General features: G+C 36.3%; 2 protein-coding genes across 6 annotated transcripts; one reads left to right on the top strand and one right to left on the bottom strand.

Moving 5' to 3' along the window:
- Window positions 1–7,759: 7,759 nt before the first annotated feature.
- On the bottom strand, window positions 7,760–30,377 carry LOC122005704. Of its 3 annotated transcripts, none has more exons than XM_042560832.1 (8): window positions 30,167–30,377; window positions 29,867–29,919; window positions 9,416–9,480; window positions 9,218–9,312; window positions 8,933–9,041; window positions 8,732–8,745; window positions 8,162–8,263; window positions 7,760–8,074 (listed from the first exon to the last, which is right to left on the bottom strand). In XM_042560832.1, the coding sequence occupies exons 1-8, from the start codon at window positions 30,239–30,241 to the stop codon at window positions 7,925–7,927; spliced, it is 663 nt and encodes a 220-aa protein (XP_042416766.1). In that variant the 5' UTR covers window positions 30,242–30,377; the 3' UTR covers window positions 7,760–7,924. The 3 variants fall into 3 exon arrangements, with proteins under 3 accessions (XP_042416766.1, XP_042416767.1, XP_042416768.1); XM_042560833.1 differs by having other exon boundaries at window positions 8,146–8,263; XM_042560834.1 differs by having other exon boundaries at window positions 7,931–8,093; window positions 8,146–8,263.
- A 1,253-nt stretch (window positions 30,378–31,630) lies between these two features.
- LOC122005705 (peptidyl-prolyl cis-trans isomerase FKBP16-3, chloroplastic-like) lies at window positions 31,631–36,137 on the top strand. 3 transcript variants are annotated; one of them, XR_006118468.1, is made up of 6 exons: window positions 31,631–31,775; window positions 32,474–32,730; window positions 34,234–34,317; window positions 35,280–35,328; window positions 35,555–35,629; window positions 35,865–36,137. XR_006118468.1 is itself a non-coding variant. In XM_042560836.1 (6 exons), the coding sequence occupies exons 1-6, from the start codon at window positions 31,682–31,684 to the stop codon at window positions 35,976–35,978; spliced, it is 699 nt and encodes a 232-aa protein (XP_042416770.1). In that variant the 5' UTR covers window positions 31,631–31,681; the 3' UTR covers window positions 35,979–36,137. The 3 variants fall into 3 exon arrangements, 2 of the variants coding, with proteins under 2 accessions (XP_042416770.1, XP_042416769.1); XM_042560836.1 differs by having other exon boundaries at window positions 34,234–34,320; window positions 35,257–35,328; XM_042560835.1 differs by lacking the exons at window positions 35,280–35,328; window positions 35,555–35,629.
- Window positions 36,138–72,089: the final 35,952 nt, after the last annotated feature.

Here is a 72,089-nt window from a genome sequence, read left to right on the forward strand (position 1 = left end):
TTCCTCCTATGATCTTCAGCAATTTTCACAGCGATTTCTCCAGCATTCACCACCAGTTCTTGAAGATTCTTGGGGTGCATTCCCAAGGTTCAAGAAGCAACAATAAGCAACAAGTAAGCAAGAAGAAGGGTGTATTGTAGTTATATCTTGTATTTTCTTCTTGTGTGAGTTGTGTTGTTGTGTGTGAGTTTGTTGTACGAGGCTTCTCCGCCTCCGGCTGAGACCGAGAAGGAGGGTTTTCATAGTGAAGGAGCGTGTCGTGTGTGGATCCTTGGATTAGTCACCTCTTCTTGAGTTGGATACCAAGTAAATCCTAGTTGTTAGCATTGTGAGTGTTTGTCTTCGAGTATTCTGCTGCACAACAACAAGATGAAGCAACCTGACGCAAGCGCGACGAAACGCTATTCACCCCCCTCTGACGGGCACATCAGTCCCAACAATTGGTATCAGAGCGAGGTCTCTCTTCTACGGACTAACCGCCAAGAGAGCAAGAAGCTAGAGGAAGAAGAAGATGGAGTCTGAAAGACAGATTGGATGGGATATCCGAATTCCACCTCCGTATGACAAAGAAGACTTCAATTATTGGAGGACGCGGTTGGAGGCATGGTTCCAAATGGATTGGAACCAATGGGTTGCATTGGAAGATCCATTTGAGCCTCCAAAGGATAAAAAGGGAAAGCGCCTCCGACCTCGACATTAGACCGAGAAACAAAGGGAACAAGTGGAGGCGGATAAGGAGGTAACAAAAATTTTGTTAAATATATTACCCTCTAACATAATTTTGAGTGTAGGTGAATGCACGAGTGCAAATGGTCTTTGGAAAAAGGGCATTGCCTATCATGAGAACCCCACTCAATTTCAAGGAGTGGATGAGCCTAAGGAGAAGGGCTCATTGGTCCAAGAAAAGAAGGACCAATCCGATGTTGACATAAGATCAACATTCGAGAAGAAGAAGGAAGAGGAGGAGAAGGAAGAAGATGAGAGATCTTCTACATTTTCAAGAGAGGAAGAGGTGGAAGTATCCACATCCTCAAGAGTTGAAGAGGTGGAAGCACCCACACCCTCAAGAGGAGAAGAAGAAGAAGATGATGCAACCTCCATAATGCAAAATAAATCAAATGGAGGATCAAGTGTCACACCTACAAGCAAAGGTATAGAAATTTCTATTGAATATAATAAAAATCATATTATTTGCTTTGAATGTAGGGAACATGGACACTATAAGAGCAAGTGTCCAAAATTAGCCAAGAAGAGCCAAGTGGTACCCAAGGGCAAGGAGAAGCCCAAGGAGACAATCCCCACAACAAAGAAGAGCAAGAAACACATTGCGTGTTTCTTGTGCAACCAAAATGGACATTATCGAAGCCAATGTCCAAAGGGAAAGAAAACAACCAAAGTCAAAGGAGGAAGCATAAGTCTAGGGCGAGCTTTTAAGAGCAAACCCAAGGTAACCTTTAATAGTGCAATTCCTCTTAGTCATAATAAAATGCATGTTAGAAATAATCCTTATCATTTTAATGCAAATTATCATGAAAGTAGGAAGCATGATAGTGTTAAGGGAAAATACATTCCTCCTCGTGCTAGAACTACCACATCTAAGTTTAGGAAGGTAGATAGTATCTTAGGCAATAACTCTAAGGATTATAGATATATGCCAAAATATAGAAATGATTATAGGGGTCAAGAAAAATCCAAATCTATGGATTTAATGACGGAGAACCAAGTCTTGAGGTCAAGACTTGATAACCTAGAAAGGACCCTACCAAGAATGGAAAATATTCTTAAGGGTCAAAATGAGCAAACTCTAGGGGGAACTATGCAAGAGTCATTCAATGGTCATAGAGGTTTAGGATACAAACCCAAAGCCAAGAGGAGTGAGACTCAATACCATAGGGTTCCATATAGCTATGAGACCTACCCTAGGTGTAGAGGTCAAGTCAAAGTTACTAGGGAGGAAATCTCTAAGAGTACTTTTGACAAGACCAATGTGACTACGACTTCCAAGAAGTCTAACAAAGTCATAAAAAATGTTGCAAGGGAAGTTATTCCTAGGAGTGAACTAGTAGAAGTGACCAAGGTTTCCAAGAAACCTAGAAACGCTCTTAGGAAGGTGACTAGGGAAGTTATCCCTAGTGAGTACCTAGAGTATCCAAGGAGCACCAATAGGTATTGGGTTCCTAGGAACATATTCTCTACACCCTAGATGGGTCTAGAGAGTGTCAACTCTAATTGGAAGGATAGTCAACCCAACCCTGGTAAAGTTGACACTTGAGAGAATTTTCAAGGTTATTGTTAATCTTTGAAAATGAAAAGGATTATTGGGTTACTCTTTGAAAGAGTAATATATGTGTCAAAATTTGAAGAGTTGAACTTAATCTAAATTAGCATACTTAAGAAAAATATAAGAAAAATTAAGTTAAAATTTTGATAGTTTCTTAAGGAATTAAGAGAAAACACTTGCTTTAATCAAATGTGATTAAGCCTTGAAGAGCAAAAAGGTGCTAAGTTTTGAGGATTTGGAATTAGGTTAAATTGGCACACTTGGGAAAGCAAAAGAAATATCAAGTTAGGACTTAGATAACTTCCTTACGAGTTAAGAGCAAATCTAAGTCTTAAATCTAAGAAGATTACTCCTTGAGAGAGTAACATGTGCCAAACAAAATTTTGAGGATTTAATTCTTAATTTCAATTAGCACAAATAAGAAAGGGCAAAAGACATGCCAAGTTGGGTTTTGGCATTTCTTTAAGAAATAGGCAATCTAGGTTAATTTTAAGGTCTAGCTAAGGATTAAGGATACTTAGATAGTCTATCTAAGTATATTTTATATATGCTAAAGTGCTATGATTGATTGCTTATTACATGTCATGACATCATATGTTGCATTCATTTTTAATATGAAAAACACAAAAATACCATGTCATGTCATACATATATTATGTAGCTATAGTAATTTTTTTTTCTTTTGAAAATTGCTCATTTTGATGTATGCCATGTAACATCATGCATTATGTTAATTTCCTTGTAATTAAGGACAAAAGGTATTTATCATGAATGGTAAATATCTCAACAAGTGGGACGATACCAAGTGATATCCTAGGTGGATGATCATAAGTTTCATAATGCCTAGATAGTTATGCATGATTCATTAGTTTAAGACAAAACCAAATATACATATCACAAAGAATCATAAGGTGACTTGTATGTGGTTTAGTATACATTAGATACAAGTGAGATGTTAGGATGGTGAACAAAACTCAAGATGTTGATTTAGTGCATCTTGTTGAGTTTTAGATTCATCAAAACACATAGTTATGTGTTTTCCAATCATTAGGAAAGCTAATGTATAAGTCATGTGCATTGAGCCCAAAGAACATGGTTGGATATTGATTTTTAAAATATTTTTAAAATACTTTTGAAAACCTTGGTGAAGACTATCTTTTGATAGTATTCATCATTGAAAAGTTAGACACAAACTAGGAGAAAACATTGAAGTTTTCAAGAGGTTTCAAATTAGTGCCAATCTTTGAAAATAGGAAGTATTTTCATAGAAAACTATTTTTTCTTGATAGAATATACCCTAAAGAGTATCTACATGAATTTTCACGATGTTTGTAATTTTGTAGAATTTTTGAAGAGTTTCTGAATTTCGCTGAAACCAAATTTCAGAAAATTAGAAACCCAATCGATCAGCCGATCGATTGGGATGATTTTAATCGATTAGTCGATCGATTGAGAAGCCAATTCCCATGAACATAGAGTTAGTGGATTGATCAGCCGATCGATTGACCCAGGCTGGATCGATCAGCCGATCGATTCAGAGGGAATTTCTGCAAGCAGTAGCTTGTGGAATCGATCAATGGATCGATTGAAGTGATTTCAATCGATTGAGTCCCAACGTCAATCGATTGGGAAATCTGATTTTGGCCGAAAAAGCCTGATTTCAACACTTTAAGCCACTTCAAGTTCCAATAACCATTCCAAATTCCTTGGAACATATTTGTATACATTTAAGGGGAGTTTTCTTGATGAAAACAAGTATGGATTGGTGAAGGTAGACTTAAGTGAAGTTTAGGTTAGGGTTTAGTTTCATTATTGAATTTTGAACCTCAAAACTTCAAGTTTTGGTTTTCCTAATTGTTTAGGAACTCAAAGTCATTGTTGGTGCAATGACAGAAGTTTGACCATGTTTTTAGGGGGAGTTACTCCTTGAATGCATGAAAATTCAATTTCAAGGACCTTGGAAGGGGGTTAAACCTTCGTGATGGATAATACTCAGGGTGGAGTATTGGGAAGCAATGGAAGATATCTTCATTGCTAGGATGATAAATGCTCTCGGATGAGCATTGTGGAGTAGAGCATTAGATTAATGAAGGGGATCAGACCTTTATTGGTAAAGTGAAAAATGCTCTTGGATGAGCATTGAAAAGAAGATCACTGCTCAAGGGGGAGCATTGAATACAATGAATGGGAGTTTCATTGGGAAGATGGTGAATGATCTAGGTTGAGCATTGTGGAGAAAAATATAGCTCAAGGGGGAGTTTGGGAGATAATGGAGGGTATGTGATCTCCATTGTAGGGTTGTTAACAACATATGAGATTATAAACAACGTAGAGTTAACTCTTATGGAGAAGAGTTTATTTTCTGGTTTTGATGTGTGATAAAGGAGGAGAATTGGAGGTTAAGTTAAGCCTTCATCCCAAGAAGGGGGAGTTTGCCCTCTAGGAAAGGGAATGAATGAAGGGAACATTCATTTATGCTTTATCATGGAATTAAGGCTATGGGATTTAACCTTGTGATAAAGAAGAGGTTAAGACTATGGGATTTAGCCTTGTGATAAAGAAGAGGTTAAGGCTATGGGATTTAGCCTTGGTGTAAAGAAGCGATTAAAGCTATGAGATTTAGCCTTGTGATAAATAAGAGGTTAAGGCTATGAGATTTAGCCTAACTTAGAGATATTGTCAAACATCAAAAAGGGGGAGATTGTTGGGACAATTTCCCTAGGTCAAGGTTGATCAGTTTGACTAAGCTTGAGTTGAGTCAAGCTTGAGTCAAGATTTGAGTTTTGATGTTTGACAATATAAGGAGATTGTTGGAGCAATCGTCCAGTTATGGAGATGGTCAAAGGGGTGACCAGGTTGATGAGAATACAAGTCAAGCAGGTCAAGGTTGACAGGAGACTTGACTGGGAAAGTCCTAACTGGATGTTAGGCATTTGGAAAGTCCTAGTGAGGAGCTAGGCAGGAAAAAGTCCTGGTGAGGAGTCAAACAACGGGAAAGTCCTAGTGAGGAGCTAGGCAAGGGAAAGTCCTGGTGAGGAACCAGATAATGGGAAAGTCCTGGTGAGGAGCCAGGCAATGGGAAAATCCTAGTGAGGAGCTAGGCAGGAGAAAGTCCTGGTGAGGAGCCAGGCAATTGGAAAATCCTGGTGAGGAGCCAGGCAAGTGGAAAGTCCTGGTGAGGAGTCAGACAGTTGGAAAGTCCAAGTGTGATCTTGGCAAAGGAGAAAGCCATGGTGACGAGCCAGGCAATTGGAAAGTCCAAGTGTGATCTTAGCAAAGGGTATAAGTCCAAGCATGTGGTCTTGGCAAGGTAAGTCCTGGTATGACTTGGCAAGGAAGACCCGACAACTAGGATGAGGCCGAAGGAAGCTCCTGAAGGCAAGGCGTGAAGGATGGGGAGATATCCGAGGGACGCAAGGCTGATGGAGAAGGCTAAAAGGCTAGTTCGAGAATTGGTTGGGTGTGGCCAAATGCTAGGCATGGAGACCCAACAGGTCACGGTTGACCGAAAGTTAGCTTTGGGACTTTTGACTTGAGTTCAGAGTGTTCAATCGATCGGGCGATCGATTGAACAGGGTCCAAATCGATCGGTCGATCGATTTGGATTGTGCTGCGATTGTGGGAAGGCCCAATCGATCGGTCGATCGATTGGGATGTGAAATCACGAGCACAGAAACTTTCCCAATTGATCGGGCGATTGGGCAGCAGAAGCTCTCACGCGGACACGAGAGCACAGAGAGGCGCTGAATCGATCGAGCGATTCAGGCAGTCCCAATCGATCGGTCGATCGATTGGGAAGTGACCGTTGCGCAGGATGCATGTGATGGACGGCTGCGATGGAGCGGTGCTGATGTGGCAATCGATTGGGGTTGATTTCAATCGATTGGAGGCACTGTATATAACCTGGGCTGAGCGTTTTCTTCGCTAGATCTTTGCAATCTTCCTCTTGCGATCTTCAGCGATTTTCACAGCAATTTCTCTAGCATTCACCGCCAGTTCTTGAAGGCGCTTGGGGTGGATTCCCAAGTTTCAAGAGGCAACAACAAGCAACAAGTAAGCAAGAAGAAGGGTGTATTGTAGTTATATCTTGTATTTTCTTCTTGTGTGAGTTGTGTTGTTGTGAGTGAGTTTGTATGAGGCTTCTCCGCCTCCGGCTACGACCGAGAAGGAGGGTTTTCATAGTGGAGGAGTGTGTCGTGTGTGGATCCTTAGATTAGTCATCTCTTCTTGAGGTGGATACCAAGTAAATCCTAGTTGTTAGCATTGTGAGTGTTTGTCTTCGAGTATTTTGCTGCACAACAACAAGACGAAGCAAACCAACGCAAGCGCGACGAAACGCTATTCACCCCCCCCCCCCCCTCTAGCGGGTACATCGGTTCCAACACATAGTTCGCATAGAACTTTCTAGGTATCTTACTTATAAGGGTTCGCATAGAACCTCAGCAGGGTTCAATAAATTGACATTGGAAAAATAATCTTTCTTTTTAGCAATAATGTTTTAGTCTTCATCAAAGTATAACATCCAGTGTATGTCTAACTTATGGTGTAAAAGATCAAATGTTTCTAATTCTTTAAGATCTTCATTAGTAAAATAGGTAGCTATTTCAAATGGTAGGTATACGTACCTATATGTATAGTAGAATTTTACCACATCCGCCTCCATACCAATACCCGAATACCTATTTACTATAATCGGGTATAAAAATTCCTCCATATTCTTCTCCATTGGGGTCGGATGTCGGATTACCCATCGGATTTGGGTGAAATTGTCATCCCTAACTGTGATCCACCTATCGATGTTTTTCCTGATAAACACAGTTCACTCCTAGAGATGGCAATGGGTAGGATATAGGTAGGATTTTATATCCTCCGTACTCATCCTTATTTATTATATCTATACTCATACTCATCTCATACCCATTGGAGGTTCGAGTATCCATATCCTACCCATCATCCTATTACTACCTACCATTCTCGTATTTCTTAAAAACAATAATTTAATGTACTTGTCTGCTCTTTCTCGTCTCACGCTTCTTCGATTGGGTGAACATTTCTCGTGGAAAAGAAAATGAGATATGTGTTGATGACCAAATAAAGAGACAAACCAAATATTTTTTTTTCTAAGACGATAAGCAAGATAAAATTTTTTCTTTCCCAATAAAAAATATAAGACTTATATATATATAGGTAGGATTTTACCACATCCGTCTCCATACCCATATCCGAAATATCCATGCCCGAACACTCATTTACTATAATTAGATATAAAAATTTCCTTCATATCATCTTCTATTCGGATCGAATGTCAAATTACCCATCAAATTCAGATAAAATTATCATCCCTATTCACTCCCCCCTTCTTCTCACATTAGAATTTCACATTTGATCTCTCTAGAATCAAACACTCAAATTTGTATCCAACACAAATACAATCATATCTACATTATGTATTCATCAAATACTTGCACTTGAAGAACATGACGTTCGAAGGGTTAGGAATAAATATAAGTTTCTGTATGAAAAAGTCCATCGGGACTTCTATGAAAATTGTACTTTAAAACATAGAAGATAGTAATAAACATCAAACAAACAATTTTCATTCCAACACACAATGCTACACTAAATCCTTTACGCACAACTTAACTAGGAAGAGACTGAGGTGGCCATTTCAACATCAGAAATATCAATATCCACAACAGCATCAAAATTGAAGTCGTTACCAGGAGCAAAAGCTGCTTCAAGCTCTTCGGAGGTTTGGATTGTTTTGAACTGACTTTTCACCTTCAGGTTCTCCTAATTTGGGTCATAAAAGCTTTTGACAATTTCAGCAATGAAATGTGTCACAAGTTAAAGGTAAAGAGTACCTAAAAAATGACATGCCTTCTTCACATAATCTCCGATGGTTATACTAACAACTTCTTGTATGCAGAATTTAGTTACTCGGTCTCGCCCAAGCATCTGTAACAGGAAGCTCTTTGGCACCTAGTCCAAATTCAACTAGCAGATGTCATAAGATATTATTTAGAACACTAACTGTATAAACAAGTTTAGATCGAAGTAGATGATTAAGAAAAAGCAGCAGTCACAGAATGACTATTGTGTCATTGCTCTTCAGATTCCTTCAAACTTTGGAACTAGAATAAGAACAATTACCAAGACACAAGCAAGTACCATATTTAGCTTAAACTGAACCTTCAATCCAAATTCCACTTCTTATGATTCCAAATTCTAAGATCGATCTACATAATCATAAGACTAAGAAGTTAGAAACCTATGTTTTGTGCTTAGAGCAAACATTATAATTTTATGTCTCTGATGTAGGTCTTCTCTAATAGGGGCACAATCATAGTTTTTTCCAAAAAGTCTAGCAAAATTAAAAATTAAAATGACACTTGTTAAATTAAAAATGGATATTTAAAAACAGTAGAAGCAGCTATAGGAAAAACTTACATTGGATGTCTTTCCTTGAATCATCCACCAAACATGCCAAAGAAAACATAGATATTTTTAATCACAGCTCGAGTGAGGAAGCAGGAAAGCTAGTGAATTAAGGTAGGGAACAGCCAGCCAAGCATATTTCGAAAAAAAAAATAACACAAAAATATACTTTCAAAGATTACTGCCAATAGCTTCGAGTTTGTGTAAACAAACCTCCTTTCTTTCTCCGAAATCCTGGGACTGGAGGTGCAGTACCAGCCAAGTTTGTCAATACAGCATCAAACGCTTTCTGCGTTTCCTCTCCTGTTAGATCCACTCTTAGCTGATACATAAAAAACTAATAATCTGTCAGAAAGCAAGCAATCAACATATGATTTTACAAACAGATAACAAGTCAATCTTGTTTCCAGCAGATTTTGTGCATAACGCATAGATCATGCAAAAGGTTGTGAGAGTGCCACTATCCACAAACTGAATACATCCAAGTCGTGAGCTCACATTAATCTTATCATTGTCCCGTGACTGGACAACTATTTTAATATCATCCAATCTCAAGTCATTCTTTGAAGTATTGGATATCGATGCTTCTAAACCTAAAATCACCAAAAAAAATATTTTTAGACTTTGATTTGATAGGTTAAGCAACTAAGATACCAAGAAAGATCAAATTTAGACTTAATGGAATTGGGAATTCACCTGGACCAACTGCATGTACAGACCATGGCCAATTCCTGGAGTCTCTACCATATGGAAACAAAAGTCTAAAAATAATGTATTAGTTAGTTGTAAGAACTTGAAAGAAGCAACAATTATATCGAAAGAAATGAATCTAGCAAAAAAATTAGATGTCCATACACCACACACTGTACAATATACTACAAGCAGACGTGCCACTCATTTTATTGATAACATGTAAATCCTAGTAAAGAAACGAAAGTTATAATGACATATCAAAGTCAAAGACAGAGAAACACTTATCATACACATGAAGCAGAGGATATATAAAACTGAAAGATTGTTTGGCATATAATGCACTAGAAACTTAATTTGCCTAGGCTAGAAAACATTCACATATCCAAACAAAGGACAGTCTCAAATTCTCAACTAATTCTGAATTATCTTAAGTTGCAATAGCTAGATTATTGAGTAGCATGTTACAGCTAGGGCCAAAATAATATGCGGAACAACTTGTACATTGAGCTTATTTGACCTTGATAATTGATTGATAGTCAAGGATGATGAGGTAATGGAAGCCAAATTGTCTAAAGTGAAATGAGAATCTAGGATGAAAATCATGTTAATAACTACATATTACAAACATTAATCCACTAACCACTAACTCCATATTAATACCATTTAACCGACTAACTCCATAATACAAACATTAACATCCACTAACACTTAATCATGGAACCCACTAACTCGTGACTCAACAATCCCTCCCTTAAACTAATGTTTCAAACATAATAATTAGTTTAATAAGAGTTAAACTTTGGCTAAACTTTTTCGTGTCACCTACCTTATAGACTTCTTATCTCCTAAGTGTTTGATTTACCTAGAACAACGTACAATGCTTCTACTACTATATCTGCGATATAGTCCCAAAATCTGACAATTATAATAATTTTTTGCACCTCCTTACCTTCGTCGTGTTAGAATATTGAGAGACTTCCCAATCCTCAGAAGAGAACATGGTTTTCAATCCGACTTTTTTCTGATTCAACGGTTTTAACAGGAGAAAGTGAGTGGCAAATCTAGTCGCTCCTGGTCGTAGAATCTCTCTATCAATAACTTTCCTCATTAATCCATGAACTCATTGATGATTATAGAGGAATTTTGTTAAAGATTGACCTTTTTTCACTACCTCCTTCACTCTATCGAGCTTATCGATATCTGCCATAATCAAATCGATACAGTGTGCTGCGCATGATGTCCAAAATAATATTTAAAACTTTTGCTCCAATAACTCTCTAGCCCTCTTAAAGTTGGCGTCATTATCTGTAATCACCTATACTATATGTTCTGCACATATCTCTTGAACTACACTATCCATTAAATGATATATGTAGGGTGCATCATGATAGTCTGTAGTTACATCAATAGATTTATGAAATATCACCTTTCTATTGCAGTATAGTAAGTTGATAATGCTCATCCGTGTAGGTCCTGTCCAGCCATCACATATCAACATAACCCCATATAAACTTTATTTCTTCTTGCATGATAGGATCTAAGTCTTTATCTCCTCCACTTGTTCATCTAAATATGGACCGGTAATTTCATATGCAGTTGGAGGTTGAAAACCAGGACAAGATTTTTGGATGTTGGACACCATACTACGGTAGTATGTGTTGTTTGTTGCATTAGGGGGAATATGATTGAAATGAAAAAATTTAACAATACTTTTACCGATTGATTTCTTCTTCTCTTTTAATATGCATCATCAATCCTAGTCTGCTTACTAGCTTGGTCTGGGAATCCTAGTGGATCAATATCGGCAATATCAATTGCACATCTTCATTCCATAGAAGGAAAAAACGACTAATACCACCTTATGTTGAAGGAATATGAACACTTGCACTCCTTCCTAATGTTGTTGTAGTAGTTGAGCCACTTCCATTGACACCAGAGCCACTTTTATGCTGTATATTTTGCTCATAGTCATATTGAGTTCGAGATGCACTGAGAGATGCTAAAAAGTCTTCGTCATTTGGAACTTCATCACAACCTTCAAATTCATCATAGATTGGTTTTTTAGAACTTTGGCTATCAACAAGTTCACGTTGTTATTGTTGTTTATACTTTAATGCTTTTTTGCCATCAAGTTCCTCTTTCATTGCACGACAAACTTCTTGAAAAACTTTTGGACAATTAAAAACATCCGGATATTGTTTTAGGCGTGTGACTCCATCACCGCGTCTAATCATATCACAATGTAAACATTGCCAATAGAATCGATTTTCTAATTGACGTGCATGTCTCCAAGTTGGATCATGAGATTATTGTTTTGGTGTCATTACCTATGCATTATAAAAAATTAAGAAAAATACAATAATACACATTTCCAAGTAATGATCATCATTTTATAACATCAAAAATGTATTTATTATTAGAATTTAATATATAATAATTATATAAATTAAATATTTATTCATTTAATTCATTTTTAATTTAAATAATATATATTTTAAATAGTAAAAAATAGAATAATAAAAATAAAAAATATATAAATATAATTTATTAGAATATTTTAAAATTTTTAAATGAAATTTAAAATAATATAAAATATGAAAATATAAATCCGAATTGTTATAATTTTTTAATAGAAATTAACTAAATTACTATATCAGGAAAAAAATATTGCTCGAGTTTTAGGGCTTTCGACAAGCCACATCGCGGAGGCTTCCAGTAGCGCCCGGAAGGCCTCTAAAAGCTTCCGGCGGGCTAGAAGGCGTCGGGGAGGCTTCCAGCCCCGAGGGAGGTGCCCCGGACGCTTCCAATGTCGTGGGAGGAGCCCCGCCTCGTGATGCCTCCGCCGACGCTTGCGAGCTGTTTGTGTGCTCGTGTACCGGTCATGGTCATTTGCGAACAAGGAAAATAATATTTGTCCGGAGCTACTCACCACCGCCTCACTGCTGCTCGCAGCTATTCGCCTCGCCTCATAGTCGCTCGCCGCTACTTGCTTCTCAGTCGCTCGTCGCTGATCCATCGGCGCCTGCCTCCCCTTCTCTCCTTTATACAAACGATCACGGTGACAGGAGGAATCGATTTGATTCCTCCTATCGTCTGTGGCATGATCGATTGATCATGACGGAAGGAATCGATTCGATTCCTTCTGTCGATAGAGGAATCGAATCCGATTCCTTCTATCGTGCATGCGTGATGGCAAAATCTTCACGCAATGGGTGCCTATTTCGGTTCGCCGAATGGTAAATACTGTGCATGCTAGGCGGCACGACACGGTATTTCACTCCTTGGTCATCAGTATCACTTTGAATCTCCGTGAACCTTAGACATGTGGGTTATGGGCCAGCACACTTCCGTTTTGATACCACTATTAACAAAAAAAATGTACCAAGTTTTGTACAATCACATAATTAACAATAGGAGGAAACCAACAATATCAAAAAGGGAGGGGAACAAGGGAGATAAATTCTTCCTCCACTTTCATTGATGAGCAACCAACCCATCATAGGCTAATATACATAACTGAAAGTCGTATGAAACATAGTCACTATTACACTAACTCCTAATCATAAAATATACACTAACCACTAACTCCAAAATACAAACATTAATCCACTAACTTCTCATCCACTATTCACTAACTCCATAATAGAACCATTAAGACATTAACTCTATAATACAAACATCCTCTAACACTTAATCATGGAGCCCACTAACCCTCTAACTCATGACTCAACAATTCCATCCTTAAATTGATATTCTAGACATAATCATCAATTTAACAAGAGTTAAAACTTTCGCTAAACTTTCTCGTCGTGCCAACTATCTTTTGAACTTCTCATTTACTAAGTGTTTGGTCTACCTTGACCCACTTGGGCATCCATGATGTGCTCAACATTTGGTCAACTTTTACCTATAAGGACTTTCACTGCCAACACGAATTAGACTTCTCACGATTTCATTTGAAGCATTTCAAACTTCAAACAAAGTGCTTGAAGCTGCCTCTTATGCTTCATCTTTTGCACATATGCTAAAGCAACATCTTCTGCAAGTTTTGCAACTCTAGAAACCATAATCATTTGGTATTCTTTAGAGCTTAAGAAGTTTTTAATGAGTATGCACCAATGGTCATAGTGACTATCAAAGTGTGGGATGACTTGTATAAGACTTTTAAAAGTCATTAGTTTCACTTTGACTCCTCGAATCTTGGACTTGTAGGTTATGGGCGGGCCACACTTCCACTCTAATATCATTGTTAATAAAAAAAAATGTACAAAGTTTTGTATAATCACCCAATAACGATAGGAGGAAGTTGACAATATAGAAAAGGCAGGGGAGATAAATTCTTACATGAAACATAACTACTAACACATTAACTCCTAATTATGAAATATGCACTAACCACTAACTCCATAATACAAACAGAAACCAACTAACTTCTCATCCACTAATCACTAACTCCATAGTACAACCATTCGCCCACTAACTCCATAATACAAGCATTAACACCCATTGACACTTAATAATGGAACCCACTAACTCAAGACTCGACAATCATCCCTTCTTAAATTGATGTTCCAAACATAATAATCAATCTAATAAGAGTTAAACATTAGTAAACTTGTTGTATCAACTAACTATTGGACTTCTCATCTGCCAAGTATATGGTCTACCTTGATCAACTAGGGCATCTGTCACTAGCCTAACATCCGATGATCAATCTTGATCCATAAGGACTTTCACTGCCAATAACAATTGGATTTCTCTCGATTTCATTTGAAGCATTTCAAACACCGAATGAAGTGCTTGAATTTGCTACCTTGTAGCCATGTTGTAAGATCTTTTAATTTCCACTTTTTATGCTTTGTTTTTTGTGCATCTGTCAACACAATTGAATTTACTGCCTTGTAGCCATGTTGTAAGATCTTTTAATTTCAACTTTTTATGCTTTGTTTTTTGTGCATCTGTCAACACAATTGAATTTACTGCCTTGTACCCATGTTGTAAGATCTTTTAATTTCAACTTCTTATGCTTTGTCTTTTGTGCATATGTCAACACAACATCTTTTGCTAGTTCTGTACTCTATAAACCATAATTGTCCTATATTCTTTGGACTTTAAGAAGTTCTCCATGAGCATGCTCTAATGCTTATACTGTGAATTGAAGCATGGGATGGGTGGTTGCATAAAAATTATAGATTCATCATGCTTTCACTTTGATACCACTATTAATTAAACTGTACAAAGTTCTGTACAATCACACAAACAATAGGAGAAAGCCGAGAATACAAAGAAGGCATAGGAGATAAATTCATGCTCCACTTTCTTTGAAGACTAATTAATAACGGAAAGTCATATAAAGCATAACCACTATCACACTAACTCCTAATCATGAGATACACACTAACCACTAACTTCATAATACAAATATTAACCCATTGACTTCTCACCCACTAACCGCCTAAATCCATAATATAAATATTAACCCATTGACTTCTCATCCACTAACCACTAACTTCGTAATGTTGGCGCAAAAAACACCAAATGATCGAACTTAAATTTTAATAATAGCGATTCAAAGTTAAGGATTATTGAAGTTCTACTAAGTCTGACTGAGTGTGCAGGAAAGTCCTAAGTATATTTAGGCAAGGTAAAAGTCCTAGTGAATACTAGACAAGTGGAAAGCCCTAGTTACGACTAGGTAAGGAAGTATTGACTAGCAGAAGTCTTAGCAAGTCGAGGATATCGAGCGAAAAATTCTACTGGTCGAGGACAATAGGTGAAAGTCCTGGAGGTCGCAGACATCAAGCAGAAGACTAGACAGGCCGGGGATCGAACGTCCAGCAGAAAGTCTCAAAGTCTTGGATGTTGAGGAAAAGTCCAAACGGTCTAGAGGACCAGTTTGGCATCAGGTAAACTCTCAAGGAGCATGTGAGGACGCGTTCCATGTAGAGGGAATAGTAGACGTTGGTTTGACCTAGGGTTTCACTGAAATTCGAAAGTCAGGACCGGATAGTCCCGAGACTGTCAAATTCAAATATATTGTTTTGCTTGTTGTGCTAACCTTGTGTTTCAAGAAATCAAATGATGAAAAAAGGGGTCCAGGCGCTCGGGCGTCCAGGCGCCCGCAGTTGGTCCAAGCGCCCAGGAAAAGGGAGAGCTAAGCAAGTGACTAATTGAGGTGGCGCTGACTGATTGGCCGGCACACATCAGCACTCCAGGCGCCCGGACCGATCTGAGCGCCTGGAGTTGGATAAAATTTCAGAGATAAGCTTTCGCCAAGTTGCAGCCACGTTAGCACTCCAGGGCGCCCGGGGTGGTCCGGGCTCTCGAAATAGTGCTATATAAAGGGCCTCAACCAGCAGCATCGAATAACAATTTTCTAGGACTTCCGTTCTTGTGCGCTGCTCTGAAAAGCTCTCAACGACACTCGAACGCTGCTCCGACAACTGGCGATCAAGTTACTCTAATTCTTTTTGTTGTTGGTAACTTTACTTTATAGTTCTTGTACTTCAATTCTTTAACCTTTTTCGAATCTTTAGTGAATTTCCCAACAAAAGCGATCAACGATCGCGGGCCTTGGAGCAGGAGTCATCACAGACTTCGAATCAAGTAAAAAATAACGTATTAGTGTTGTCTCTTGTATTCTTCTCTTAATTCTTTCTTTTCGTTGCGTTTTCTTGATTAATTTACGAAAGACGTGAAAAAGCCAGAGCGCTATTCACCCTCCCCCTCTAGCGCTTTTCGATCCTATAATTGGTATCAGAGTGGGGCCGCTCTGAATCGGTACAATCATCATTCGAGCAAGTTTGTCTCTGAGTATTTTTTGAGTTTTTTTGGAGTCAATCAGAATCGGTGCTATCATCCTTCCGATCAAAAACTTTTTAAATCAAGTGTTACGTTTCTTGAAGTTGGTGCAACACCACTCAAGTTCATTACTTTTCATACCGCACTACTAATCCAATACCAAGTCTTGGAACAAGTTTTCCTCGTTTCTTTGTGTTGAAGATTTCAAATGGACCATCAAGAAGACTACAGTACCCATGGTTTAAAGTGTCGTGCTGAGACGATCGAAACGGGCGAAACATCTCTTTCCGCTCAGCGATCGGCACCGGCACGACCAAGCACCAGACCCGCGATAGGTGCGACGTGTTGCGGGACCCCGTGGTCACAACAGAGGGGTCGCTCGACCCTGTAACAGTAGCAGAGGGGTTGCATAACCCTTCCGCTACCGTCGCGGAGGTATCGTGTGACCTTGCGGTCGCTATAGAGGGGTCGCACGGCCAACACGGTCGCGCCGAGGAGTCAAGTAATCCCCGTGGCCATGGCTGGTCATGCAACCCCGCGACGGCGCCAAAGTCGTGCGGGCTTGCGAGTGGTGTCGGATTTCAAATTTTTTTTAATTAAACTTAAGTTAATTATTTTAATTAACTCCTAACTATGATGGAGATAATCTAAAGAGACTTTATTAAACATTAATAAAACTATCTAATTAATTTTATATTTTATTTATTTTAATTTAAAAATTATAATAAAATTTTTATTTATTTATTTATCTATTTTCATATCTTTTTCTTTTTAAAGATTATTTTTTATATTGTTTATTTTTTAAATATTTATGTTAAATATTTTAATTTTTAATTAATATATTTTTTATTTAAAAAATATCGAAACTATATCAGCACGGCATGATACGGTACCGAACCATATCGTTCCTGTTCAAGATTGAAATCTTGGCACGAGTTGAAATCTGAAACATTGACAGTAACCACACGCTTGCCCCTCTTCTCCAATGAGGATTTTGGATACTGCAAGGCCAGATGGAGTACCATCTCAAGACGCAAGTGGAGATGTAGATCATCATTCAAACCGGATTCACATTTCCCACCAAAGACTGAGTACTCATCCCTTGCGATAAGTGGGGCATACCAACAAGGAAAAAGATCGAAGCTGACGCCAAGACAACTCAGACTCTCCAAATGCGGCATAACTAAAGAGGAGTTGAACTGAGTCGGTCCATTCACAAGTGCAAAGGACCTATGGAAAAAACTAATCGAATTACACGAGGGGACCTCTGATACAAAGGTAAGTAAACGCAACTTAATTTTAAATAAATTATATAATATTAAAATGCAGGATGGTGAATCAGCGAGCCAATTACACGTTTGGATCCAAGTCTACTCAACGGTCTCAACGCGATCAGACAAAAGGTGGAGAACCGCGACATTATAAAGTACACATCAAACGCTTTTATGAGGAAAAATTTATGGGCATCGATGGTAGATGCCTACAAAGTATCCAAGAATCTTTCAAATATTAAACTAGATGAAATGTTTTCTAAATTCAAATTACATGAAGAGACTAATACACTTTCGGTCGAAAAAGCTATTGCTTTAGTTGTAGGTACAAGCAAAACAAAGGAATCAAAGAACAAGTACCGAACTGAACCCGAATCCGAAGGTGAATCAGATTCAAAAGACAATGATAAAATCACTGCCGAGCTCGTGAACCTGGTTCAAAAATTGTACAAAAAGAAGAAGGGGTTCACCAAACGAGAGATCAAGAAGGTGATCGAAACAAAGACGAAGCAATTGAGTCCAAATTCAAGCACGAAGGTGAGTCCAAATTCGAGCACGAAGGCCAAGTCAGAAGTCACATGTTATGGGTGCAACCAGAAGAGGCACTACAAGCCAAAATGTGGACAAGAAGCAAAGAAGAAGAAAAACTATGAAAGCAATGTGGTCTGATTCTTCTAACGAATCAGACGAGGAAGAACAAGCAGGTTTTCTGGCATTACCAGTACAAGTACAAGCACAAGTAGTTAAAACCAAGTCCGAGATCGAATCCGGAGCTGAATCCAAAGTCGAGTTTGAGAGAAGGCACGGGTTCGTATTCGGTTCAGACGATTCTAACTCCATTGTAAGTCCGTCATTAGTAAGATTGCACAATTTAATTTCTTACTTATCTAGAAAATTAGTCAAGTCCAATATCCAAGTCAAGTCACTCTAAAAGGAGGTCAAAGCCCTTAAGGAGGAGGCTAACCCAATTCCTTTAAACGAGCCAGCTTAAATTGGAACTTCAATTCAAGTCCAACAACTTGAGGAAGAAAATTCCAATTTAAAAACTCAAGTCAAAGAACTTAAGGACACATTGGAACAATTCACTTTGTATTCTAAGAACCTTAATCTGATTCTTAGAAACCAAAGAATTATACACAACCGATCCGGACTCGGATATAAAGTTAAACATGGATTCAGATCGTACTTATTTTTAGTAAATTGAACTAATAAAAATCTAGTCCAAGTATGGTCCTTAAGTCTAACTTGATTAATCAAGTTAGACTTAATCAATATTGGGGATCAAATCCATTATCTTGATAGACTTTATCGAGGCTATGATCCAAAAGAGCCAATAGAAAGATCATCTTTATTGTTAGATAGATTTACTTAATTGCTTGATTTACTGCTTTCCTTATATCTGCATAGATTAGGATGGTTAGATAAGAACTTAGGTTTGATCGACACTTGACTAGTAAGGATTTTCAAAAAGAAAGTTAAATATTCAATTTCCTTAAAAGGTTTTGTCTAGACGTGGTTGTTGCTTCGATACCCAAGAATGCCCCAAAAATGTCTTGTGCCTCGCCATAACTTGGAAGTTGATTATCAAAATAGATATTTAACCGATTAACTGTTAAACCTAAGTCTAACTCAAATGTAAATCAATTCTTAGATTTTAAGAAAACCTATAAGGTTCCCTTATTTAAAAATCTAGAATAGGTGAGATGTTAAGGCTTAATTTAATTTGTTTAAACCAACACAACCAACATAATTAATATATTCAACTTATTCAATCTAATTAATTCAACTTAATTAATGTAATTTTAATTAATTCATCTTAACCTAATTAAATTTAATTTAATCTTAATTAATTCAAATCAACCCTATTAATCTATTTAAACTTAAATTTTCAAAATTTAAATTAATTTTTAAAATTTTAATTAATTTTTAAAACTTAAATTAATTTTCAAAACTTTAATTAATTTTCAAAACTTTAATTAATTTTCAAAATTTAAATTAATTTTTAAAACTTAAATTAATTTTCAAAACTTTAATTAATTTTCAAAATTTAAATTAATTTTTAAAACTTTAAATTAATTTTTAAAACTTTAAATTAATTTTCAAAACTTAAATTAATTAATTTTTAACCAAATCAATTTTTCAAAACCTAATTAATTTTTCCAAATTACATTTATGCTTGGACTCTAGAGTTATACTCATGCTATTAACTTTACCTAATTTTTTATTTTTGCAATTTTTTCCTTGTTAAATAAAACAATTATTTAAGCACTTGTATCATCAAAATTTTTAGTTGTTTTCAACTAAGGCATTAATTGAGGGGGAGTTCTTTACATTTCTTTTGCAAATTAGTTTTGATATATCTCAAAAGGGGAGAAAAAAATTAAAAGTTAAGTTGCTAGTTTTCTAAAGCTAAAATTTTTCAAAAAGAAAATAAGTGTTATTTTTCAGGAGGAGTTTAAAATTAAAAAAAAAATTTAGGGAATTTTAACTTTGAAAGCATGAACCTTTTCTAAGTTATGTTTCTATACTTAGAAATTTTAACTTTGAAAACAAAGGCAGTTGAAAATTATTACTTGTATTATGTTGCCATAATAAAAAAGGGAGAGATTGTTGGTGGAGGAAGCACTAGATGATCAAACCCAAGTTTTGATAATGACAAAAAGTTCAAAATTAAGGATTATTATGGTTCTAATAAGTTTGACTGAGTGTGTAAGAAAGTCCTAAGTGAGTTTAGGAAAGGTAAAAGTCTTAATGAATAACTAGGCAGGTGGAAAGCCTAGTTACGGTTAGGCAAGGAAGTCCTGGTCCAAGGGACCAGGAAGAAGTTTTAGCAGGTCAAGGACATCGAGCGAAAAATCCTATTGGTCAAGGACAATAGGTGAAAGTCGTGGAGGTCGCGGACACTAGGCAGAAGACTGGACAGGTCGGGAATAAGACGTCCAATAGAAAGTTCTAAAGTCTCGGATACTGAGTAAAAATTCAAATAGTCTGGAGGACCGGTTTGGCATCAAGTAAACTCTCCTGAAAGGAGGAGTAGGTGATGACGCGTTCCAAGTAAAGGGAACCGTAGACGTCGGTTCAACTTAGGGTTTCACAGAAATTTGAAAGTAAGAACTAGACAGTCCCAAGACTATCAAATTCAAGTATATTGTTTTTCTTGTTGTGCTAACCTTATGTTTTAGGAAATCAAAGGCCAAAAAAAGGGGGTCCAGGAGCCCGGACACAGTCCAAGCACCGGGATGTCTAGGCACCCGCAGTTGGTCCAAGCGCCCGGGAAAGGGGAGAGCCAAGCAGGTGACTAGCTGAGGTGACACTCACTGATTGGTCGGCACACGTCAGCACTCCAGGAGCCTGGACAGGTCCGGGTACCTGGAGTTGGATAAAATTTTAAAGATAAGCTTTTGCCGAGATGGAGCCACGTCAGCACTCCAAGCACCTAGAGTGGTCCAGGGGCTCAAAATAGTGCTATATAAAGGGTCTTAATTAGCATCAAATAGCAATTTTCTACGACTTCTGTTCTTGTGCGCTGCTCCAAAAAGCTCTCAACGACGCTCAAACACTGCTCCAATAACTGACAATCAAGTTCTAATTCTCTTTGTTGTCAGTAACTTTACTTTATAGTTCTTGTAGTTCAATTTTGTAACCTTATTCGAATCCTTAGTGAATTGTCCAACGAAAGCGATCAACAATCGTGGACCTTAGAATAGGAGTCGTCATAGACTTCAAACCAAGTAAAAAAAACGTGTTAGTGTTGCCTTTTGTGTTCTTCTCTTAGGGGGTGTTTGGTTAAATGATGGAAATGACTATGAGTATGGGTTTGATAGTAGGGTGGAATGGGAATAGGAATGAAAATGAAACCCATCAAGTTATATGAGTTTGATTGATTCCCATAAATCTAGTAATCATTCCCAAAATGTCATTCCCAACCCACAATCCAAACACTATCTTTTACTATCATTCCATTCCCTCATTCCCAAACCCATCAACCAAACACCCCCTTAATTCTTTCTTTTCGCTGTGTTTTCTTGATTGATTTACAAAAAATATAAAAAAGCCACGAGTGGTATCCCCCTAGTGATTTTTGATCCTACACATAATACAACTATTAACCCACTAACTCCATAAAACAAACATTAACATCCACTTAAAGTTAATGATGGAACCCGCTAACTCACTAATCATGACTCAACAATCCCTCCCTTAAATTGATGTTCCAAACATAATAATCAATTTAATAAAAGTTAAAGTTTGGCTAAACTTCCTCATCGTATCAAATACCTATTCAACTTCTCATCTACTAAGTGTCCGATCAATCTTTACCCTCTTAGACATCTATCACTTGCTTAATATTTAGTCAACATTGACAACTAAGGACTTTCTTGCCAACACCTACTAGACTTCTCCTCTATCTTCCTCCGTCTTTTGCACATCTATCAATGCAACATCTTTTGCTCGTGTTGCTACTCTAAAAACCATAATCATTCGATATTCTTTAGACCTTAAGAAGTTTTAGATGAGCATGCACCAATGGTCATAGTGACTATTAAAGCATGGGAGGACTTGTTGTACAAAACTTTTGGAAGTCATCCGTTTCAATTTTACTCTCCTTAAACCCTAGGCTTATGGGTTATGGGTCCACCATGCTTCCACTCTGATATCATTATTAATAAAAAAAATGAACAAAGTTTTGTACAATCATACAATAACAATAGTAGAAAGATGAAAATATAGAGAAGGTTAGGGAGATAAATTCTTGCACAGCTTTCATTGATGATCAAACAACCTAAAATAGGCTAATATATAACTCAAAGTTATATGAAACATAACCACTAACACATTAACTCCTAACTGTGAAATATGCACTAACCACTAACTCCATAATACAAACATTAACCGACTAACTTCTCATCCACTAACCACTAACTTCGTAACACTACCATTCACCCACTAACTCTATAATACAAACATTATCACCCACTAACACTTAGCTAAGGAACCCACTAACTCATGACTCGACATTCCTCCCATCTTACATTAAAGTTCCAAACATAATAATCAGTTTAATAAGAGTTAAACTTTGGTTAAATTTTGTTGTTGTGGTAATTACCTGTTGGACTACTCATTTGCCTAGTGTCTAGTCTATCTTAATCCACTTGGACACCTGCCTGACATTAAATCAATCCAATCTTGATTTGTAAGGACTTTCACTGCCAATACTAATTGGATTTCTCTTATTTCATTTGATGCATTTCAAACACCCAATGAAGTGCTTGAAGTTGTTGCATTTAGCCTATGGTGTAAGATCCTTTAATTTCAGTCTCTTATGCTCTGTCTTTTGTGCGATTATCAACACAACATCTTCTACCAATTCTGCTACTTTAGAAATCATAATTGTCCAACATTCTTTAGACTTTAAGAAGTTCTCTATAAGCATGCACTAATAGGCATAGTGAGCATTGAAGAATGGGATAAGTGGTTGTACAAACTTTTGGAAGTCATCAGTTTCACTCTGATACTCCTTGAACCTTGGACCTATGGGTTATAGGCCCACCACGCTTCCACTTTGATATCACTATTAATAAAAATTGTACAAAGTTTTGTACAATCACACAATAACAGTAGGAGAAAGTCGAGAATCTAGAGAAGACGTAGAGATAAATTCATGCTCCACTTTCTTTGAAGACTAATTCATAACTTAAAGTTATATGAAACATAACCACTAACACACTAACTCCTAGTCATGAAATATACACTAACTACTAACTCCATAATACGAATATTAATCCATTGACTTCTCATCCACTAACCACTAATTCTATAATACAACCATTGACTCACTAACTCCATAATACGAATATTAACCCATTGACTTCTCATCTACTAACCCATTGTTCCAAATATAACAATCAGTTTGATAAAAGTTAACTTCCTCATCATGTCAACTACTTGTTGAACTTCTCATCCTTTGCTAGTTTCACTAACCCCATAATACAAACATTAACATCCACTAACAGTTAATCATGGAAACCATTAACTCACTAAATCATGACTCAACAATCCCTCCCTTAAACTGATGTTCCAAATATAACAATCAGTTTGATAAAAGTTAACTTCCTCATCATGTCAACTACTTGTTGAACTTCTCAGCTATTCAGTGTCGATCTATCTTGACCCACTTGGACTTTCTTGCCAACACCCACTTGACTTCTCCACATTTCAACCTCTCATTCTCTGTCTTTTGCATATCTGTCAATGCAACATCCTTTGCTAGTTTTGCTACTCTAGAAACCATAATCATATTATCTGGACCTTAACAAGTTTTTGATGAGCATGCACCAATGGTCATAGTGACTATCGAAGTGTGGGATGACTTGTTGTACAAAACTTTTGAAAGTCTTCAGTTTCACTGACTCTCAAACCTTGGGTTTGTGGGTTTTGGTCCCACCACACTTCCACTTGGATATCATTGTTAATAAAAATATGTACAAAGTTTTGTACAATCATACAATAACAATAGGAGGAAGTTGAAAATATAGAGAAGGCAGGGAAGATAAATTCTCACTCCACTTTCATTGATGAACAACAACCTATAAATAGGATAATATATAACTAGAAGTTATATGGAATATAACCACTAATATATTAACTCCTAATTATGAAACATGCACTAACCACTAACTCTATAATATAAACATTAACCAACTAACTTCTCATCCACTAACCACTAACTCCGTAATACAAACATTGACACTCACTGACACTTAATTATGGAGCCTACTAACTCATTACTCAACAATCCTTTCATATTAAACTGAAGTTACAAACATAATAATCTATTTAAAAAGAGTTAAACTTTGGTTAAATGTCCTCATTGTGGTAATTACTTGTTGGAATTATCATCTGCCAAGTGTCCGATCTACCTTTATCCATTTGAAAATTTGTCACTTATCTCATATCCAATCAATCTTGATTTGTAAGGACTTTCACTGCCAATTCTGATTGGACTTCTCATTTCATTTGAAGCATTTCTATTGCCAAATGAAGTGCTTGAAGTTGCCAGTTTGTAGCCCATGTTGTAAGATCCTTTAATTTCAGTCTCTTATCCTTTATCTTTTGTGCATCTGTCAACAAAACATCTTCTGCTAGTTCTGCTACTTTAGAAACCATAACCGTTCAATATTCTTTAGCCTTTTAAAAGTTCCCCATGAGCATGCTCTAATAGTCTAGTGAGTATCGAAGCATAGGATGGGTGGTTGTACAAAACTTTTGGAAGCCATCAATTTCACTTTGACACTCCTCTAACCTTGGAGTTATGGGTTATTGGCCCACCACGCTTCCACTTTAATACCATTGTTAATAAAAATTGTACAAAGTTTTGTACAATCACACAATAACAATAGGAGAAAGTTGAGAATATAGAGAAGACAAGGGAGATAAATCATGCTCCACTTTCTTTAAAGACTAATTCATCGTCATGTCAACTACCTATTGAGCTTCTCATCTACCGAGTGTTCGGTCTACCTTGACCCATTTGGACATCCATCACCCGCTTGATCTAGTTATCCTTGACCTATAAGGACTTTCACTATCAACACCGATTAGACTTCTCCTGATTTCATTTAGACTTCTCCTGATTTCATTTGAAGTATTTCAAATGTCGAATGAAGTGCTTTAAGTTACTGCCTTTTAGCCCATGTTGTAAGATCCTTAACTTTAGTCTCTTATACTTTGTCTTTTGCACATCTATCAATACAACATCTTCGGCTAGTTTTGTTACTCTAGAAACCATAATTGTCTAATATTCTTTGGACCTTAAGAAGCTCTTTAGCATGCTCCAATGGTCATAGTGAGTATCAAAACGTGGGATAGGTGGTTGTACAAAACTTTTGGAAGCCATCAATTTTACTTTGACTCTCTTCGAACCTTGGACCTGTGGGTTATAGGCCCTCCATGCTTCCACTTTGATATCGCTTTTAATAAAAATTGTACAAACTTTTCTACAATCACACAACATCAATAGGAGGAAGCCGAGAATATAAAGAAGACTTGGGAGATAAATTCTTATTGCACTTTCATTAAAGGCCAATTCATAACTAAAAGTCATATGAAACATAAGCACTAACACACTAACTCCTAATCATGAAATATGCACTAACCACTAACTCCATAATAAGAATATTAAACCACTAATTTCTCATCCACTAACAACTAACTCCATAATAAATTATTAACCCACTAACTTTATAATACAAACATTTGTTAGATTTTGAGAGATGTTATAAGGTAATCCGCCTTACGGTTTTTACTAAATATAGATTACTATTTGAGTACATATTATATGTTTGATTGTTTTAAACTCATTTACTGAATGTCCGTAATACAATTCATAGCATGAGAGAAATTATGATTGGATCACAACTAGTAATTATCTCTACATGTGCAATTATGAACATATTGGAATTTCTCTAGTCGTCGAATTGATGCATTCGGACATCATCAATTCTGTAAAACTAGCACGGGTTATACTCCTTGGTTCGCCAAGCAATTATTTTCTCACTGGCTTGAGACATTAGGATGTCGAGAGTAAAACGTGGATGCTAGTTATGGTAACTAGTTCATTGGAGTGATTCATTGTAAGACTTCATATGGTTATCTATATATATAGATATGTCTATGAAGCTCTTACTACAGCTCGAGTGCCACTTTCGTTCGACTTAAGGTATACAAGTCATCTTGGTAGACTTATACTTTGACATCTTAAGCAAGCACCTCATTAAGGTGTTGACCCGGGATGATTGGATATAAGTCGAAATGCCTAAAAATGTTTAGATAGCCCACAGAGGATTCACCGCTTCTTGTGAGGAGATGTATACCTTATGGTCATTCGTTAGGATTATTACTCAAAGTCTTTGGCCAAAGCATCGCATGTTAACAGTGCGAGACTCTTAGACACATGTATAAGTAATTTGAATCCATAAAACGAGGAAGTATTACTTGGGTTAGGGTGACATAGTCAGTCTAGTAGGGACAGACACATAGACGATGTCATGAACCAAGTGGATATAAGACAAGTGAAAGGAGCAAGGCATGACTCACTGTAACTGTTGAAGGGTTTAGAATTAATTCTAAGATCAACCATGATTTTTTGGCTAATTTGGGATCATGATGTACTACTAAGGGGGCGTTTGGTTTAGGGGAATAGGAGTGGGGAATGGGAATGGGAATCATTGATTGCCATTGTTAATGTTTGGATTATAGGAATAGGAATGCAAATAAGGGAATGAATCCTTGAAATTGGGAAATAACTCATTCTCATGTATCTCCCCTTCAATGAGCCATTACCCTATTTTCATCAATCAAAATATTCTCTTATTCCAAAAATACCCTTGACCTAAAACTAAAATTTTCTCCCTTAATATCAAATATCAAAATATATTTATTCATTTTTTCTTTCATATCACTTCTCTCTCCTTGTTCTCTCTCATCATATTTTCTCTCTCATCATATTTTCTCTCTCATCATTTTATCACACACTTTCTCTCTCCTATCACACTCTCTTTCCTTTTTTCTCATTACACTTTCTCCCTCATCATACTTTCTCTCTCCTCAATCTCTTCCATCGCACTCTCTTCCTTCTTTTTTCTCATCATACTTTCTCTCTCCTCAATCTCTCCCATCACACTCCTTTTTTATTTTTTTTTATTACACTTTCACTCTCATCACACTTTATCTCTCCTCAATCTCTCTTGTCACACTCCCTCCTTTTTTTTCCTCAACACACTTTCTCTCTCATCATACTTTCTCCCTCATCATACTTTCTCTCTCCTCAATCTCTCCCATCACACTCAATGTTCTCTTTTTTTCATCATACTTTCTCTCTCATCATACTTTATCTCTCATCATACTTTCTCTCTCCTCAATATCTCTCATCACACTCTCTATCCTCATTTTTTCTCTTTACATTTTCTCTCTCTTCATCCTCTCTCTTCATCCTCTCCCATCATACTTTCTCTCACATCATATTTTCTCTCTCATCTTTTCTCATCATGCTCTCTCCTATCACACTCTTTTTTCTCATTTTCTCTCATCACACTTTCTCTCTTTTCATTCTTTCACATCACACTTTCTCTCTCTTCATTCTTTCTCATCACACTTTCTCTCTCATCATATTTTCTCTCTCATCATTCTCTTTCATCATTTTTTTTCTCACATTCATCTTTCTCTCACATCTAATTTTTTCTCTTATTTTTCTTTAAGGGTAAAAAAAGAAAATTTTGATTTATTCCGATAGAAAATATGCAACTAACCAAATATTACTTTTAAGAGTGATATCCATGCTCATACCCATTCCCATTCCACAATACAATGATTCTCATTCCGATTCCTATTCCTAGGAAAGAACCAAACGCCCCCTAAGTGTCACTCATGATTGTTCTATAATTAAGTAGTTAATTATGGACAACCAAGATAAACCGGGAACCTATTGGGTCACACGCACTAACGAGTCTCTAAAAGACGTAAAACAAGTTAAAGAATAGGATTTTTAGATCAAGAAATAAATATTTGGTTGGACCATAAATAAGACAAATTTGGAAATATTTGTCATAATGGAAGCGCGGATGGATTACATCTCTTATGGTAGAGTTGAACCATATTTAGTTTAATCATGAATTAGTCATGAGCCAACTTAGTTTAGTTGTAAACCAAAGCAAGGGGTTAATAGGCTAATTTTTGGTTAAAGGATAATGGGTTGGATTTGGGCTTTCTAATCCAACTCATTAAAGAGGATTATATATAGATATAATTATGAGAGAATTAGATACAAGTTTCATTATTTGTTTGATTGGCTTTTGGAAACCCAATCCTCCTCTCCCTCTCCCCTCTCTTTACCGCCACCCACAACAAAGAGAAATCCTTCTTCTTGTTGTCTTGACCACCGGAAGGGAGAGAACTCTCCCTTGTGTGCTTCTCTTTTTCTTCCTCTTAATTTCTCTTCTTCGCTCGTGGCTAGTAACTTCCGAAGGAGAGGCTTGTACTCAAGGAGTTGTCTTAAGGAGCACGACGTGGATACGAATAGAGGCGAGGTTCGACAACGTCACTACGGTTGATATCCTTTTCGTTACAGGTCATCTGTAAGGTATACCTAGCATAAATTTACTTCCCATAAAATTTTAATTATGCGATTATGTTTGGCATGTTGTATCCTTGTATGCGTGTAGTGTGTGTGATGTAATAATTAGGAATTATTATTGTTTTATTTTCCGCTGCGCATGTTTACGAAACGTGTTCTAACACGCACCCGCATCGGGCATATCCCAACAACATTAACATCCACTAATAGTTAATCATTAAACCCACTAACCCACTAAATTATGACTAAGCAATCCCTCTCTTAAATTAATGCTCTAAACATAACAATCAGTTTAACAAGAGTTAAACTTTGGCTAAACTTCCTTGTCATATCAACAACCAGTTGAACTTCTCATCTACCAAGTATCTGCACTACTTTGACCAATTTGTAAATCCATCACCCGCCTGATTCAGTCATCTTTGACGTGTAGAGACTTTCACAGCCGACACCGATTAGACTTCTCCTTCATTCGAAGCATTTTAAATGTCGAATGAAATACTTGAAGTTATTGTCTTTTCGTCCATGTTATTAGATCCTTAATTTAGTCTTTTATGCTCTGTCTTTTGCTACATTAGAAACCATAACTGTCTAATTTTTTTTTGGACCTTGAGAAGTTCTTGAGCATGCTCCAATGGTCATAGTGAGTATCGAAGCATGGAATGGTGGTTGTTTAAACTTTTGGAAGGCATCAGTTTTACTTTAACTCTCCTCGAACCATGAACCTATGGGTTATAAGCCCACCACACTTCCACTTTGACACCACTGTTACAAAGTTTTGTACAATCACAACAACAATAGGAGGAAGCCGAGAATCTAGAGAAGGCATGGGAGATAAATTCTTGCTCCTCTTTCATTAAAGGCTAATTCATAATTTAAAGTCATATGGAACATGACCACTAACACACTAACCCCTAATCATGAAATATGCACTAACCACTAACTACATAATACAAATATTAACCCACTAACTTCTCATCCACTAAGCACTAACTCCATAATAGGACCATTAACACCCACTAACATATAATCGTGGAACTCACTAACCCTCTAAACATTGAAATCTGAGATATCTTTAATTCTTTATCACATCCATTCATGTGTCCAAGAACAGATAGTTAGTCCAATGAAGATTAAAACAGCAATGGTTCAACTCAAGATGTGAACCCAGCTCTTTCATTTCTCCCAACACCACAAAAAGGGAACAAAATGAAATCTTGAAAACATTAACAGGAAAAAAAAATGGTGGTTTACCTTTGACTTTCCCACGCATTACACACCGCAACACTCTCAAAAGTTCTACTTACCTGCACAATCGATCAAGTTTAGGATCAACATCAAATGCAGCAATTAACACAATCCACACTACATGCATTCTAACAGACAGCCAGCAAATAACAAGGGTAATCTGACTTAAAAAATCAACCATTTGACCTCTCATTCAAATTTATCACTAAGTTCAACAAAACAGGAAACAAGATGCACTTGGGGTTCATATCCTTCCGTAAAAGCACAATCTTTTTTTTCATATCCAACAAAGAAAAAAACGCATACTTGATGAAACAGGGACTGAGTTATCTGAAGCGGGAGCTTAGGACCGACTGCGATGGTAGTCATTAACGCCATCATTCCTCCTAAACTTTCTCAAAAATAAAACAATATAATATAATAGAGCCCTAATTTCCCTACAGAAAAATGAACGCTCCTTCTTTGCTTCTCTTATCTACTGTTATCAAAAAGAAGCGGTGCGCGCATGCGCTAAATCGACAAGCAGGGATGTCTCAAGGTTACACGAGGCCGTAGGTAAAAATAAAATAGAATAATTTTTAATAATGTTTTTTAAAAAATTAAAATTTTCTTTATTTTTTTTTATTCAGACTTGGAACTGGTGGATTTATTTTTAAAAATAAATTAGATTTAAAAATTTATGTCGTGTAATTTTAATTTGATGATATTTCAAAATTTGATTATTATCGATATAAATATATAAAAAAATTTTGATGCAATTACTAATAATTTAGATTTGGGTTCATAGTTCATTCCTTCCATAATATAAAAAAAAAAAAGTAAAAAGAATATTACCAAGTAAAATATGAGGAGGATGTCATTCTTAGAGAACATGAAAGAGGAAAAAATACATAGAACATTAATGAGAGAATGAATAGATGTTCAACTAATTATAAAATGAGATAAAAGAAAAGAAATTAGATGTAAGATCTTATATAATTATATTATAACTTTAGGATTAAAGAATATAATTATTATAATTAATATGTAATTAAATATAATTATCATTGAAATTAATTGAAGAGTACAGAAAAATTGAAATAAAATAAAATCAAATAAAATCATTGCATTGAAATCAATGCAAAATCTAAAACAAAATCTAAAGAACACTAGAATAGAAATTGAAGCAAGTCAAATTAAAACAAAATATGCCACTAGAACGGAAATCGAAACAAGTCAAATTAAAACAAAATATGTATGCATGCATACATAATGTAGTTTGGGACTGCACAGTATATTTTTTAAATGTAAATATTAGATATTAAATTTATTTATTTATTTTTAACTAATAATGAGCCTTAATTTTTTGAGGGCCCTAGGCATAGGTCTTAGGCCTATGCCTTGAGCCGGGCCTGTCGATGTCTTTTCCTCCCCACAAAGAGCTATGATACACCTAAAGAAAAATCTCAATGAAATGTTTAAGGATAGACATATAAATTCATGGCCCACCATTTCACTTTTTGTGAGCCTCATCATTTTATGTGTCTATCCTTGAATATTTCATTGAGATTCTTTCCTTGAGCATATCATTTTTCCCCCCACAAATTTTAATATCGTCTCTGAAACAGTAGATTTTAAGATACTCTCTAATATTTATAAACTGCGGCAAAATTAAAATAAATAGAAAATATGGAGTAAAATAGAATCTTCCCAAGGAGTAAACAAAATGAAACGGTGGAACTTCTGTTAAATCCGGCCCAGTTGACAAAACCCGGACGATTTGCCCGGTTTAAGTCATCTTGAGACCGGTTTAAATCGGGCCCCCGAAGAAGATATTATTATATGGCTCACGCTCTATCATCCGCCCTCCCAGTGCTTCGATCTTCCTGTTCCACATCCATGGCCGCTTCCTCCTCAGCTCTGCTTCTTCCCTCAGGTCACTTCCAATACATCCCTTCTTTATCAAACTCAGGCACAAAAAAATCGTCCTTCCGTCTGTTTGCGCGACTTTCCCTAGAATTTGTCGTCCACAATTGCGTTTTTAGAAACCAAATGCTCTAGCTTGCTCGTCATTCCAGATGAGTGTTTGATGTCGTGTGATATCCTTTGACTTATAAGATGCATCTTTGATGATCGTGCAAGTATGTTGTATATCGCCTTTTGTTTTCGTGTTGCTTATAGGCAAAAAAATCAGCACTTTACTGTGTTTTTGGTTGTTTTTCTGGAGTTGTTCATATTTTCCTTTTGAATTTGATGGTGTATTACACTATTAAGACATATACGGCTGGTTAAGGTTTTCTCCGATCTCCTTTTGACATTTAGTGGGCTTCAGTACAAAGTTTGTTTGGTGAGTGGCGTGCCAATTGGTTTTTGACTGTTTTGACCTGAAAAAGAAAGCATGTTGATTGTATTCTACTTCATAGTTTACCATCATCCTTTAGCTTCCATTTGTGCAAGACTGGAAAAAAATAGTTTTAACTTTTAAAGAATGAGTTTTGGAGATGATTGGACTTGATACAATGTAGATAATTGGCACGCTGTGACATTTTCTTAATCTTTAGGTTTTCCTTTTATTTATATGAAATTACAGATTCTGAATTTTTTTTTCTTTAATTGTGTGCAATATTTGTGTAGGTCCATGCCTTTTCAAGAGATTGTGGTGTAATCTTCATATTAAACCTCCTAAAGTTCATTGCTTAGATTTGGACCTCGGACAGAGAATAAGAATGGAAATGAATGAGGATATTACCTTGTCACGGCGGAGTGCAATTGGGTCAATGTTTGCTTTGACTACTTTTGGATTAATCAGTGCAAACTCCTACGGAGCTGGATTGCCTGGGGAGGAAAAGCCAAGATTGTGTGATGATGAATGTGAAAAGGAGCTTGAAAATGTATGGTGAGGTTGCATATCCATATGTACAAATTTTGATTCAAAAAACAATATGTCATCATCATCATGTTTCTGTATACTCATCTTAATTTGCAACTGAGTCATTAATAGACGAATATGAAACTCATATATGGTATTTTGCTGTGGATACTTTGCTTTTTTTTTTTAAAGTTATTCATTTGGACATATTAATTTATAATAAACATTTCAATCAAGGGTTTGATGTTGGATGGTAGTTATGTTCTGTTCTATCATGAATGTCAGCATATCATTGAGGTCACGGGGTCGAAACTCAGGGTAGTCGGGGCGTAAATCCCCGGTCCCTGTGCAACTCACCCCATCTGCCACATGCTCGCTCAGGATGCTGTCATTTACCTCCCTCGTGATGGCCTTGGGTCGGGTGTGGCGGGGGCGCTGGGGGCGAGCGATTTCGCCTTTTGCCACATGAATGTTAGCATATCACGGTTGATATTGACAACTTGAACCTGCAATATCTATGTAAGAAACTGAAAGGTGTACTTCTTTTACAGGCCACCTTTTATGTTTCTTTCAAATTAGCCCTTCATTTTCTAAATTAAGCACAGCAGGAGGTACAATCTAAAAGAGGATTCATCTGAATAGAGGATCCATATAGCTGAGCTCACTTAGTGGGATAAACACTTGGTTATTGTTGTTGTTATTGTCATAGGAGGTAATAGTAATCAAGCATTGCAAAATGTTAATCGTAAAATAATAGATGCTACTACAGTTTCCAAATTCATACAAAATAACCTCACAAGGGCTTCATCACTCAAAACTCTCTTCTAGATAAGAATCCATTTGTGTATCTGAACTTTGAAAGTTAATTTTTCATAATATTGTCCTACACCACATGGCAAGATTTTAGATGTTTTGTGGAGAATTAACTTCTGATGGTATCTGCGCCTCGATTTCTCCTTGTTCTAACATTTTCCTAAATTATATGCCAAGGAGATCTTGGTTTATCTCCTAATTATTTAAAAACTCCAAAAAACTAAAACGCACACAAAGTATCCGTTGCATTTATCTCTTTTTTAGCTCTGTTATAACAAAACAATCTCATCGTGTTATTCTGTTTCTAACAACTTTTGCAACAAGAATGTAGTAATAAATAATTCCTTAACTTCGACCCAGATGGTATTTATTCATCCTTTCACTGCCAATTGTAATATTATCTTTGTTCAGCTTCAGTATCCCTTATTTGGCCCTAGATATATCATCCCTCTTTAGATTCCAAATTCCAATTTGCCATACTTAGCTCCAGATACTATGCATGTATCTATCTTCACCTTTCTGTATCCTTCAGTATATAAACATGGAGATCTTGCTTTACATGAAAGTGCAAGGTACTAATTAAACAGCTAGACAATGCCATTGTTTGTACTCTCTCAACAAAACTTTGAACTATTGTCAGAGTCGGATTGTAACAATGAAGAACAATCTGGAGTTATTGACTCTCCTTTTTTTGACTACGATTTTTGTTCAGGTACCTATGGTGACTACAGAATCTGGTCTTCAATACAAGGATATCAAAATTGGTGAAGGTCCGAGCCCACCCATTGGTTTTCAGGTGGTTTTCCTTTTGAGCTTTAAGTATTTTATTTAGTAGCTCTGTACTTTTGTATGTGTACCCTAGAAAAAGTGGGTGCTTTAATTTGATATTTGATTACTTGCTCAATTCTGTTATGGCAATGATTCTTCATAATAGAAAAGAATGTTCTCACAGATTTGTGAGAATTGAAGATTTTTCTCATACTATGATGGAATTTCTTTTAAGCTTTTTCTAATATTCATATTTGGTCTTTTACATTTCAACACTTGGACCTTTAGTTGTTGTCTTTGAAATAGAGTTATAATTCTTTATTTCTACTTGTTTTGGATCAGTAACTCAATAAAGAGATGATGAAATTAGGCCAGACCTTATTTTCATGGCTCCTTGTTCGCAAGACAAATGCTTAGGGAGCTAATATGTTAGTTGGCAAAGAGGAGAAACATCTGGTAAACAATTGCAACCATTGCAGATCAGATTCTATTCATAATTAAAGTTGACTTAATTTTAGTGCTAGATTAGGTCCTCAGGACTGCATACCCCACCCTTCTATAACCAAACTATCTCTGGCTGCCACCTCCGATATGTCACTATACTCTAGTCTGCCTAATGTTGTTTCTACCTGAATGTCTGGGAGTAAAACTGAAATGTTCCTACCCTGTCAACTCCCCAATCTGTTGCTTCCTCTAGTGTGCTCAATGTTGTTTGTAGCTGAATGTGTGGGGGATAAGTCACTGCAATCCATCACAGAGATTGACAGAAGTTCTGTAATCTTATTCTAACCAAAGTGAATAAGAAACTATGTATTACCAAAGTGATTTCCTGCGAACAACATGTGGATGCAACCTCTGAAATATCTGTAAAGTTCTTATTTGTAGTTGTTTTCTTCTAACTTTTGGTAAATCTTAGATATGGTCATTCTGAGATTGTGGCTGAGTAGGTTTTTTGATGGGCTCTGAGTCTCTTCCATTCTTTTGTTCCAGCTCCTTGGAGAAAGGCATACCCTATATTTTCCGTGTGGGAGCTGGACAGGTAAGAACAAATGTACACACTTGAAATATGTACCTGTAAGGTTTATTAACATAAGATCTCGCTGAAAGTGAACTGGAACCAATCTGTTAGAGAAGTTTTCTCCTTGAGAGTCTATCTCAAGATGCTATACACATTCATTTTTGTGCTTGCCTGACACATTCAAACACATAACCTTGCAAGTTCTCACGTTTGTTACTTCTGTTTCTCTTTAAATTTGCCAAATTAGGTGATCAAGGGACTCGATGAAGGAATATTGGGAATGAAAGTTGGAGGAAAACGTCGACTTTATATTCCGGGGCCTGTAAGTGAGCTGTGTAGTTCAGTTCCAGAAATCTAATAGTATTTCTATAAAATTAAAATTTCTTTGCTAATTTCCTCCTTATCTTCATCAGTTGAGAATTTAGCAAACGTGTCTTTGTTCACCTATAAGACTACCTGTGATAGCACTGGTTTCAAGCAACAAAAAAAAAATTAATAAAACAACTCAGCCACACAATTCATAGTTGGTTACTTAACTGTCATGATGTTCTTCGCAGTTAGCATTCCCCAAGGGCCTAAATTCAGCACCAGGAAGGCCAAGAGTAGCTCCCAGCAGTCCTGTAATTTTCGATGTCACTTTGGAGTATGTTCCAGGCCTAGACAATGAGTAAACCTTGTGCTTCCAGTTCGATCCACTTGTTCAAAGGAGTTAAAGAAATGAGCTTGGAGAGCTTAAATTTTTTTAATCTGTAAGTTATATAAAGATATAAAATATGTGGGAATATTTCTTTCTCATTTAAATATCCTACAATTCTTCATCTTTTTATTCAGATTGAATTCTGATTTATTCTTTGTAACTAATTAAAATTTATGATGTATCCCTCAAATTTAAGCTTTGGCTACTACTAATTTTCATGCACCTTTATTAATCATAAAGGCCTGTGTATTATAAAACAATAGTGTCATGAGTTATAGAGTAGTAAAATGAAGCCTCTCGTTAAGTATCGATATCTCTGCTAATTGATAGAGAATGGCCACACTGATCCAAAAATGAAGCTCGACTTCAAGAAAATTGAAGGATTTGTTCTTCATCGTGACACTACTTTTTTTTTTCCCAAAAACTATAGCAGCAGGAAGCATAGGAGCTCTCCGAAAAGAATATCAAACCACCGCCTCTAAGTTAATCATGGTAAAACTGCATGTAATATCTACATTGAAGACTTTGAAACTTGATGAACTCTTGTGTATCCATCCAAGAATTTCTTTCTCAGGTTTATGCAATTTGTTAGTCAAATGAAAATTAGCAAAGAAAATATTACAGATCAAAATATTGTTGCAATGTATTAAAGCTTTTAACTTCATAGTTTGATTGACAGTTATTTGACTTGGTGGTGAGTGAGTTAGATCTGGAGGGTTAACTCTTTAGATGCAAGGCATTTCTTTGGGTAATCATTTTTTATGCAAATTAGTGATAATTTTTTCCTTTTGAGACAATATTGTATTGTTTAGGGTTATCAATAATTGTCTCTGCAGATGCAATGATTTGTATCTTGAAACAAGATCATTTTGAATTTTGAAAAGATTTGACAAACTTTTAATATCTTGAAATATTCTTTAGACGAGATTAGAGACTTAAACTTTAGAGGAGAAGAACTACTTGAGTTTTACATGCAATTGAAGTTGTTTTCATAGGAATGAAGAAGCATTTTGAAAGGGCGCATGATATCTCTAGCGTAATGGTCAAGGGTCGATTTTCAAGAACTGACGACTTGAGATTTATCCCATGATACACCTGACGTATATGTACCTACATGTACCTCCTTCTATATATGTGGGATCGGTATTAAGGGGATTGTTAATGTAGTGGATCTAATTTTTTTTATAGGGATGAAATAAAGGTTTTTTAAATTTTAAATTTAAATTTTTAAAGGTGCATTGGAAAAGTCCATTTGAGGGTTGATGACATGAATAGTGCTGAACTAGCATTGTCTGGTGCTTTCAAAACTGCCTGGTATAGTCCTCCGGTAATGCTACTGTAATACCGTGTCTTCTTAGTTTTGAGTCTTAATCTGATGAATTAATGGATCTATTTATCTTAATGAATAGTTGACATAAAATATTTTTCAATTTATGATAGTGATTGATAAAAAAATTTTACATCGATGATGTCAACTAGATAAAAACTAACGGCCGCGTATAACAAAAGAATGGGATTGAGCCCTCTTTCCTCTTGTCTTTTAATCAATGGTCGCTGTACCCATCGTAAAAGCCCCGATAAAGTGTTTTTAGGCCTCTATTATCGTAGCCAATTGTTGTTGTCTATTTGGCTGCTAGCATCAAAGGAGCTGGCTAGAATTGTTAGGTCGACGAGGGATGGTGACTGGATGGCTAGAAGGTAAGGGCCCACGGCACTTGACCTACAAATTCACTCTTTACTCTTGTTAAGACTTTAATAGGCTCAATCAAACATGATTAGCACAACATAAGCATAAAGTAAAGAACATGAATATAAATGCTAACATGATGGCATGCGATTGTGTGATTTGTATTCTACTGCCTTTGACTCTTCAACGGCTCCTTTCTTGCTCTTTCTCGGATCCTTCCAAAGGTGAATAAACTTTTTACATGTGTCTTCTTACAACATTAAGAACAAGTGAAACGTTGGCACACTAAACTTTGTCTTTAGTCTCACTTTTTATTTAATCGCCGATCATTCAATTGATAGTCATTTAAGTCGGACTATTTTGCGATCTTTCCCAGTTGACTCTCTTTCACAGGTGACTCTGTTTGTACTCTTCAAGTCAATGACTATTTCAATCAAATCAATCTCGCTTCATTCATTCAACGGTATACTGTTGCTCTTTGATTTTAATAGTACGATAATTAAGATATAGGAGGTTGTCATATAAGATTTTGAAATTGAAACTCGACGTATCTAAACATGTCTTTCCTCATATCTTATCATTTGCACTAATGATTAGTAGTCATCCGTGATTTATTTTTTCCGTATTAATCTAGGGACAAATTGACGAGAAGACTGGGATGAACAGATCACATTTTTACCACTTAGTTTTTCGATTGCACCACTATAATTCCTAGATTATCTGACTATTGCAATCTTTCTATGTTAGATCCACGAATATCTTCTTTCTTCCCCCATTTGATCATTAGTTGTCTTCCCAATTGATTGAATCTAGCTTAATTGAGTATTGCCTAGTCGACTTATTCATGAATAGAAAAATTATATTCATTTTCTGGCCAACCTTCGACTGCTTAGTTAACTCATCCACCAATCAAGTAAATTCAAACTTCAATTGACAAGATAACTACAGCCATGAATCTTCATTTAAGTCCAAGTTATCCTAACTCAAGTTATTCTCATAATTCATTTAAGAATTTACCTTTATAACTCAATTTTGCCGACGTGGCCATATTTTATTAAGTCACAAGTCTATCAGATGGATCGAATCTTTTATTCGTTTCATACGTTGTCCTTCACTCTTTACCCATATAGTTCATCTTCTCCGGCTAAACTATTAACTCAAAAAAAAAAAAAAAAAATAAAAAATAAAAAAATAAATAAATAAATCGTCACATCAATAATCCCCTAGAACCAGTCCTACGAATATAAAAGGAGATAAATACAGATATACAGCTGAAAGCGTATAGTCAGGACGCTAACCCCAGACAATGACACCCTGAGGATCGAACCCTGAACCTTTTGGCCACGAAACCATGCGCCCCCAGCTGTGCTACGCCCTGGGGGCACTAAATTATCAACTCAATGCTCCTCAACTTGTGGTCTCTTGGATGCAGACCCGACCTTGGAGAAGAGCAATCTTGGGTGATGGCCTTGGGCCTAGATTTTGAGGGGGTCTAATTTTTTTTTAATATTATATTTAATAGTTATAGTGTAGGAATGAAAACAGATTTAAGACAAAAAATTACTTTTGCCGCCTACACCTGCGCGATGGAAAACTCGTTGCGGTGCCCATCGTGACGCCACCTCCCGCCTACACCTACGCCTACGAGAAAGATGACTCAAGATATATCTTCTCCTCCCTTTCTATTTGAAATTCTCTATCCCTGTCGCATCTCTTCTTCTTTCGCTCACGGCTCTTCAACGGCTATTTCTGTGATTCTGTCGCATCTCTTCTTCTTCTTTTGCATCTCTGTCACTTTTCAAGATTTTTTTACCATTATTTTTGTATCCACAGAGATGATAAATATAGTCTATTGAATTAGAATTTTTATTGTGAATTTGAACTTTGGTTATCTATTGTCGTTGACTCGTTGTGAAAAATTACTCTCAAATTTTTATTAGATTTGAATTTTTGGAGGAGAATTTTATTCGTTCAGTCATCAGTGGTGTTTGGTGATTGGTGTGTGGCAGTGTAAGCCTCAATGGTTTCTTGTTAGCTAAGCTAAGGTGCTATTTTTCTTTATTCACTTGAAGAATTGTTATTTCTTAATAATTTTATTAATTAGTTTTAATTTGATAATGATTTAATTAGTCATCTATGGAAAATTTAATTGTTTGATGTAGCATGTGTATTTAACTCAGAATTCAGTATTTCTTATCTCTTTTTTATTTTTATTTTTATTTTTAGTGTGTAAATTTCTTTTCTTGTCTTTACGTTGCCATAAGCTTTTTTTAATGCATATGTGCATGCCCTTGTTAATGTTAGTATTAGCCCTAGTACCAATTATGAGATGATTGTAAAGGGCTCAATTTTGTATCATATTTTATTATTAATAAAAGGTAAAGTTGGTTATTATATTTGTTTCAATTCAGTGTCGATTGAATAAGTATAATAATATCTTTGGGTAGTAGATTCTTATCTACAGCATATCAATTGGTTGAATTGATAGTGAGATATTGTAGATATACATAAAACATCACTCTTAACTATTCCTAGTCAAGCATTAATATACAAGGACAATATTAATGCGTTAAGATTAGCATGTAGGTCAACGGATGACTTAATCTCACAGGTCATGGATATGAGATATCAAGTTGACACATGAGTATATATTAAAGAATATATACTGAATGACTCGCCATAAGAATGTTTCATGGATCGTTATATGAGTGTCATAAACATTCTCATGTGAATATTGGTATGAATAGTCCTTAGACCTTAAGTCACTACGGTTCCCTACATAAGGAGTTGTGCACTTTGGTATCGGTAAACAGCACCTGTAACAAGGTGGACAATAAAGTCGATCACTGGGTATGCAATGAATTATACGGAGGGATGTGAGTGATGTAGATGAGATCTATCCCTTCTATATGACAAAAGCAATATTTGTGGATCCCTTGATTAGTAGGACACAAGAAAGCATGGTCATGCTCAAATAAGGCAATATGAGATATTGAGCTTATTTGATTGAGTGTGTCTACTTAGAGATCAAGAAACACAAAGGTTGATAAGAGGATGACACGGTCTATGTCTCATTGATCAATCTAGATATCAAGGATAGAGGGACTAAGTCATACAAGATAATAGCCATAGACAGGTTAGATTGGATCTCGACTTTCTCGTCACTTGGGTAGCAATGATGTCTTGCTAGATGTCACTCATTGCTTATGTATCTAAATGCTGATTTGGGTACATTGCTAATGTTACGAGAACTTATTGGGTCACACACAAAGAACAAGTAGATTTGGAGATGGGTTCATATGATGAATCATTGGATTAAATCTAATTCGAATTGGACTTATTGAGTTAGACTCAATTGGATCTAATTATTGAATTAAGTCCAATTCAAACTAGACTCAAAGAGTCAATTCAAATTAATGAAATGTGACTCATTGAATTTGAAATTGCATGAGATTAATTGAGTAAGACTCGATTGAATTAGACTTGAGTTAAACTCAAGTGAATTAAACTTGAGTTAGACTCAAGTGAAGATTAATGGAGATATTCATTGAATTTTGAAATTCAATGAATCATTTCATTCAATTTTTGAAATTGAATTTAAAATGAGGAGTTTCAAGTATGGTCCTTAATGGAGTGTAAATATTCATTAAGGCTCATTAATTGAATTAATGTTCATTAAGCATTTTCATTGGATGAAAATACTTAAGTAGTTTTCTCTTCATTTTTGGGTAGATCTTCATTCTCTCCTTCCTCTTCTCTCTTCTTGGCCGAAACACCTACTTTAAGTTGCTAGCACAACCTTAGGTGTTTTTCTTCTCCTACTTGTGAGTTTGTGAGGCAAACGAAGACAAGGCTTGTTCGTGTGGATACTATAGAGGCGCGAACGTATGATCGTGCTATGATCTAAGCTGTCTGGAGTCCGTGTGCACACATCAAAGGTGTAACCTTTTTCATGCTCTTTTAGAAAACTTAGTATATTTTTCTTTTCCCTTCTCATGAATCTCTTGGAGGAACTATATGGTTTCCGCTGCGCATAAGCATATTTAGCGCTCTAGTTCCTTACAGTGGTATCAAAGCCACTTGCGAAGGGGTATACTAAATTGTTAGAATTTTTATATGTGATATAGAAATGCATGATAGGTTTACTATGATATGTAAATTATGAGTTTCGGTCAAAAATTAGTGTTTTGTTGAGAACGAAACATAGTTGGTATGTGACTAGCAAGGTCCAACCAAAGGTGTTTTGTTCAAAACAAAACATAGTCGGTCTTGAGGGTAGGAGGGTCTCGGGTATAGCAGCAACTCATAAAATGAGTATGCAAAATAAATTTTGCTTCGGGGGTGCTGCCCCTTGACCTTGTGGCGTAGCAGGATCGCCGTGACGTTGTGACTCATAATTTATTATTGAAATCATAGTAAATTTATGTCGTAAGGATATTGTGAATATATATGACATGGTGCATGGTTATGGCCCTTGAGCCCCTATGTGATTATGTGTGATGCTGTAATTCATAATACGGTCTGCGTGTCGAGCCTTCATCCTTTTTTTTCTTGTTGTAATTTTAGACTATACTCAAATGTAACTCGAATTTCTTTAGATTTTGTAATGTACAAAATAGAAAGGAGTTAGTCTACTAGGCGACGGGTGAAAAGGAAGGAAGAACAACAACACACGAACAACAACACACGGGTGAAAAGGAAGGAAAAGCGCTTGGAGAAGCTGCTTTGACCTAAGTTGACTTATCGCTCTTCTCATTGGCTTGAGAAGATCGTAGTTTATGGGGGTCATAATCAAGTCATGTTTTAATTTATGCATATATGTGATGTGTGCTTTGATTGTATTCGATACATATCTAGTTTAAATATAATTAGGTCTTTTTAATATATGCCTACTAAAGTTTAATACTAACTTTTAGCTCGATCAATTGTAGTCAGGTTTTGCCAAAGTAAAGTGACTCAATTTATCTTGTTAGAGTGTGACAGGACAATTATGATGTTCGACTATTAAACTTGGGTGCGACTTAACTAAATTGTCTCATTTAGATTGAGAGCTTAGAGACATATCCCATAAGATGAAATTCAAATTGTACTAAGCTTGGGCGATTAGCTAAAGCTAACTCAAGATGAGCTATAATATGAATTTCATAAGATGGGCAAATAAATAAATAGTATTGTTCATCTAGTTATACAAGAGTTGCATTTGATGCAATTGGTATATGATGTCTACCTATATTATACGAGTCTTTGGCGATTAGCCAAAGCTAACTCAAGATGAGGTATAATATGGATCTTGTCCCACATGAATTTATTGTGATTGGATTTGGAGCTAGTATTGTGATTGGATTTGCCACAACCATGACTCGCTCCTACCAAGCTTTATAATTTTATGGGAGAATCATTTAATTAAAGGCATAATTAAATGATCAATATATGATACTAAGGTCTGCATTATGTTGTTGTAGATTACCATATCATCAAATACGTCGAACACTCTTTCTCTGCGATCTGTCCTTGATAAGGACAAGCTCAATGGAGCTAACTTTCTAGACTAGTACAGAAACTTGAGAATTGTTTTCAAGCAAGAACGGAAACTGTACGTCCTAGAGCAGCCTATTCCTGAAGCACCCTCCGCTATTGCCACTAGAGCTGATAGCGATGTGATGTGCGTAGATTTTATATACTTTTATGCATGTTTTGACGCACATTACATACTTTGAGCATGCTTGATCTATGCATTTTTGTACTTCCAGTCTTCCTTTTTGCATATTTACTCTTTTTGTTCAGAGATCTGCTTTTGTGCATTTTCTGTACACAAGAGTCGAATTCGGTGAAGATTCTGCATTCTTGGATAAAACTTATGAGCTAAGCAAGCGAGAAAGCACCTGGCCGTGTACCAGACACGGCCATGCATTGGTAGGGAGCTCAGGCCGTGTGACAGCAATAGGAAAGGAAGAAGTCCAGGCCGTGTGAACCTCACACGACCATGTCAAGTTTTGAAGCAAATCAGAGTTCAATCCTTACATGGTCGTGGGGATCTACGTGGCCGTGTAAGGTTTCCAAAGACTAAGAAGGCCCTGGCCGTGTGCACCACACGGCCGTGAAGGGTTCCCAGAGCTTAAAAGTGTTCTGGCCGGGTGCACCACACAACTGTGCCAAGTTTCTAGAAGCTGGGGCAGTCCAGGCCGTGTGGATCTACACGGCCATGCTTGGAGGTCTTGAAGAGAGTTGTCCACGGGCGTGTACCACACACAGCCGTGTATAGATGGCAGAGAGGGGAAAGGCTCTGGCCGTGTGAACCTCACACGGCCATGCCTCGGGGCCGTGTGGCGCCCAAACGCTTCCCTCTATTTAAGGTCTCCTTGGAGATTTAAAAGGGGATCTTCTCCCCTTTGGGAGAAAGCAAGATTTGGTGGATTCCTCCCATTCTTGGGAGGATTTTGGGCGATCTAAAGAGAGATCTTGGCGAATTCGACTCCGGAAGTGAGGATTGGATCCGAAGATGGAGCTATATTGTAGATAAATTTTCTTTCTTTCCTCTTCTTGGATTGGGATTGAAGAATGCTTGTAATCTTCTTATCTTTGGTCTTCTTCCTTCGTTTTATGGAGTAGATCTTGTTGTTCTAGGATGGAGGGAGTATTTGTGAGATAAATTGATGTAAACTCTTGTGGATTTGCCATTCTTGTTTTCTATGATGTTGCCTAGTTTGTATCGATTGGATCTTGAATGATTAATTGTGATTAGGGTTTAATTCTCATTTTTGATTGATCGTTTGGATATCTTATAGACTTTGTAGGGATAAAACCTCACTCGATTTTCCGAGGGATCCACGTGACAGGTGGAAGCCCGTGTAAGAACGTTTGGGGGATAATCTTGAAGGGGAAATGAGAATATTCAAGAGGGTAGGATAGATTTTATGATTCAATCCTTGTATCTTTATGGGTTAAGAAGCTATGAACTTCTATGTTGATATCCGAGGGAAGCATAGTAATAGGTGCAATCCTGTGTAAGAATAACGTAGGTTCATATCTAATTGATTACATTTAGGTACAATTTCAGTCCTAAGCCGGTGATCTATTGCAAGAGAGAACCGGCAACCTTCTACAATTTTTAGACAATTGAGAAATAAGAATTGGTAAACCATATACATTCAAGAGATCTTACAAAGAAACCAAAACTCCTAGAACCTCCTTTATCAGAACTCAAACCCCCAAATTATTGTTTGTTAGTCTTTCATTTTAGATTTATTTTTCATCCTTAGTATTTGAAACCAATTGATTAGTTGTTTATCTAATTCGCTTTGAGATATTTCTAGTGCTTATTCCAGTCCCTGTGGATACGATAATCTTTTATATTACTTGTGACATTTCCGTACACTTGCGGAACGTAACAAGTTTTTGGCGTCGTTGCCGGGGACTGCGCTATAACATTGAAAATTATCAATTGAGTTAGACTAAACATAACATTTTTATTTCTTTTCATTTGTATAGTAAAAAAAAAATCTTTAGAATTTTGTCTTCGTAATTGTGCGACTTAAACATGGTGTGTAGGTCATTAGGGGATTATGGAGCTCCAAGGTCCGCAAAAGAATTGGGACCAATTTTCTACCCTAATATACAAGCAAGAAATTTTATACTCAAACCATCTTTTGTTTCAATGGTTCAGAAAACTCAGTTTGGAGGATTGGAGATTGAGAACCCTTATTCACACTTGATGGAGTTTTATAGATATTGTTATACTCTGAAATATGAAGAGGTTCCATCTGATGTTATACAACTGCTTGTTTTTCCTTTTAGTTTGAAGGATGCTGCAAAAAGATGGTATAATTCTCTAAAATCTCAAAGTATTAAAACATGGGATGAGTTAGAGCAAAAATTCCTGGACAGATATTTCCCTCCAAAGAAGATTACTTATTTGAGAAGTCAAATTTTGAATTTCAAGCAATTAGATGGAGAAGAATTATATCAATCTTGGGAAAGATATTCTTCCTTTTTGCAATTATGTCCACATCATGGAATTGAGAAATGGTTAATAATGCATTTGTTTTATGTTGGGCTTTCTTTCTCAAGTAAAAATCAACTGGATATAGCATCTGGAGGATCATTTATGAAAAAGAATTTAGAAGAGGCCTACGAGATAGTTTGCAGAATTACACAAAATTCCAATGATTGGTCAGAGCAAGATAACTCATTCCTAACAGTTAATATTATTGGATAAAAGGAGAATGGTGAAAAAGGGCTTATTTTGAATCAAAATGATTTTCAAATATTATTCTCTTGGTACTGTGAATCATTATCAAAAATATTTGATGAAAAAACATTTTCAACAGAAAAAGAGGAATGTCTTTGTGATTATAGAGAGGAAGATTTGTCTTCAGAAAATGAAGAGTATTTAGAAGAGAGATTGGTTAAAGAGGAGATTAAGTTGATAGAACAAGAGCCAGCTTTACCAGAAATAGTACCACCTCAACTTGAACTTAAACCATTACCACCAAATCTTAAATATGAGTTTCTTGGGCCAAATTCTACTTATCCAGTTATAATTAATGCTCATCTAAATGAATTTGAAATAAAGAGACTGATAGAGGAATTAAAGCTACATAGAAAGGCAATTGGATATACGATTGATGATGTAAAAGGGATTAGTCCTTCTCTCTGTATGCACAGAATCTTACTTGAAGAGGGGTACAAGAATTCAATTGAGCATCAAAGGAGATTAAATCCAAACTTAAAAGAGGTGGTAAAGAATGAAGTACTTAAACTTCTTGATGCAGGGATCATTTACCCAATTTTGGATAGTGAATGGGTAAGTCCAGTTCATGTGGTTCCAAAGAAAGGGGGAATGACTGTTATCAAGAATGAAGATGATAAGCTAATTTCAACACGTACAGTAACAGGGTGGCGAATGTATATTGATTATCGGAAGTTGAATAAAGAAACTAGGAAGGATCATTTCCCTCTACCATTTATTGATGAAATGCTTGAAAGATTAGCTAAACACTCATACTTTTGTTACTTGGATGGATATTCAAGATTTTTCCAAATTCTAATTCATCCTCAAGACCAGGAGAAGACTACTTTTACTTGTCCATATGACACTTTTGCTTATCGTCGGATGCCGTTTGGGCTTTGTAATGCTCTAGCCACTTTTCAGAGATGTATGATGGCAATTTTTTCAGATTTAATAGAAAAAATTATGGAAGTATTCATGGATGATTTCTCAGTTTACGGAAATGACTTTGATTCTTATTTGTCAAACATTTCTACTGTTCTTCAAAGATGCGAAGATACAAATCTAGTATTAAACTGGGAAAAATATCATTTCATGGTCAAAGAAAGAATAGTTTTGGGGCATAAAATTTTAGAGCGTGGTATTGAAGTAGATCAAGCAAAAGTGGAAGTGATAGAGAAGTTACCCCCACCCATCAATGTAAAAGGAGTTAGGAGTTTTTTAGGGCATGCTGGTTTTATTGATTAAGGAGCACTTTTTAGGGCATGATGGAAGTGATAGACGTTTTATTAAGGACTTCTCAAGGATCTCCAAGCCATTAACTAATATATTGATTAAAGATGTTGAGTTTTGTTTTGATAGTGAATGCACTGAAGCTTTCAACAAAATAAAGAGTGCTCTTACAACAGCTCCAGTTATTCAAGCCCCAGATTGGGATCTTCCTTTTGAAATAATGTGTGATGCTAGTGACTTTGCTGTAGGAGCAGTTTTAGGACAAAGAAGGAATAAGGTTTTACATGCAATCCATTATGCAAGTAAAATACTTAACGCAGCCCAAGTAAACTATTCTACTACAGAGAAAGAACTCCTAGCGGTGGTATTCGCTATTGATAAATTTAGATCTTATCTAGTGGGTTCAAGAGTAATTGTATATACTGATCATGCAGCTATCCGGTATTTACTGGGAAAGAAAGATGCTAAACCTAGGCTCATCAGATGGATTTTATTACTATAAGAATTCAACCTTGAGATTAGGGATAAGAAAGGAGCTGAAAATATAGTAGCTGATCATTTATCCAGAATATCTCAAAATTCAGAAAAAGAAGTAGATTTTGATTTACCTATTGATGACATTTTTCTAGATGAACACTTATTAGCTTTATCAAGTGTTAAAACACCTTGGTATGCAGATTTTGTAAATTTCCTTGCTAGTGGAGTGTTACCCCCGAATTTCTCTTATCAACAAAGGAAAAAGTTTTTTTCAGAAGTTAAGAATTATGTTTGAGATGAACCTCTCCTATACAAGAAGTGTAATGATGTGATTTATCAAAGATGTGTGCCTGAAGAAGAAGTTAGGGATATCATGTTTCATTGTCATTCTTCATCTTATGGAGGACATTTGGGTAGTTCAAAAATGATTACAAAAATTCTTCAAGCATGATTTTATTGGCCAACCTTATTCAAAGATGCTAAGATGTTTGTTCAGTCTTGTGATCAGTGTCAGAGAACTGGGAATATAACTAAGAGGAATGAAACGATGTTGAATTACATTCTTGAGGTTGAGCTATTTGATGTATGGGGAATAGATTTCATGGGACTTTTCCCTCTTTCATATGGGAATACGTTTATTCTTGTGGCGGTGGATTATGTGTCCAAATGGGTAGAAGCTGTGGTATCTCCTACGAGCGATGCGAAAACAGTTATCAACTTATTTAGGAGTATAATCTTTCCAAGATTTGGGGTGCCTAAGGCGGTCATTAGTGATGGAGAATCGCACTTCATAGAAAAATAGTTTGAAAATTTACTCAGAAAATATAGAGTGAAGCATAAAGTAGCAACACCTTATCATCCTCAAACTAATGGTCAAGCAGAGATATCTAACCGGGAGATTAAATCCATATTAGAGAAGACCGTATCCACCTCAAGAAAGGATTGGACACTAAAATTAGATGATGCTTTATGGGCATATCGTACTGCTTATAAAACTCCCATTGGAATGACTCCATTCCGGTTGGTTTATGGAGAGCCTTGCCATCTTCCAGTTAAGCTAGAACATAAGGCTTATTGGGCAATTGCAAATTTGAACATGGATTTAAAGGAAGTAGGAGAGAAAAGGAAGCTTCAGTTAAATGAGCTTGATGAATTAAGGATGGATGCATATGAGCATGCTAAATCTTACAAGGAAAGGACGAAGAAATGGCATGATCAACACATTCTTCATAAAGATTTTAATGTAGGAGATTTAGTTTTATTGTTCAACTCAAAATTAAAGCTTTTTCCAAGAAAGCTTAAGTCAAGATGGACGGGTGCATTTGAGGTAAAGAAGGTTTATCCTTTTGGGGCTGTAGATATTTGGAAAAAAGAGCTTGGGATAATTAAGGTAAATGGTCAACGCTTGAAAAAATATATTCATGGTATGGAATTAGAAGAGGTACAATGGTTGTATTTTTCTAAACCTCGTCCTCCAGATTGATTCTTTTAGTTAGTATAAATTTGTTGTTGTGTTTTAGTTTGTTTTCACTATATTTTAGTTTTGTTTTCAGGTTGAAATCTACTTCCATGAGCTGGCCATGACTTCTTCATGGGCATGGAAGTATTGGAGAAGTGGATTAGGAGAGTAAACATCAAATGGAGTAAAACAGGGCATGGCCGTGTACTGCACACGGCCAGGTAAAGGATGCAGAGAAGGAAAAGGATCTGGCTGTGTCTACCAGACACGGTCGTGCAAAGAATCCAGAGAAGGAGAGTTCTTTGGTCGTGTTCCAAACACGGCCGTGTGGAGAAATCAGAGCAAAAGCTTGCATCGGCCGTGTACCAAACACGGCCGTGTACCAAATCCAGAGAAGAGAACTCAGAAGGTCGTGTCCCAGACACGGCCGTGTGAGTAAAGCCGAGGAGGAAAAGGGAGAGGCCGTGTAGATCTACACGGCCCGTGTGGAGAAGCACTTAAGAGGTCGTGTTCTCCTTACACGGCCAGGTTTTGGCCGTGTCCTGCATACACCCACCTCTCTTAAAACATCTTCTTTTCTCTCAATCTCTTTAAAATCCCTCTTTTCTTCAACCTTTTCCTCAAACTCTCTTAGATCCAGATTCTTTTCCTCTCCAACACTCAAGATCTTTGTTCTCCTAACCTCTGGTCTTGTTCTTCAAAAATTTGTTTCTTTGAGATCTTACTTCTCTAACCCTAAATAGCCCCTTCCCTCATCTAAACTCAACAAGATGTCCAATCTTTTGAAGAAACTGCGTAAAGGAGGTGGTGGATCCAGTGGAGATAAAGAGAAGGAACCATCTAGGGATAAAGGAAAACAACCGATGAAGGGCAAAGGAAAGAGGACATCACGCAACGAAGGTAATGATAATGAATTCAATATTGTATTTAGAAATGATGATCAAATTACTAGATTTGTAATTCTTGTCAATAGAAAGATTGTGTGTACTCGATATATGGACCCAACTATTCTTGATATGCTTAAAATTAGGAAAGATGTAGATTTGTTGATTGGGTTTTTAGAGTGGGGTGATATTATGTATACACATTTGCCTACATATCCTTGTCTTGTTTTGGAGTTTTTAAGTTCATTAGATGTCCATTTTACTAACGAGGATGATTATATTGGGAAAATTTCATTTAGATTGATGAATCAAGAATTTCAATGGACATTTAGTGATTTTAATTCTTGTTTTGGATTGTCTACCAGTAGTCCTCGTAGGTTTGATTCAAGGTTTAATTGGAATCACTTTTGGAATGCATTAACTGGATTAGATCAACCTTATGAGCCTTCAAGAGCTAAGGCTTCTCATATGCAAAACCCTATTTTTAGATACCTACATAGAATTATGAGCAAAACTATTTTTGGTAGGGGAGAGAGTGATGGTGGCAATGACATGATAGACATTGATGCATGTCTTGCCATGAAAATGATTGTTCGGGATGAGAATGAGTTTGCATTTCCTAGGAGGAATGGTTTTCCTCTACCTCTTCCTTGTCCTGGACGAATGTCTATTCGTAACCCTGCTAATTGGGTAATCACTGATATCGATCCCGAATATGTTCCCTCTATATCCGGAGACACAGAGCCACACATTGAACCCTCAACATCTGGATACCCGCAGCCTTCTGGACATCCGGATCCTGCTAGGCATTCTTTTGCTTATGGTACGGGTTCCTCCAGATTTGATTTTTTTGATTTCCGTACTTCTCTAGAATCACTCCACGAGAAGCATGATGCCCAACGAAGAATGTTAAGGCCGCTTCTCTTTATCAGATAATCAGTTTAGAGAAGTACAAGAGCACTTTCAATTCACAAGGAATTTTCAGGGTCAAGTGGCCGAATTTGTCCAGGATTATGATACTGATCAAGCTAGAATGAGAGACTTTATGCAGAGCATGAGTGTCACTAGCCAACAAGTTGATGCTTTGTTTGAGTATCATGTAATCCTAAGCGAAACTCCTGGTTTCCCGAGCTTTCCCGTTGGTCAGCCACGTCGTAGACACCCTTTTCCTCGTCCACCTCCACCATATTGATTTCATCGGGACGATGAAAAGTTTGAGTCCGGGGGGGGGGGTGTCAAACCTAATTTCTTTTTGTTTTCTGTATGTGTAGTTTTTTGTCTTGCTTGAGTTTTTATTTTTGTTTTTGAAATAATTTTGGCAAACATCTTGAGAGCATCAAAACTTCACTTATATGCTTTCTTGTCTTCAAGATAAAATATTAGCACGTTCATTATCTAGGTTCATGATGTTGTAAATGATATTAGTAGTAAGCTTTATGTACTTCTTTTCTCTATCTTGGGTAGTATGAAATAAGCTAAGAATCATATGGAGATGAGCTTTAGTCTTGGCTTGACCTTAAGAATCTTATTTTCACTACACTTTGACTTGATGCTTGAATGATTGATATCATTAAAATAGTCATGATTTATCTTGTTTGCTTAGTACTTGGTTTCCATGGTGATTTTTCAAACTTCATTTTGGTTACTGGATGAGACTCAACTCATGCAAGCTCATTTGGAAAAATCAAAATATCCCAACATTTGTGCTAAAAGTACACTTGTGAAATAAGATTTGCACAATGCAAATGTTTACGAAAAAAATTGAAAAAAAAGTGAATATGGGAAATAAAAAATAGTTGTCGTGAGTGGAATCTAGCAAGTCACCCCTTTGAGACCGAGTTAGGTTACTAGGGAAATGACTGCTTAGTTTCTCTTGAGATTGAACACACCTTTGAGACCTTGGGTTGATTGGAAAATATGAACCAAGTGAGTGGCAAGTAAGTGTCTATCACTGGTTACTTGTCTCTCACCGGAAACATTAGGAATTCAAATTTGATGACGACTTGACTAGGACATAGATTGAAACTTGAAGGGTTTTTGAGTTACTTTTACACTGTGCACAGGATGCTTAAGCTTGAGTCAAACTTGATTTGTTTCCATGATTATGCTTGTTATTGGAACTCTTTGATAGAGTTAGGAAAGTACATTAGGGTTTATGAATGCGTTGTAGAACATATGAATTTAGATTGCAGCATTTTACTTGAGGACAAGCAAAGGTTTAAGTCTGGGGGTGTGATGTGCGTAGATTTTATATATTTTTATGCATGTTTTGACGCACATTTACATACTTTGAGCATGCTTGATCTATGCATTTTTGTACTTCTAGTATTCCTTTTTGCATATTTGCTCTTTTTGTTCGGAGATCTACTTTTGTACATTTTCTGTACACAAGAGTCGAATTCGGTGAAGATTCTGTATTCTTGGATAAAACTTATGAGCTAAGCAAGCGAGAAAGCACCTAGCCATGTACCAGACATGACCCTGCATTGGTAGGGAGCTCAGGCCGTGTGACAGCAACAGCAAAGGAAGAAGTCCAGGCCGTGTGAACCTCACACGGCCGTGTCAAGTTTTGAAGCAAATCAGAGTTCAATCCTTACATGGCCGTGTGGATATACATGGCCGTGTAAGGTTTCCAGAGACTAAGAAGGCCCTGGCCGTGTGCACCACACGGTCGTGCAGGGTTCCCAGAGCTTAAAAGTGTTCTGGTCGTGTGCACCACACGGCCGTGCCAAGTTTCCAGAAGCTGGGGTAGTCCAGGCCATGTGGATCTACACGGCCGTGCTTGGAGGTCTTGAAGAGGGTTGTCCATGGGCGTGTACCACACACGGCCGTGTATAGATGGCAGAGAGGGGAAAGGCTCTGGCCATGTGAACCTCACACGGCCATGCCTCGGGGCCATGTGGCGCCCAAAAGCTTCCCTCTATTTAAGGCCTCCTTGGAGATTTAAAAGGGGATCTTCTCCCCTTTGGGAGAAAGCAAGATTTGGTGGATTCCTCCCATTCTTGGGAGGATTTTTGGGCGATCTAAAGAGAGATCTTGGCGAATTCGACTCCGGAAGTGAGGATTGGATCCGAAGATGGAGCTATATTGTAGATAAGTTTTCTTTCTTTCCTCTTCTTGGATTGGGATTGAAGAATGCTTGTAATCTTCTTATCTTTGGTCTTCTTCCTTCGTTTTATGGAGTAGATCTTGTTGTTCTAGGATGGAGGGAGTATTTGTGAGATAAATTGATGTAAACTCTTGTGGATTTGCTATTCTTGTTTTCTATGATGTTGCCTAGTTTGTATCGATTGGATCTTGAATGATTAATTGTGATTAGGGCTTAATTCTCATTCTTGATTGATCGTTTGGATATCTTATAGACTTTGTAGGGATAAACCCTCACTCGATTTTCCGAGGGATCCACGTGACAGGTGCAAGCCCGTGTAAGGACGTTTGGGGGATAATCTTGAAGGGGAAATGAGAATATTCAAGAGGGTAAGATAGATTTTATGATTCAATCCTTGTATCTTTATGGGTTAAGAAGCTATGAACTTCTATGTTGATATCCGAGGGAAGCATAGTAATAGGTGCAATTCTGTGTAAGGACAACGTAGGTTCATATCTAATTGATTATATTTAGGTACAATTTCAGTCCTAAGCCGGTGATCTATTGCAAGAGAGAATCGGCAACCTTCTACAATTTTTAGACAATTGAGAAATAAGAATTGGTAAACCATATACATTCAAAAGATCTTACAAAGAAACCAAAACTCCTAGAACCTCCCTTTATCATAACTCAAACCCCCAAATTCTTGTTTGTTAGTATTTCATTTTAGATTTGTTTTTCATCCTTAGCATTTGAAACCAATTGATTAGTTGTTTAGCTAATTTGCTTTGAGATATTCTAGTGCTTATTCCAGTCCCTGTGGATATGATAATCTTTTATATTACTTACGACATTTTCGTACACTTGCGGAACGTAACAGGATGCTTACAAAAAGTATCAAGATAATGCATTAGATGTATCATGCCTTATGCTCGCCACCATGAACTCTGAGCTTCAGAAGCAACATGAGAATATGGATTCTTATAATATGGTTGAACACCTTAGACGACTATATCAAGGACAAGCAAGGCATGAGAGATTTGAGATCTCTAAAGCGTTGTTTCAATACAAAATGCAAGAAGGAAGCCCCGTAGGGACATATGTACTCAAAATGATGGGGTATGTAGAAAAACTATAACGGTTGGGATTTCTACTAGGCCAAGAATTGGTCACTGTTCTTATTTTACAGTCATTGCCCAATAGCTATAGTCAATTTGTCATGAACTACAACATGAATGAAATTGACAACCCACTACCTAAGATGTTGAGCATGTTGAAAACTACTAAACTCAACCTTAAGAAGGCAAAGCCTAGTTCTATTTTGATGGTGTCTAAAGGCAAAAGCAAGTGGAGGCCTAAAGGTAAGGGTAAGACCCAAGCAAAAGGCAAGGGCAAGACTCATGCACTGAAATCCAAAGGTGGGGTTGTTAAGGAAGGAACCTGCTTCCACTGCGGTGAGATTGGACACTGGAAGAGGAACTGAAAAGTATACCTAGAGGAACTGAAACAGAAGAGAAGTGAGACTTCTACCTCAAGTATATATGTTATAGAAATCAATCTATTTATTTTTTCTTCATGGGTATTAGATACTGGATGTGCATCTCACATTTGTACTAATGTGTAGTGGCTGAGAAATAGTAGAGCGTTGGCAAAGGGTGAAGTGGACCTACGAGTAGGCAATTGTGCAAAAGTTGCTGTTGTCTCTATAGGAATATATTTCTTATCTTTACCCACTGAGCTTGTTTTATAACTAGAAGAGTCTTGTTATGTGCCCGCTTTGACAAAGAACATTATCTCTGTTTCTTGTTTAGACAAGAAATGTTTTTCATTTGTAATAAAGAACACATGTTGTTCCATTTATTTCAATGATATGTTCTATTGTAGTGCACCTCTTATGAATGACCTCTATGTTCTAGACATTGAAAACACAATCTATAACATAAATACTAAACGATTCAAATCTAATAATTTAAACCAAACATATCTCTGGCATTGTCGCTTGGGTCACATCAATGAGAGTCGCATATCCCAACTCCATAAGGATGAACTTTTGGACTCATTTGATTTTGAATCATATGAGGCATGCAAATCTTGTCTTCAAGGTAAGATGACAAAGACTCCATTTAGTGGACACGGTGAAAGGGCTAATGATTTGTTAGGACTCATACATACTGATGTTTGCGACCCTTTCATAATAGCAGCTAGAGGAACCTATTATTACTTCATTACCTTCACTGATGATTTCAGTAGATACGACTATGTGTATCTGATGAGACACAAGTCAGAATCCTTTGAAAAATTCAAAGAATTCAAGAATAAAGTACAAAACCAACTTGGTAAGAGTATTAAGATGCTTCGATCAGATCGAGGTGAGGAATACCTTAGCCAAGAGTTTCATGATCATCTCGTTGAGTATGAGATCATATCTCAACTCACTCCACCTGGAACATCACAATGGAATGATGTATCAGAAAGGAGAAATCATACTTTATTAGATATGATACGATCGATTATAAGTCATACAGATCTTCCTACTTCTTTTTGGGGGCATGCTATAGAGATGGCCGCTTTCACACTTAACCGAGTTCCATCCAAGGTCATCGTAAGGACACCATATATGATATGGACAGGGAAGAATCCCAAAATGTCTTTTATAAAGATTGGGGTTGTGAGGCTTACGTTCGACGACAAGTCTCAGATAAATTAGGATCCAAATCAGACAAGTGCTATTTTGTTGGATATCCCAATGAAATAAAGGGAAATTATTGGTGTAATCGACCTATGCTTGATCGATACAATCATGGTTTTGATATGTGTGTCAAAGAGTTTAAGTTAGGCTTTCATATGTGTTTGATATGTGTGTTTGAGTCTTGCAGGACTTGGTGAAACACACATGAGAAGCTTGGTGCAGCTAAGCTTGGGAAGCTCATCCTAGGGCTCAGATCCTTGAGTTGGTGAAGGATAGTGTGGAAGACATCTGAGGGACCGCCGGACGAGGAGCAACAGAGTGGAGTCGAGGGAAGCAGACTTCAAGGCAACGTGAAGGATGGCACGGAGAGGAGCCGTGGGCTCGGGTGCATCTGAGGGTCGAAAGCCGAGGAAGAGGACTTCAAGGGAGACTCCGGAGAGGATAAGTGTGTGTATGTGCAGTCTTAATAGTCGACTGCTAGTTTTAGCAGTCGACTGGCTGCGAATAGAAACATTATATTCGCTCAGCCAGCATCTACCAGTCGACTGCTAATTTTAGCAGTTGACTGGTAAATGACCATTGACAAACTGTTGGTACTGCAAAGTAGTCGTTGGCTACCTCCAACGGTAGCACCAGTCAACTGATGGTTTTACTAGTCGATTGGTGCAAAGATGAGTTGATATGATGATCAACTCTCTCCTCTTATTTATAGGAAACTTTGGGGCTTGAAGAAGGTTATTCATGCTTGTTGAATAACTCCTAGTCTTTGCCCAAAACTTCCAAGTCTACTCTCTTCCTCCCAATACTAAACTTCATCATTATAAAGAGGAAGAGATTCTTTGTGAGAGGTTTGCTCCACCGAGAAGGAGTAAGAGCTAGCCGGAGATTGACGAGGATTGATCCACCGAAGGATCAAGGGTTCGTCCACCTCAAGGGCACGCTGTGGAGTAGGAGCAAACAATCTCCGAACCATGTAAAGAAATTGTGTTAGCGCTTGTTTGCATTCATTGTTTTAGTTTTAGTATATTCCGCTTGCACACTAACCTTGTAGAGAAGCAATCGATTTGGGGGTGTCGTCTATCCAACCCCCCTTCAAGTCGACCACCGATTTCCTACAAGTGGTATCAGAGCGAGGACACCCTTCAACGAACTAATCGTCGAGAAGAGCACTTATCAAAATGGCCGGCTCAAGCATCCATCCACCCAAATTCGAAGGAGACTTCTCTTGGTGGAAGAAGAAGATGGAGGTATTCTTTGAAACCAATTTCGATATAATGCTAATTATAGAAAATGGTTTTGAGATGCCTAGGGACCAAGACAATAAGTTAATTGAGAAAGTAAGGTGGAGCAAGAAGCAAAGGGAAGAGCATGTAGTAAACTCAAGAGCAATGCATCACCTCCTAAGTGTGTTGGTGCGGGAAGCATTCGACCATCGAACCTATATTTTGATTATGTCAAAGGATTCAAAGTTAAGGTGTTTTATTTTCTAACAAGTTCATGGAGTTTGCAGAAAAGTCCTAAGTGGTACTTAGGCAACAGTCCTAGCTGCGGTTAGGCAGGTGGAAAACCCTAGGGGGTGGTAACCCTAGGTCATAGGGGGTGGTAACCCTATGCGGAAAGTCTTAGCGGGTCGAGAGCTTCAGACAAAAGTCCTAGGAGGGTAACCCTAGGTGGAAAGTCCTGGTGTCGCGAACCAGGTGAAAGACTGGACAGGTCGGGAAGCGGAAGTCCAGCAGAAAGTCCGGAAGCTTCGAACACTGAGCAAAAGTCCAGTCGATCTGGGGGATCTCACTGGCAACAGGTAAATCTCCTGAGTGGAGTAGGTGAGGACGCGTTCCCCGTAAAGGGAACAGTAGGCGTCAGGTCAACCTAGGGTTTCCGGTTGGAAATCCGAAGTCAGACCCGGACAGTCCGATAACTGTCGATTATATTACTTATAATATGTCTGTGCTAACTTTGTTTTACAGGGTTTTTGTGTTTGGGACTAACACATTTTGCAGGAACAAAGAAGCACATTTGACCTCGGATGAATAGTATCCGAGGCGCCTCCATGGGGCTTGGAGGCGCCTCGGGTGCAAGCCGAAGCCAGTTGTCCAGAGGAGCTGGAGGCGCCTCGAAGGAAGCTAAAGGCACCTTGGACCAGGCGTTGGAGGCGCCTTGGAGCAGCTTGGAGGCGCATTCAATGGGATAAGGCGCGACCATATCAGAGATGATCCACGCGTGCGACTCGGCGGCCTGGAGGTGCCTTGGACAGGCTTGGAGGCGCCTCCAGCACTGTATAAAAGGGGTCTTCGAGCAGCAGCTTAATACAACAACTTCTAAGCGATCTTTACGTTACAAACTACTACCGAGACGACCCCGAAGTGTTGCAACGAGATCCCGACGACCTGAAGCTTCGAAATTACACATTCTTGTTGTCGGTATACTTTTTCATTGCAAGTAGATTGTAATAACTCTGTAACCATTATTCGAGCTTATAGTTGTTGCCCACCAGAAGCGATCAACGATCGCGGGCCTTGGAGTAGGAGTCGCCACAGGCTCCGAACAAAGTAACTCCTCGTGTCTCTCTGTGTTGCTTTATTTTCTTTTCGTTTTTCCGCTGCATTTAATTACTCGTATTTTACGATTCTGAATCGAACGCGAAATAGCCACGAGCGCTATTAACCCCCCCTCTAGCGCTTCTCGATCCAACAATTGGTATCAGAGCAACCCGACAGAAATATAAATCATATTTGAACGGTTCACGTTGGGTTCCAAGAATTTTGATTTGATTCTTGGAAAACAAAGAGTCATTTACAATAAATCCGGACTTGGATTTAAGCGAAAACGAAAATATAAATCATATTTTTCAATTATAAATAGATCAAATAGAAATATAGTCCAAGCATGGGTCCCCAAGTCAACCTTAGCTAATCAAGTTGGACTTGGTCAATACTGGGTCCCCAAGGATCAAGTATATTATCTTGATAGACCTTATCGATGCTATGATCCAGGGGGAGCAAAAAGAAAAATTATCTTAACCAATAAATAAATTATCTTAATAAATAATTGATTAAATTAAAATTATTTTAATAAATAAAAATCATCTTAACAAATAAATAAATAAATTATCTTAATAAATAATTAATTAAATTTAAATTATCTTAATAAATAAAAATCATCTTAACAAATAAATAAATAAATTATCTTAATAAATAATTAATTAAATTAAAATTATCTTAATCTTAAAGGAATATGATTAAAGAAAAGTCAATAATGGAGACTCCAGAATAGCTGACATCTCCAAAAGGGAACCTACCCGATAGGGTAACTAAATGCAACCTACCCGGCAGGGTAATTAGGACCAGAATAAAAAGGGCTAAGTTTAACTTGACACACGGTACTGGTGAAGTATTGGATGATAGTACGTTAGGGAAGCTTAGTCTATGCATGTCTAGGAAGATATGGCTTCGACCTGGTGCATTTGGCTAAGTGGAACTGACCGAAGCTACCCTTTATGGATCATAACTAGTTAGACCAAGGTTTTGTACTAAGTTCAGTGGATAGAACTATTTGGAAAACCTCGAAGACATGGTTACTCTAATGATGTCTAAATGACTCACCATAGCCCAGAAGTTTATCCAAAGAATGTTTATTTGTTGAACCCAAAACTAAACCTGAATCTAACACAAAGTTAAACCAAACCCTATAACTGAACCTAATTCATCTCACAAAATTATAGGATTCCCTGATTTAAAATTTAGATCGGGTGAGATGACTAAGGATTAAATTAAATTAATTTAAAGTAATAATTCAAATCTAATTAATAATTCAAATCAAATTAATAATTAATTATTCAAATCAAATTAATAATTAATAATTAAAATTAAATTGATAATCAAAACTAAGCTTAAATTAAAAATCTTTAAAACTTAATTTAAAAATTATTTGAAAAATCTTTTAAAAATCATATTAAAAATCTTTAAAACTTAATTTCAAAATTATTTGAAAAATCTTTTAAAAATCATAGTAAAAATCTTTCAAACTTAATTTCAAAATTATTTGAAAAATCTTTTAAAAATCATTTAAAACTTAATTTCAAAATTAGTTGAAAAATTATTTAAAAATTATTTTAAAAATTATTTAAAAAGCATTTTAAAAATTATTTGAAAAATTATTTGAAAAATCACTTAAAAATCATTTTAAATTTTTTTTGAAAAATTATTTAAAAATCATTTTAAAAATTATTTGAAAAATTATTTAAAAATCATTTTAAAAATTATTTGAAAAAGTACTTAAAAATTATTTTAAAAATTATTTAAAAATGATTTTAAAAATTATTTGAAAAAATATTCTAAAATCATTTAAAAAATTATTTAAAGATCATTTTAAAAATTATTTGAAAAATTATTTAAAATTTTTAAAAATTATTTGAAAATTTTTTTAAATTACTTTAAAAATTATTTGAAAAATTATTTAAAAATCATATTAAAAATTATTTGAAAAATTATTTTAAAATAATTTTAAAAATTATTTGAAAAATTATTTAAAAATCATTTTCAAATAATAAAACATTTTAAAAATTATTTAATATTTTTAAAAATTATTTGAAAATTTTTAAAAATTATTTGGAAAATTATTTTAAAAATTATTTTACAAATTATTTTAAAATTTATTTAAATTTTTTAAAAATTATTAGAAAAATTTTTAAAATTATTTGAAAAATTATTTAAAAATTGGTTTAAAAATTAGTTGAATTTTTTTTTAAAAAATTGTTTTAAAAATTATTTGAAAATTTTAAAAATTACTTTAATAATTATTTAAAAATTTTAAAAATTATTTGAAAAATCATTTTAAAAATCCTTTGAAAAATTATTTTGAAAAATCATTTTAAAAATCCTTTAAAAAAATTTATTTAGAAAAATCATTTTAAAAATCCTTTAAAAAATTATTTTGAAAAATCATTTTAAATCCTTTAAAAAAAATTATTTAGAAAAATAATTTTAAAAATCCTTTAAAAAATTCAAAATTCGTTGAAAAATAATTATTTGAAAACCATTTAAAAATCATTTCAAATTAATTTCAAAACCTTTGAAAAGTTAACTTCAAAATTACTTAAAACGGTTAATTAATTTCAAAATATTATTCAATTAATTTCAAAATCTTAATCCGGGTTTAAAATATCTTTAATTCTCAAATCGTATTATCAAATAATGATTGCAAATGTTAACTCCAATTACCTTTATCTCACACTCACTCATAAGCTAAACATGCCTGAAAACCTAGAATGGGTGAGATGGAAAATTAGGAAAAATATAAAAGACCTATTATATTTTGGACTCTAGGACCCTATGGATTCATTTTTGTATTAATTAAGGGGGAGTGAGCGGAGTCAAACTAATTATCAAATAACTTTTGAAAAGCTTTTCAAATTTAGCTAAGTTTTTTTCTCAAACTTAGCTTTTCAAATTTAATTAAATATCTTTCGGAAAACTTTTCAAATTTAACTTAGTATTATATGGTCTTTCAAAATTATCTTAAATTTTGTTATACTTTTGTTAAAATCGTTTTCTAATTTAAAAAATTAACTAAATATTTCTTTCAAGAAGTTTTTTAAAGTTAACTAAATATTTTTTCGAAAGCTTTTTCAAATTTAATTAAGTATCTTTCGAACAATTTTAACTAAGTTTTCTTCAAAACTATTTCAAATTTGACTAAGTCAAGTTAAAATACTTCTGGAAATATTTTGACTATGTTATCTATCCTTAAATTAAGTATTTTTCAAGCTTAATCAAGTTTTCGTTAAACTAAAATTATGTTCTAAACTTAGCTATCTGGTAAAGTGCTTTTTCAACGCAATCATTTTAAAAGCTAAAAATATAGCTAAGTTGATTTTTTTCGAAAAATATGTGCAACCTTTCAGAGGGAGTTTAAAATCAAATATTTGTTTTTCTCTTTTCATAGTATTCTTTTTGATTTATGTCAAAGGGGGAGAGAGAAAAGTTAAGTAAATTGAGAGTAAACTTAAACATAATCAAAGGGGAAGCATAAAGTTTTTTTTGTTATTTATGCTCATGTTTAAGTTTCTGTACTTACTGTCATATTTTTTTCCTACTTAACTTTGAACTGTGTTGCCATAATCAAAAAGGGGGAGATTGTTGGTGCGGGAAGCATCCGACGATCGAACCTATATTTTGATTATGTCAAAGGGTTCAAAGTTAAGGTGTTTTATTTTCTAACAAGTTCATGGAGTTTGCAGGAAAGTCCTAAGTGGTACTTAGGCAAAAGTCCTAGCTGCGGTTAGGCAGGTGGAAAACCCTAGCGGGTGGTAACCCTAGGTTATAGGGGGTGGTAACCTTATGCGGAAAGTCTTGGCGGGTCGAGAGCTTCAGGCAAAAGTCCTAGGGGGTAACCCTAGGTGGAAAGTCCTGGTGTCGCGAACCAGGTGAAAGACTGGACGGGCCGGGAAGCGGAAGTCCAGCAGAAAGTCCGGAAGCTTCGAACGCTGAGAAAAAGTTCAGTCGATCTGGAAGATCACACTGGCAACAGGTAAATCTCCTGAGTGGAGTAGGTGAGGACGCGTTCCCCGTAGAGGGAACAGTAGGCGTCGGGTCGACCTAGGGTTTTTGGTTGAAAATCCGAAGTTAGACCCAGGCAGTCTGATGACTGTCGATTATATCACTTATAATATGTCTGTGCTAACTTTATTTTGCAGGAACAAAGAAGCACATTTGACCTCGGATGAACAGTGTCCGAGGCGCCTCCATGGGGCTTGGAGGCGCCTCGGGTGCAAGCCGAAGCCAGCTGTCCAGAGAAGTTGGAGGCGCCTTGGAGGAAGCTAAAGGCGCCTTGGACCAGGCGTTGGAGGTGGCTTGGAGCAGCTTGGAGGCGCCTTCAATGGGATAAGGCGCGACCAGATCAGAGATGATCCACGCGTGCGACTCGGCGGTCTGGAGGCGCCTTGGACAGGCTTGGAGGCGCCTCCAGCACTGTATAAAAGGGGTCTTCGAGCAGCAGCTTAATACAACAATTTCCAAGTGATCTTTCTGCTACCAACTACTATCGAGACGACCCCGAAGTGCTACAATGAGATCCCGACGATCTGAAGCTTCAAAATTACACATTCTTGTTGTCGGTATACTTTTTCATTGCAAGTAGATTGTAATAACTCTGTAACCATTATTCAAGCTTATAGTTATTGCCCACCGGAAGCGATCAACGATCGCAGGCCTTGGAGTAGGAGTCGCCATAGGCTCCGAACCAAGTAACTTCTCGTGTCTCTCTGTGTTGCTTTATTTTCTTTTCGTTATTCCGCTGCATTTAATTACTCGTATTTTATGATTCCGAATCGAACGCAAAATAGCCATGAGCACTATTCACCCCCCCTCTAGCGCTTCTCGATCCAACAAAGTGTTCTTCCCCAACAAGAGGTGACTAAGATTGGAAATTGCACAAGCGCAAAAGACTTGTGGGAAAAGTTAGTGGAGCTTCATGAAGGGACATCGAAAGCGAAATTAGCAAGAAGAGACCTCCTTCGAACTCAACTCGCCAATATCAAGCTTGAAAAAGGAGAAAATGTATCAATTTTGCATTCTAGAATTAAGAAAAATTTAAATGGACTAACAAGTGTGGAGAGACACTTACAAACTGAGATATCATAATGAAAGCCATCAATGCTTTCTCAAGAAACTCAACATGGAGCTCAATTGTAGACTAATTCTACATTTCAAAGGACCTAGAGAAGAGCTCTCTAGATGAATTCTTTTCAATGATGGAGCTTCATGAGACACAAGTTGAAGGGCTAGATGGAGAAAGATCAAGAGGAGTAGCCCTTGTAGAAAACAAAGGAAAGGGGAAGATGAAGAAAGCTCCATCTCCATCATCTTCCGATTCCGAGGAGTCAAGTGCCTCAATGGATAGCGATTAAGAGGCATATATGGTAAGGAAGATGAGAAAAGTATTTAAATCTTTTTCTTCTAACAAATCTTGTGCTAGGAAAAACTCAAGAAGTAAAAGTAGGACAAGGAAGATCATTTGCTATAATTGTCAAGGAGAAGGACACATAAGAGATGATTGTCCTCTCTTGAAGAAGAAAGAAGAAAAGAAGAAGGAAGAGAAGAAGAAGTCAAAAGGAAAGGGGAAGAAGGTTAAAAACCTAAAGGCTACATGGGATGATCCATTATCATCGGAGGAAGAAGAACATCATGTCTCCCACTTTGCATTAATGGGAATTGATGACATTGCCTCCACCTCATCTGAAAAAGAAGAAGGAAGGAGCTCAAGTGAAGATAAAGAAAGGAGCTCAAGTGAAGGGGGAGGTCAAACTTCGGATTCGGACTTCTTGGTATATGAGGTACATAATCTTCCTCCCCATGTTTTAATTAAAATTATTACAAGTACAAATGATGATTTGTTTAAAGTAAAAAAGGAAAAATAAGTCTTTGAAAAATGATATTTGCATGCTTAAGGAAAAATTAGAATCCATGTGTTCTAAGGATGATAATTTGCATGCTTCTTCTTCTAGTTCAAATGATTCATGTTTATTAGAAGAAAATAAGGCCTTAAGGGAAAAGGTAGAATATCTTACCAATGCCCTTAGAAAATTTGAAATTTGCTCTAAAATCCTAAACATGATTATTGGGAGCCAAAGGGCAAGTTTTAAGAAAAATGGGTTAGGATACAATGAACCCAACAATGAAAAGACTTATCATTGTCTACTTGCTAGGGGGCAATCAAAAACCCAAACTATAGATATAAAATGGATCCCCAAAGAATATTTGGTTAATACAATTAGAAAGAATTTCTATTGGGTACCAAAATCAATCCTCAAGGGTTAGAGTCAAGTTAACCATGGAAATCATAATTCAAATCCTTGAAAAATGGTTGACTTGAGACCTTAAGGGGGAGCACTTAGCCTTGATAGAAATTCATGATCAAAAGGGCTAAGTAGAGGTTACCTTTATCTCACAATGATTTACATTATTTTCTAACCATAAATGTGAGATATTAGGATGATACAAATAATTCACATATGCTTATGACATTTTGATGAGTTATGAAATGTATCAATTTTTAGTGATCATAGGCATAGGCCAACTATGGGGAAAGCAAATGTTTAATTAATGGACATCTTGTCCATGTCACATAGTTGAATATTTTAAAATATTTTAAAAACAATTCTATGTTTTATTTATTGTAGTATAGTTATGTTGAAACATATGATTGCAAAACTAAGGTTCAAATTGATAAAAACTTGAGTGATTTTCAAAGTGTTTGAATTTTTATCAAAACTTCAAAAATATGATGAATTTTCATGGAAATATATTTTTCCTTGTTAAAGAACATTATAAAAAATATGTGTTCAAAATTTCATGATTTTTTGAATTTTATATAATTTTTTATGTATTTCTGAAGTTGGATTTAGAATGTTGAAATTCGAATTGGGTTTGTACCAGTCGACTGCAATAATTAGCAGTCGACTGGTATCTGCTTTCCAGCACCTTCAAAAGCTGGTTTTTTGGTATTTTTAAGCCCACATTGATACCATGGTATGTGTACTTGTTTGGTACAATTTTTGATGGTGTCAAAGGGGGAGAAATGAGAATGTTTAAGTTAGAAACCTACTTGTGTGCAAACTTGAAAATTGAGCTTGAGAGCATATGTTAAGGGGGAGCTTGGGTATTATGCTTCATGTTTACATATTGCTTTTAATTTTCATGTTGTTATTTATGCCTAACTTAAACATATTGTCACACATCAAAAAGGGGGAGATTATTGGTGCAATCTACCTATGCTTGATCGGTACGATCATGGTTTTGATGTGTGTGTCAAAGAGTTTAAGTTAGACTTTCATATGTGTTTGATATGTGTGTTTAAGTCTTGCAGAACTTGGTGAAACACACATGAGAAGCTTAGTGCAGCTAAGCTTGGGAAGCTCATCCTAGGGCTCGGATTCTTGAGTCGGTGAAGGATGGTGTGGAAGACATCCGAGGGACCGTCGGACGAGGAGCAACGGAACGGAGCCGAGGGAAGTGGATTTCAAAGCAACGTGAAGGATGGCACGGAGAGGAGCCGGGGGCTCGGGTGCATTTGAGGGACGAAGGCCGAGGAAGAGGACTTCAAGGGCGACTCCGGAGAGGATAAGTGTGTGTATGTGCAGTCTTAGCAATCGACTGCTAGTTTTAGCAATCGACTGGCTACAAACAAAAACATTCTGTTCGCTCAGCCAGCAGCTACCAGTCGACTGCTAGTTTTAGTAGTCGACTGGTAAATGACCATTGACAAATCGTTGGTACTGCAAAGTAGCCGTTGGCTACCTCCAACGGTAGCACCAGTCAACTGATGGTTTTGCCAGTCGACTGGTACCGAGATGAGTTGATATGATGATCAACTCTCTCCTCTTATTTATAGGAAACTTTGGGGCTTGAAGGAGGTTACTCATGCTTGTTGAATAACTCCTAGTCTTTGCCCAAAACTTCTAAGTCTACTCTCTTCCTCCCAATCCTAAACTTCATCATTGTAAAGAGGAAGAGATTCTTTATGAGAGGTTTGCTCCACTGAGAAGGAGTAAGAGCTTGCTAGAGATTGTCGGGGATTAATCTACCGAAAGATCAAGGGTTCATCCACCTCAAGGACACGCCGTGGAGTAGGAGCAAGAAATCTCCGAACCACGTAAAGGAATTGTGTTAGCGCTTGTTTGCATTCATTGTTTTAGTTTTAGTATATTCCGCTTGCACACTAACCTTGTAGAGAAGCAATCGATTTGGGGGTGTCGTCTATCCAACCCCCCTTCAAGCCGGCCACTTATCTCCTACAAATAGAACTTCTATAATCCCACACAAGGTGAGGTGTTTGTTGCTAGATCTGGTGTCTTTCTAGAAAGGAAATTTATTCCTAGAAAAACTAGTGGAAGTGAAGTCGATCTTGAAGAAATTCAAGATACACAAACTAGCACTGCCACCTCGATGGAAATTGAACAGGTACCACAAGAAGTTGTAGATCAGGATTTTGTTACACCACAAGAAGTTGTGGAATAACAACATGTTTAAGTAGCATATGCTCTATGCAGATCAGATAGGACTCGTCGTCCACCTAAGAGATATTCATTTCTCTTGTCTGACCACAGTGATGTAGTGCTTATTGGTCTCGATTAACCTACATCTTATCAGGAAGCTGTACATGGCCTAGATTTTGAGAAATGACTAGAGGTCATGAGATCCGAAATGGAATCTATGCACACTAACCAAGTATGGAGTTTGGTTGATCCACTTGAAGGGATTAAACTCATTGGGTGTAAGTGGGTCTTCAAAGTGAAGACTGACATGGATGGACATATGCATACCTATAAAGGTAGATTAGTAGTTAAAGGTTTCAAGCAAATTCATGGTATAGACTATGATGAAATTTTTTCACCAGTTGCGATGCTTAAATCCATTTGGATTTTACTTGCTATTGTAGCTTACTATGATTATGAGATCTGGCAGATGGATGTCAAAACCATATTTTTTAATGAAAATCTACTCGAGGATGTGTACATGACACAACCTAAGGGGTTTGTAGATCTAAAGCATGCTGGAAAGGTTTGTAAGCTGCAAAGATCCATTTATGGATTAAAGCAAACTTTTATAAGCTGGAATCTTCGATTTGATGATGCAATCAAAATGTTTGGTTTCATTAAGACTGAAGATGAACCTTGTGTCTAAGAAGGTTAGTGGGAGAATAGTCATCTTTCTCATATTGTATGTAGATGACATACTACTCATTGGAAATGATATCCCTACTCTTCAGTCAGTGAAAACTTGGCTTGAGAATTATTTTTCAATGAAAGACTTAAGTGAAGCAGCCTATATTTTAGGCCTTAAGATCTAGAGAAATAGATCTAAAAGATTGCTTGGCCTAAGCCAGAGTACGTATATTGACATCCCGATTTCCCTGGTGGCCGGTGGGAAACTTCCGTGGGGCCAGGCCGGTTATCCCAAGCTCGACGTTACCCAGCCTGGTTAATCATTTTTTTTAAACGTTTTGCCATGGAGAATTCTAAGAAGGGATTCCTACCTATGTCACATGGTGTGAGTCTTTCGAAGACTCAATGTCCTTCTTCTAAGGAAGAAAGGGACCGCATGGATCAGATTCCTTATGCATCTGCTATAGGGTCTATTATGTACGTTATGCTTTCTACTCGTCCAGATGTCTCGTATGCATTAAACATGACGAGAAAATACCAGTCAGATCCAGGTGAAGGTCACTGGACAGCAGTCAAGAATATTCTTAAGTACTTGAGAAGGACTCAAGATTATTTCTTAATCTTTGGAGGTGATGAAGAGCTTGTTGTAAAGGGTTACACCGATGCTAGCTTCCAAACTGACAAGGATGATTATAGATCGCAGTCAGGGTATGTGTTTTGCTTAAATGGTGGTGTTGTGAGCTGGAAGAGTTCAAAGTAGGACATAGTCGCTGATTCTACAACAAAAGCCAAGTACATTGCTGCTTCAGCTGCAACAAAGGAGACTGTTTGGATTAGGAAGTTCATTATAGAGCTTGGTGTTGTTCCTAGTATAGCGAACCCAATAGACCTCTATTGTGATAACAATGGGGTTATTGCACAGGCAAAGAAACCTCGCTCTCATCAGAGATCCAAACACATACTACGATGATTCTATCTCATTCGAGAGATCATCGATAGAGAAGATGTGAGGATATGTAGAGTACCGACCGATGCTAACATTGCAGACCCTTTAACCAAGGCTTTGACACAGAGAAAGTATGATAGTCACACTAGGTCAATATATATTCGATATCTCAGTGATTGATACTAGTGCTAGTGGGAGATTGTTAGTATTAGCCCTAGTACTAATTATGAGATGATTGTAAATGGCTCAATTTTGTATCATATTTCATTATTAATAAAAGGCAAAGTTGGTTATTATATTTATTTCAATTTAGCGCCGATTGAATAAGTATAATAATGTCTTTGAGTAGTATGTTCTTATCTACAGCATATCAATTAGTTGAATTGATAGTGAGATATTGTAGATATACATAGAACATCACTCTTAACTATTCCTAGTCAAGCATTAATATACAAGGACAATATTAATGCGTTGAGACTAGCATGCAGGTCAACGGATGACTTAATCACAAGTTATAGATATGAGATATCAGATTGACACATGAGTATATATTAAATGACCCACCATGAGAATGTTTCATGGATCGTTATATGAGTGTCATAAACATTCTTATGTGACTATTGGTATGAATAGTCCTTATACCTGAAGTCATTACGGATCCCTATATAAGGAGTTGTGTACTTTGGTATCGGCAAACATCACTTGTAACAAAGTGGATAATAAAATTGATCACTGGGTATGCAATGAATTATGCGGAGGAATGTGAGTAATGTAGATGAGATCTATCCCTTCCATATGATGGAAGCGATATCTGTGGGTCCCTTGATTAGTAGGACACAAGAAAGCATGACCATGCTCAAATAAGTCAATATGAGATATTGAGCTTATTTGATTGAGTGTGTCTACTTAGAGATCAAGAAACACAAAGGTTGATAAGAGGATGACATGGTCTATGCCTCATTGATCAATCTAGATATCAGGGATAGAGGGACCAAGTCATACAAGTTAATAGCCACGGACAGGTTAGGTCGGATCTCGACTTTTTCGTCACTTAGGTAGCAATGATGCCTTGCTAGATGTCACTCATTGCTTATGTATCTAAATGTTGATTTGGGTACATTGCCAACGTTACGAGAACCTATTGGGTCACACACAAAGAACAAGTAGATTTGGAGATTGGTTCATATGATGGATCATTGGATTAAGTCTAATCCGAATTGAACTTATTGAGTTAGACTCAATTGGATCTAATTATTGGATTAAGTACAATTCAAACCAGACTCAAGGTGTCAATTCAAATTAATGAAATGTTATTCATTGAATTTGAAATTGCATGAGATTAATTGAGTAAGACTCGATTGAATTAGACTTGAGTTAGACTCAAGTGAATTATACTTGAGTTAGACTCAAGTGAGGATTAATGGAGATATTTATTGAATTTCGAAATTCAATGAATCATTTCATTCAATTTTTGAAATTAAATTTAAAATGAGGAGTTTCAAGTGTGGTCCTTAATGGAGTGTAAATACTCATTAAGGCTCATTAATTGAATTAATGCTCATTAAGTGTTTTCATTGGATGAAAATACTTAAGCATTTTTCTCTTCATTTTTTGGTAGATCTTCATTCTCTCCTTCCTCTTCTCTCTTCTTGGCCGAAACACCTACTCTAGGCTGCTAGCACAGCCTTAGGTGTTTTCCTTCTCTTACTTGTGAGTTTGTGAGACAAACGAAGACAAGGCTTGTTCGTGTGGATACCATAGAGGCGCGAACGTGTGATCGTGTTGTGGTCTAAGCTGTCTGGAGTTCATGTGCACGCATCAAAGGTATAACCTTTTTCATGCTCTTTTAGAAAACTTAGTATATTTTTCTTTTCCCTTCGCATGGATCTCCTGCAAGAACTAGATGGTTTCGCATAAGCGTGTTTAGCGCTTTAGTTCCTTACAGTTAATGATATATAAGACTGTGTCTTGAGAGAATTTATTCATATGTGAAAACAAAAGAAATCAAATAGGAAAACTGGTTTCATGCCCTTCTCTTAGACTGATAATGGATTTGGAACCGACTCAAAAAGAGTTATTTTTATTTAAAAAAGATTATTGTTGTAGGAGAGAGCTCTCGTAGTGTGCCACCTTTCTTTTAATGATGCAAAGTTTTTGAATCATGGTTTATCCCTTGTAATTTTGATCGCATGTTGACCTTAAAACTTGTGACCTTAGTAGCACAAAGTAGCTGTGAGTTGATTTGTGACAAAAATTTAAGATGAAATGGACTTTTTTTTATTAGGTTTCTGACTTCCATAAAAGTTGTAGCATGTGTTTATAACTCCAAGTTGTTTAAAGTCTTAAGGCGCAAGTTGATTTGTAAATCTGCTTGCATCATGGAGATCATGGAAAGATAACCAACAGGCTAAGATTTAACTGGGTAGGGATATCTCGACAATAGATTGAAACTATGGGGTAAACTGATGATTCAAAAACTATAGAGGCATTCAAAAAAAGTAGTAAACTATAAGGGCAAAATGAATTTTCCCTCTCTCTCTATATATAGCTTATACATAACAAAAGTGTAGTGTCAAAATCTAGATCTTAACAGTCACCTCCTTTTTCTGTTTAATTTTATTGCATAATTGATATCGTTGAGATATACGAACACGTATCCACACCCTAAATAATTAGTCATTTCTTTATTAATATGTTGGTAAGAAATTTCAAATTAGGTGAATGAGCTATCCCTTTAGTCAGTGTAAAATAAACTATCAATAATCCTACAAAAATAAGAAGAGAAAATTGTCCAAAGACTTATGATTGAAGCCCTTAGATTATAGATCTTAGAGAATTATTGCACTCTAGTACTTACTCTATGAGAAATAGAAATTCATAATGTTTTTAATACTCTTGGTTGTTCAAGAAACCTCTAAAGTACTTACTCTACTTGAACTTATGTGTTTGAACTTGTGTTGTTATAATTAATATTGTTGTTTCTTTAAGTATCATAATTTTACTAATTAGTTTTAATTTGATAATGATTTAATTTTCTTTTAACAGGTGTTATCTGATGAGGTGCTTAACTTAACGACTTAGGACATTTCCATTAATATTAAAAACTATCATATTCCAAGTACTATTATTCCTTTACTAGTGAAATAATTTGAATTATCTGTTTTTTTTTTTGTAATTGTTGTGGTTTTGTACATTATAATATGTTGCCTAAAAAACATCTTTCTGGATGTGAGAAAAGGAAAAAAAAATTAAAAAAAAACTAGAACAATTGATTGGATCACAAAGAGGTGTTATTAATGAATTCTTTATTAAAAGTTCTCATGGAAATGTACAAAATTCAACTATGACTGTGAATGATGTAGATGAGTATAATGAGATTCACGATGTTAATGAAGAAAGGGAAAATTTTGAGTGAGCATGAAAATGTTTTAAATAGGGTAGATAATGAGAATATTGACATTGATTAATAATTTATTTCTTCACTTGATATATTTGATCCGAGAAATTGGGATAATCTTAATAACAATGCACGTGATATTTTAGTTGAAAAAGAGCCTATAAAAGAAATGAATATTGTATATCCTTTGGACGACACATTAGGCATTTTTTATTATGCTCATTATTCTAGACATTTAAGTAATAGAGAAATAAGAGACCGAAAGTGGTTGGTTTGCAGTAAATATGTGGATAAAGTTTATTATTTTTGTTGCAAGTTGTTTAAATCTGAAAACAA

The sequence above is a fragment of the Zingiber officinale genome, chromosome 7B (genome assembly GCF_018446385.1).
Source record: "Zingiber officinale cultivar Zhangliang chromosome 7B, Zo_v1.1, whole genome shotgun sequence".
In the NCBI taxonomy this organism is placed as follows: domain Eukaryota; kingdom Viridiplantae; phylum Streptophyta; class Magnoliopsida; order Zingiberales; family Zingiberaceae; genus Zingiber; species Zingiber officinale.

Coding starts and splice junctions, on each gene's coding strand:
- LOC122005704 (XM_042560832.1), bottom strand. CDS start 30,241: ATGATGGCGTTAATGACTACCATCGCAGTCGGTCCTAAGCTCCCGCTT. Junction 9,042..9,217: donor GGGACAATGATAAGATTAAT/GTGAGCTCACGA, acceptor TTTATGTATCAG/CTAAGAGTGGATCTAACAGG. Junction 8,075..8,161: donor TCGGAGATTATGTGAAGAAG/GCATGTCATTTT, acceptor GACCCAAATTAG/GAGAACCTGAAGGTGAAAAG.
- LOC122005705 (XM_042560836.1), top strand. CDS start 31,682: ATGGCTCACGCTCTATCATCCGCCCTCCCAGTGCTTCGATCTTCCTGT. Junction 31,776..32,473: donor AGCTCTGCTTCTTCCCTCAG/GTCACTTCCAAT, acceptor ATATTTGTGTAG/GTCCATGCCTTTTCAAGAGA. Junction 32,731..34,233: donor GTGAAAAGGAGCTTGAAAAT/GTATGGTGAGGT, acceptor ATTTTTGTTCAG/GTACCTATGGTGACTACAGA.